Below are 70,924 nucleotides of genomic sequence, written 5' to 3' on the forward strand. Positions count from 1 at the left end.
CAGATAGTCAAGTCAAGGCTAAGTCCCTGGAGAGCCCGCTTTGCCACTGTGAGGTGAGGTGATGCGCCCTCGGCTTATTTTGCCTGGTTTTTCCCTCCCTCGGAAAGTTCCAGTGAGGTCTTATTTCCCGGATCCACGCCAGGTCATGCTGCCTCGGCAGCTGCGACCCCTCGCTTTGGATCTGAGTGTGCTCTGGCCACATGAGCACTGCAGCTGCCTTCCTCACTGGGCAGTGCGGTCAGGGTGGAAGTCAGGCCTCCACCGCATGAAGGCAGGAGGTCGCAGCCTGGCTCTCAGCCACAGGGACAGTCCCCACTACAAGTCCCCGTGTGTGTTTACAGACTTATTTTTATTTTTGATGTGTATGAATGTTTTGCCTTCAGGTATGTAAATGTACCACAGAAGCGCCTATGTTCCTGGAGGCCAGAAGAGGGTGTCTGGTCCCCTGGAGCTGGGCTTGTAAGAGGTTGGGAACCTTTGCGTGGGTGCTGGGAACTGAACCCCTGTCCTCTGCAAGAGCAGCTAGCGCTTAACCACCAAGCCGTCTCTCCAGGCTCATGATTTTCTATCCCCCTCCCTGCTGCCTCTTCTCTCTATGACAGGAGCTGGGCGGTAGCGAAAAGGCTCCCAGGAGGCAGACGCTTATCTCCTGAACAGAAGGAATTTTCTGGCCCCATTCTCTGCAGTTTGTATTTACGTGTCGGTGTTGTTTGTGTATGAGCTCCACTCCTGGCATGCCCACAGCCTCCTCTGCATCTCACACCTGGTTCTTGTGCTTTGACAACACACGGGCCTCTCTCTGTGATCTACACAGGCCAGAGGGAACAGCTGAGGCCGATGAATCTGCTAACAGAACTGTGTACTCGTCCTCTGATTTCAGTGAGCTCAGCAGCTGCCAAATTGCTCAGAAAGTTGCACTTTCTCCTCAGCAGACTGGGGCCAGGCATTTGCATTTCTAGAAGATTCCCAAACAATGCCAGCCGCGAGAAAGCGTGGACCACGTTCTGGGACCATGAATTAGCTTCTTTCTAACCAGTCTGTCTGTACCAATCCGCTCTGAGCAGAGGTGTGCTGTGTGACAGGCCAGACATTCCCACAGTGCTGTGCTGCGGATTTCTGTGGCTGAGCAGAAATAGCATCTCTAAGTCCTGTGTGGCACGGGTTTGTGATTCCAGTGCTTGTGAGACAAGGGGAGGGGATCTCAGGTTCTGGGCCAGCCTGCGTTACACATCAACACCACGTCTCAAAAACAACTGTAATTGTTTCCTTTCCATTGCTGTAATAAAACGCTCCAACCAAAAGCAACTTAGAGGAAAGCACTGATTTGGCTTATACTTTCAGGTCCCGGTCCATCGCTGAGGGAAGTTGAGGCAGGAACTCAGGCCAGAACTTGGAGGATCTTTGCTTGCCGGCTGTGCTCCCATGTTTAGTTAGCATTCTCACACAGCCCAGGATCGCCTGCCGAGGCGGGGTCCTTCCACATCAATCACAATCAAGACAGCGCCTCACAGTCAGGCCACTCTGATCTGGACAATCCCTCAGTCGAGGCTTTTCTCTCGGGTGACTCTAGATTGTGTCAAGTTGACTATTAAAGCTAACAGGGCAGGAACTAGACAATAAGTAAACCTAAACCCAAGCGCAGCTGCCTTGGAATACTTGATGTTAAAATTGACAGTGTCCTCGCTCCGCTATCTGGTCTCTCAAGTGCCTCTACCATCTGGGGTAAGGACACAGACCTTTGGCTCTGTTTCAAGGCATGCCTTTGCCTCCTCTCTCAGGATCATCTGTATAGTGAGCTGTCTCAGCCTCGGACAAGCCCAGCCATGAGGCTTCCTGGGACTCAAGCACAGATCTTCTCATTTGTAGTCCACACTATTGGCAGTGAACTCTAGGCTGCATCCACAGCTCTTTTTTCTTTTTTTTTGCCACCATGGACTCTGAGCTTCTGGAAGATACAAGCATATGTGACTAGCTTTTGTCTCTGACCTGTAGCTCAGAGCACGTTGCTCAACTGCTATTTCTGGAAAGAAAGAATGAGAATGTGCTCCTCTGAAGGAGAAGTACAGGAAGCATTTCTCATCCTTTGCAATTGTCCTGCTCTCAACTGTACAGTTCACACTTAGTGATGGAAGACTCACTCTGGCCGCTCAGTCCTCCTGCTTATTTTTTTGGGGGAGGGGTAATTAAGATATTCGAAGTCTCTCATACCGGAGCAGCCGGGGCCACTGAGGCATGGTGGGAAATCTCACAGCACCTGGGGTGGACTGGACCGAGGGCTAACTGCTACTTTTCTAGACACCGCTCAGGCCTGTTCTGCTGCTAAGCTCCAGCTTCTGAGCCCATTCACGGCACTGTGGATTGACATTTTGCTTCTCAGCACCAGGTTCCAAACTGGTTTCCTGTTCAGTGACCTGACACTTGAACACTGCATACACAGTCTGTGTGGTTACAACACAGCCCATCCCATGTGTGTTTGTTCACATGTGGCAAGCATAACAGTTGTTTAAAAAATCACAAGACTGAGAAATTGTACTAGTGTGAAAGAGATGCTTTTCAAAGGCCAAAGAGAAATTAACAATTATTTTAGTTTTGTGTGTGGTAGTGGTGGCAGAATTCATTGAATGTTCACCATCAGATGTGACATTCTACTTAGCGTCACTGATAAGGGATCACTTCTCTGATGGTGATATGAAGGAATCCATGTGGTGTAATCCAAACTCTAAAACTCTGAGAGGCTACAGTCTTGAATTCTTAAGGACAGAGCCCATTCTCATTCAAGGACCTGACTTAGGTAGAGCACTCACTCCCAACTCCCAAGAGCTTCCACGTTTACAGAGGGCTACTGAGCCAAAGCTATGGGTCACGGAGGGCACCAAGTCTCCCCAGGATGCCTTGAGACCAGCTGACATGATGCCCCTTCCCCTTGTCCCTGGAAATGTCCCATATTTTCTTGAGTCTTATGTTTATTCAGGATTTTTGTTGTTTTTGTTTTCCTATGGAGTCAAGAGTAACTGATTAAAAAAAGGACAGTATTTATAGTCTCCTCTGAGGTTTAGTTTAAATGTGTATATATGTGTGTGTGTGTATGTTAGTATGTACATATGTATTTAGTTATTTATATCTTTCATGTGATGTATGGATGAGTGTGTGGGCACGTGGATCTGTGTGGCCATATGTGGAAGTCCCAGGCTGATTAAGTTATCTTCCTAAATTTCTCTCACATTATTTACTTATTCAGTTGAGACAAGCTCTCGCTCAGCAGTCCTGGCTGGCTTGAACTCACTATGGAGCTCAGCCTCACCTAGAAGGCATACAGACCCAGCCTCTTCTGCTTCCGGGCGCTGGGATTAAAGGCCCTGCCTCCCTGGCCTTGGTGAGTCTCTGTGATAAGCAGCCTCAGAACAGAAAGCGTGCGGAAGTGATGCTGTGTCAGTAGAGCGCTGGAAACACGCCGGAGGAGGTGAACATGCAGGGAGGAGAGGAGCTTAACTTTACAGTGGAGCCTTCTTTTCTTGTCTTGCAGTAAGTACTCCCACCGCAGTCAGGGAACCATAAGTGAGTGGAGAACTCCATATGAAAGACATCTAGGAAAGAGGTGTCGACAGGCAGACAGGTCAACAGTCCTTCCCACAAAGCAGACTGGCTAAGCTCAGTACAACCCTCACGTCTGACTGGCTAAGATTAGGACAACCTCACGTCTGACTGGCTAAGATTAGGACAACCCTCATGTCTGACTGGCTAAACTCAGTACAACCCTCACGTCTGACTGGCTAAACTCAGTACAACCCTCACGTCTGACTGGCTAAGATTAGTACAACCTCACGTCTGACTGATTAAGCTTAGTACAACCCTCACGTCTGACTGGCTAAGCTTAGGACAACCCTCATGTCTGACTGGCTAAGATTAGGACAACCCTCACGTCTGACTGGTTAAGATTAGTACAACCCTCATGTCTGACTGGTTAAGATTAGTATAACCTCACATCTGACTGGCTAAGCTTAGGACAACCCTCACGTCTGACTGGCTAAGCTTAGGACAACCCTTATGTCTGACTGGCTAAGCTTAGGACAACCCTCACGTCTGACTGGCTAAGCTTAGGACAACCCTCACGTCTGACTGGCTAAGCTTAGGACAACCCTCACGTCTGACTGGCTAAGCTTAGGACAACCCTCATGTCTGATTGGCTAAGCTTAGGACAACCCTCATGTCTGACTGTGGAGTGATTGCTGCTGGGCTGCCAGTTCAATCTAGAACTTTCACCTTGCTCACGTTGAGTAAAGACTAGTGCTGAGGGTGTTTGGAAGGCAGTACAGGAATGAGGCCTTTTTAAGGAAATGAGGCCTATCATGTTTCTTTCTCTATTGTAAACTCAAACTTGAAATAGTTTTGTTCCCCTTACCTGCCCGAGGCTAGAGGTGTTTGTGGGTCACATTCATCCACTTCTACAATGTCAGCCACAGCAGGAATGGGTAGGGCCTGAGTGCCTGGCATGGTGGTTTAGCAGAATGTCTGGGCACAGTGACCACAGCATGTCAGGGTCACTGCAGAACTCTAGGAAGAAGCACAGTAAGATAAACCCATGAACTCAGAAGCCTGGGCTTGGAGGTGGAGCCTCTGCCTGGGTTAAGGGCCATTCCGGCTGCCAGCAGGGTCAGCAGAGTCTGAGCAAGGTCACAAGAGGTCACCCTGTCGAAGGTGTGGTATTTAGTGGGAGGTACTGACGCAGCCTCCAAGGAGGAAGGGCAGAGTCTGCCGGTACAGTCCCAGACTCTGCGTTGGAGTTGCTTCAGCCTTCGCTACGACTGTGTCTTTGTACATACGCTGTATCAAACATGCACTGTAGAACACGTACATACACCGGTAGAATACCAGTGTCCTTGGTGTGAGCATGCTAAAGGTATGAAGGGGAGGGCAACAAAGGGGCAGAAGGAGAGCTCCACAGCTGGCATTCGGCACACAGATCATTCTAATAAGGGCGTGGAGGGAGCCGGACACAATGACGGTTTAATGACATCTTTCAAGCTACTGCCTAAACCCCTCCTGTTTTGAGGTGTGCTGTTTTCACCAAGAGAGGCTTTACTGCCGGTGGATGCAGTTTGGAAGAGCTGTCCCTGATCACCTAATGTTCAGCTAGTCTCAATAATACAGCCAAATTTGAGAGCCACAAACCAAGGAGTCTCCAAAGGGACTCAAAGGCGGCAAGAACGTAAGGAGGACAGTGAGGGACAGCGCAGTTTCCGGTTCCTGGTTCTTCACATGGGGATCTGAAGTTAAAGGATTTCTCCATTCCTTTAGCTGACAGGGAATGAGGGGGCTTTGACAGTGCGTCCTCTCCCGTGACAGCCAACCTCTTTCCACGGTACCTGTAGGCCTAGGAGCAGGGTGGGTGGCTGGATTTCAAGGGAAGCAATGAGGTGAGCCCAGGTGGAGGGAAGCTGGCAGGAGAAGGTGGAGATGCCCAGGTGAGGGACACAGAGGAGAGGGGAGGGATGCAGAGGGGAGGGGAGGGTACAGAGGGGAAGGGAGGGATGCAAAGGGGAGGGGAGGGATACAGGGAGGAGGGGAGAGGAGGGGAAGGATGCAGAGGGGAGGGGAGGGTACAGAGGGGAAGGGAAGGGTACAGAGGGGAGGGGAGGGATGCAGAGGGGAGGGCAGACCGCTGCATAGTGGACACTAATTTCCTAAGTGGCAGACTGAGAAGATCCAGAGGGGAGATGAAGGCTGGCGTTCAATCAGGGGGCACACCTTCCCCACTCGGGATGTGGGTGAGTCACTCTGTTTGCACCACGTCTTAGCCACACAAACCACTAGCAAGTTTCTTGGCGATGCTTGTGCGTTGTGGAAGGTGTGGGCAGCACTATCTGAAGACCTCGTTTTTATGTCACTTTAAGGCTATCAGGTTCTACTTGGTCACTAGAGATGTCCAACCAGTTTCTTTGCTAGACTGTCCTTGAGATTCAAGACAAGGAATCAAATGTGACCTTTTACAAAACGACTTGAAAACTGCTCACAAGGTGACTGAAAACCAAGGAGACAGATTTTGCGTAGAGCACATGATGAATGAACCTGCCAACCCTGTCCCAACAAACCAATAGTCTTTGCTCTTACCTGGACTCAAACATAACCATTTGCTTTGACTAGAGGGCATGCTGGTGTGATTAGTGGGGCGCTAGAAGAGTTGCGATGGCACAGCAGGATTGCTTGTCTCTTTAATCATGGTAAGGACCATAAGACACAGAGTCTCTGTTGCACCATTTTTATGAGCACAGTTCAGTGATGTTATATCCACACCATTGTACAACTCATTTCAGATTCTTAAAAAATTACGTGTGTGTGCGTGTGTGTGTGTGTGCGTGTGTGTGCGTGTGCGCGTGCGTGTGTGCGTGTGTGTGCGTGTGTGCGTGTGCGTGTGTGTGCGTGTGTGTGTGTGTGTGTGTGCGCGTGTGTGTGTGCGTGTGTGTGCGTGTGTGTGTGTGCGTGTGTGTGCGCGTGTGTGTGTGCGTGTGCGTGTGCGTGTGCGTGTGCATGCATGGTGAGCACGTGCGCACAAGTGTGTATGTCAGAGGACAACTTGTGGGGGTCAGTACTCTCCTTCTACCACATGGGTTTTGGAGATGGAACCCCGGGAATCAGGCATGGTGGTAAGTTCCTTTACCAAATGAGCCATCTCACCCAGAGTGAGATATATATAGCTCAGAATATAGCAAGATCTCTTTACTTAGATTCCTGGCACACCATTGACCCACCGTGGTGCTTACTATTCACTGTCCATTTGAACAGATTAAGAGTCACCTAGGAGACACGCTTCTGGGTGTGTTTCCAAAGAAGTTTAACTGAGGAGGGAAGATCTACATGAAGGTGGGCAGGACCATCCCCTGGGCCGGGGCCTCAGACTGAATAAAGTGGGAAAAGGGAGGAGGTGAGCTGAGCACTAGCATCCCTCTCTCAGCCACCTCATGTCAGGCTGCCATGGTGGACTGAATCTCAAACTATGAGCCAAGCTAAACTGACAGACCTTTTTACCCATACACTGCTTCTTGTCAGGTGTTTTGTTACAGCACCAGGAAATTTGCTAACACGCTCCCCGTGAAATGAACGTCGGGTCTAGGGTTTAAAGAAACGGATGTATCTTTTGTATACATAAAAAGTGCCTGTAACATACAAATAAGTTATGAAGGATCACGATGCGAGCACTCAGGAAGCCACCCTCCACCACAGTTCCTTTGTGTGTGTGTGGGCTCCTTCTGTGTCTAATCTCCCCCCACAAGAGGAGTCAGCTTTTTATAGCGGAGTTTGGAAAATGTACAGCTTATGTGCTGGGCAGTGCTCTCCAGTTTGGAGTTACTCTCTGCGGCTGGTTTTCTCTTTGCCCTGGTTGGATTCTGTGGGAGAAAGAGACATGTGAGTAGACACGGGTGGGGCGGAGAGTGTGGCCCTGAGATGATGGAAGAATGGAGCAGATGGTGCTGCAGACAGTGAGGGGAGCAGGCAATGGGTGCTTGTGACGGAGCGGACATCAGTGACCTATGATGTCAAGACAGAGAAACCGATGACAGCAGAGAAAGCAAATCTAAAACAAAGAAGAGGAAATCCCAGCAAAGAGGAGACAGGGCGGTCGTGGTGGATGATGGCTCAGTTTCAACAATGCCTGCCTTGAGCGCACAAGGACTTGAGTTCAATCCCCGGAACCCATGTTACAAAAAAAAAAAAAAAAAAAAAAAAGTGAGGTGTGTACTTCCAGTGCTGGGAAGGCAGGAGGAGCTCACTGGCCAGCCAGGTAACCTAGCAAGAGTCTGAGTCTCAAAGGATCGAGGCGCGTTAGCGAGGATCACGCCACAGGCTGACTCTGGCCTCCACATACACATATGCACACATGCGCGTGTACCTGCACATGCGCGCACATGGGCACAAGTACAGACGCGGTGGGTAGACAGCACATTCAAACGTTCCCAGGCTGGAGAGGACCCTCATCCGGCCGGTGCTCCAGGAACCCTGATGTCTAACTGGGTAACATGTACCTACTTAGCAGGCAAAGACAAATAGAAAAGATTGAACTGCAAAAAACAAAAGAACAAAAACTCTGCATTATTCACTCCACGAGGAAGCTGCGCTAGGGAACTCCATACCCAGGAGGTGAAGGAGAAGAGTTGAGGTTGGAGCAGCGCGGGGCGAGGTAGGGTAGGCCCTGCGCATGCTGCCTCAGGGAAGAGACTGAGCAGCCGCGGGGACTGGGTGCTGTTCGGAGCTAGGCTGTATTAGTTACTAGTTTAGCATTGGTTTTTCTTATTACTGTGACCAATGCCTGCCAGGAAGCACCGTGGCTGTGTGTTTGCGCAGGCGCACGCTCTAAGGAGGACAGGCCGTTAGCGTGAGGAAGGTAGGGCAGCAGGCACGTGGGGCCGCTCCTCACACCCTGTTAGCAGCCAGTGAGCAGAGTGTGGTCAGGGGTACCAAACTTCAAAGCCCATTCCAGGGACCCACTTCCTCCATCGAGGCCCCGCCTCTTGATTCAAAGCCAGAGTCACCAGCTGGAGAGCAAATGTTCAGGCACACGAGCCTGTGGGGGACACGGGAGGCCACTTTGAGCTTCAGTTTGGGCAGCTGGAGATCAGTGGCACAGTCACTGGGGACAAGCAGGTCCAGGAATAATGTGATGAGTTTAGTTTGGACATTCTGAGGGAGGGGCCTGTAAATGTGATGCCCAGTGGTTCTCTGTAAAGGGGCCTGTCCTGGTCCTCTGTAGCCACGACAGGGATGGGTGATCACATGAAATAGTGAGAATCACTGAATTTAGCAACATTGTCTGGGGATAAGGTGTGGAGAGGAGGGCCTGAAATAACCTGGAGACTATGAGGTGCAGGACTCGAGAAAGTGAGCAGAGATGTTGGAGGGAGTCAGCAGAAATCAGGGGAACACAGCACCTACTCGGCAAGGTCCGGGGGGGGGGGGGGGCTGTGAGCAGGGAGCAGGAGTGGAAAGTTCCCAGACACTTCCCATCAGGGACACAGCAGGAATGGAGGTCAAGTATGGATGAGTGTGTTATTTGTGTCATCAGAAAGAGAATTTAAGGGCCTGATGTCTGGTCACACGTTAGGTCCATACCCTGGGTAGGCAGCTATTGAAGGGTTAATTTAAGGTCTCCTGTCTGGGGTGGGGACCTTGCAGGTTATTGGACAACGTGAATATGGCTCCAGAGAAAGTGCTGCAGTGGAGAGAGAGAGGCCTCATGTGCCCACACTTGTAAGTCCTTCATGGCTCTAGCTGTTTTCTTAACTTGGGCATGCAGCTCAGCTACTGGGTCAAGGGACAGTTCCCATACTTGGAGGAGGGTCAGAGAGAGTGACAGAGGGAGGTTTTGGAACCATGGTTCACAAAGACACATTTTGTTAGTTTCAGGTCTGTGGGGTGCAGTCTCTTGAGGTGGAGGAACTTTCCGGAATCCTCTGAATGGGTCTCTGTGGGAGGCTTCTCTTTCCTGTACAACTACACTCCCCTTCCGGGAACACATGACTTCACCCAGCCCCAGTCAGGATCCCTGCAGTGAGTGGTCAGCACAGAGTTTGCAGGACACTTGAAACACTGGGGTGCAGGCCAGCATTCAGCAACAAGGGGCGGGACAGCTAACAGCATCCCAAACAGGAGACATTGTTTCCAGGATCTGCTCTCACACATGAAGCCTCAGATTTTCAAAACGAGACCACATCAAGACACACTAGCTGCCCTCCCAGGCAATAGGGACTTAAACCAGACAAATTCATTTAAAATTATTTTGAAAATTGCAAAAGCAACCTGCCTTGGGCGATGCTGCCTCCTGTCATGAAAAGTTTATTTTGGGAAACAGTTCCCGCAGATATAAAACCAGCATCGTGCAATGTGCCCGTGGCTCCTGACGCCAGCAAGGTGCTCTGGATAACGGCAGCACCCAGTGCTGTCCTTTCCGAACACCAAATCCAGATACTTGAATCTCGGCCTTCTGCATCTACATGCCTGGGCCAAAGGCTTTGCCATTGGTAGTCTTGCCCGCTGTATCTCCTACTGTCACAGTTCCCGATGTCCCCCAGCCCCCCACTGATGTCACCTTTGCCTCCTGTGGCCTGGGGTTGGCCCACTTAACACTGTGCAGCGCAGGGGCCAGAACCACCAGGGCCAGCAGCAGGAAGAGGATCAGCAGGGCAATCGCCAGGATGGAGCCATGTGAATGTGGGGTGAAGGGAGGGTGGTCAGTGAGGTGGAACACTTGGGGTCATCCCTTTCACCCCCACCTGACGGCAGCAGATATGGGGCTGAGGTAAGAGCACAGCGTGTTGCGCACCTGAGTCAGACTGTGCCCATCCTTCATGGTCAAGGCCTCACAGCACACTCTCTTCAGCAGACTTCCAAGAGAAACGGATTTGATGTTTCAGGGAGTCCCCGATCTTTATTTTGGGATCATTCTGAATGATCCATCTTACAGGTGCGAGGTGGCCAAGGACTGCCCCCTTTGTCCCTGAGCACTGTCCCCACCATGGAAACAGATTCTGGGCCCCAAGACCTGGGGTTCTGGCCACCTCCTGGGCTGGTTTAGAGTAATCCAACTTAGAGGTTTCAGCCCTACCCCCTACACATAAGTGTTTGTAACAGCCTCGTAGGCTGCGGCTGGAAACTCTGGAGCCACTGGGTCACACAGGCATGGGGTCAGGGCCCCTTCTGCCAACCTGCAGGTGATGGTGGCCGAGAGGCTGGCAGTCAACTCCTGAGGCTGTGTGTGGGGAGGAAGCCAGGCAGCCGAGATCAGTCTTAACCAGGTGTACAGTTCTCAGGCAATCCTGGACGTGGGTGTGGTACGTGTCTGAGATGGCTGTTAGGCTGTAACACAGGTCCCACTTGTCACCGGCTGTCCCTGTTCTGACTTACGGAAGCTCCCGGGACAACTAGTCTTAAGTCCTTCCCCACCAGCCACACAAGTGCCACATCATGCTGGGGGTACGGGGCACTGCTGTGTACATCAAAAGCCACCTGAGCAAAACCGGCAGCCCCGCCTTTTGCCGAAGAAAACAGTCAGGACATTTTATTATATAATGATGCAATTAAAAGGGACAGCTGCACAAATGCTTAGTGTACAATCGCCAGCTATCTGCCACGATGCTGGAAGGTGCTGTCAGATAACGCGTAAACCGGAGAAACAATCCCCGGAATAGAGAGAGTTCCGTGCACTGGAGTCAAGAGTGAGGGGCAGAGAGAGTGAGTCTGCGGTTTACTAACTGTAACAATTTCACCAACAGCTTATTTTAGAGATCTCAGGTAGCTCAGGATGGGCTTGACCTCCCTCGCTATTTGGCTGGTCTTGAACTCCCAATCCTTTCGTCTCCACCTCCTAAGTTCTAGAGTGCCAACAGGTGTCTGCTCCACACTGGGCATTTTAACTAGCAGTTTATTGGTATGCATTGAAATATTAAAGTACCTTCATTGGTAGGCCAATTTACTTATTTTTAAAAATCTGTATTTTCTCTCTCCTTTAAACTTTTTTTCATAATGAGAAGTATTGCAAGGGGCTCTTTTAGAATACTCATGTGGGGGCCTCCTCTTGGACGTCGGAGCGTGAGCAGAGAAGCTTATGTACTTGGTAATCTGTGGGCCCAGCTGCACTGCCACCATGATCTTTAAGGAAGGCCATTCCCAGTGCACCAGCCTTTCAGAGCTGTCCCTCTCGCACAGCTACACCGGAGGGAGGCTGGGTGGCCGGTCCAGGGCGACCCCACAAGCTAATGGCAGAGCCAGGATATGAGTTGCTCCCACTCTGAGAGCTCAGAAGGGCTCTGGAAGAGTTTTAAAGGCAACTTTCATTCCCTGGAACTCTCTGGAATGTCTTTGACCAAAAAGCCAGGGAACTAAACACCCTTGGTTCCAGCCAAGAAGCCAAGGCTTAGGAATGTGAGATTGTCATCAAGGGAGCCAGGCCTCAGGCTCAGGTGCAGGGCTGGCAGCCAGAGTGTGGGCTGGGGACAGTGAGGGTCCAACAGCAGACAGGGCCCTGGCAGGAGGGGACCAAGGCATGCATACAGAAGTCTGGAACGGAGCATGCATTTAGTAGTGTCAGCAAGAAACCATGCGTTAAGGGCCAGTCTCGTGGCCCGACTGTGTGTTCTAAGTGACAGAGAGACACCAAAGAAAGTTGCTGCTTCTGTATCAACTGATGACAGAAATAGCATGGGACGGGACTGGCGCGGAGAGGGCCAACCTCCCCCCTCCCCATACAGGCGATCACTCCAAACTCCAAGCTGGAACTTTCCTCTATTTCCCCCTAGCAACCAGCACAGTGAACGTTTCAGATTGTAGCCCTCTCTGCACTTGGAATGGCACGTGTTTGGGTCACCAAGAAGCTTATAAACTGCAGCCTTCCGTAAAGATGCAGAGTCCAGCTATTCACATTACTCCCTCCTCCCTCACTGTTTACGCCACAGGGACTGAAGGACAGGCTGAGACACTGTGCAGCTTGCTGCTGCATTCCTGGGGCAGACGGGGCAGTTTCTGCGGGCAGCAAGTGTGAAGGACGGGCTCATGGCAGGGGGAAGAAACTTCTAAGGAAGACATCCGGAGGAGACCGTGATAGCTGCCTGGGGTCATAATTAGGGGCCATAATTCCACCTAGGAGTAGTGGAGAGGAGGTTTAGCGAGGAGGCCTCCCCACGTGCCAAGGTGCAGGGTACAGTGTTTAAACATTTTCTTGTGCCTTGGAAAAAACTGCTGCCTGGGTCCCAAGCATTTCCTAATACCACTGACGCCATATTCATAAGCATCTCTACTGAATATGAAAGTACGGGAACTTCGTTTTCTAGAAGCATAGGGAACTAATAGTTCGCCGAGAACGAACACACTCAGCAAATGTTTATTGTGTCTCTTAACACTGTGCTTAGCAGGTGGCGCTCAGGGACACAGCCGACCAGACAGGCCCCAAGTGCTCACAGTCTGTGGAGGGGATCTAAGCAGCTAACCCAGTGCAGGAGGACATGGGTTACTCAATGGCTGCATCATCATCAGTGAACAAAACAGTTCTCTTCTAACGCGCTCGCATTCTGACAGAATGGTGATAACAACGGTGACAAGAATTATTACTAATATAGCTGATGGTTATCGGACACGTACATGCAGGGATGATCTTTATTCTTTCTGTGTCCTAGGCTGCCACATTTCAATCTTATCAATAATGTGATGAACTCTAAACTTTATTTTTTTAATTTCCCCACCTTATAGTTAAATATAGCAAAGCAAGAATAACCAGAGAAACTTCCAAGGCTTACAGGGAAGGCCAGGAGTTTGGTTTGCATTGTTTTGGTTTTTTTGTGTGGAGTCTTGGAGTCTCTCGGTAGCCAGGCTGACCTAAACTTCCACTTTTCACGCCTCAGCCTCGCGAGAGCTAGAGAAGCCAGAAGGGCAACCTGGCTCTCAGGTGTAACGGGCAGGCTCTTGCCCTCGTAGCAAGCTACTTTGAGTTGGAGAACAGTGTCTGGGAACCAGCACTTCACACGGGAGGTGACTCCTGGGTGGGTAGGGTGCTGTCAACTTGCCAAAAACTAGAGTCATCAGAGAGGAAGGTGAGGAAACTCCTCCATGAGAGCCAGCTGTAAGGCCTTTTCCCAATTAGTGATCAGTGGGGGAGGAGGTGCGATGCCTGGGCAGGTGTCCCTGTGTCCTGTAAGAAAGCAGCTGAGCAAGCCATGGGGAGCAAGTCGACAAGCAGCACTCCTCCATGGCCTCTGCATCAGCTCCTGCCTCCAGGTTTGAGTTCCTGTCCTTCAGTGTCCTGGCTTCCTTCAGTGATGAACAGTGCTGCGGAAGTATACGCTGAATAAACCCTTTCCTCCCCGACTTGCCATCTGGTCATGTTTCATCGCAGCACTTGAAACCCTAATCTGCAGGGGCAAGGAGAGACTGGTATTCCTGCTCAGAGGCAAGCACAAAGCTCGTGAAGGTGGATCCACATAAGGGGAACTCAAGGTGAACGGAGGACCACGGCTTCTATCCACATGGAAGGAGAACTCTGGGTAGCTTTAACTTGGGGGTCCTGTGACCCTTATAGTCAAGTTAGTTTTCTGGAATACCATCATTGTATATGTGTAGGAGAAACTTTAGGGATCAGAGACAGAGGGCAGGCTATGGCTCCCAATCTGTCAGGTTCTTTATAGGCGGCACTGGACAAGGCTGCTCCCAAGGCGCTTGTCTTTTCATGAAAGCACTTAGTTCTCATCTCACTGACCATGGCCTGCCAGTTCCTGTGCTTCCTAGATTCTCAGCAGGCATGGGGCTGGGGACTTCAGGCACAGGACAAGCTCAGTTGCTCTAAACCAGTCATCCTCCATCTTAGAGGGCGATCCTCACATCTCCACTCTTCCCCACAAGCCAAGGGGCAGCTCTGTCTATTGCTAAGAACTATCTGGAACGTTTCAGAGTACACAGCCCACTGCGGCCCAGCACTCTAAAAGGTGCGGTGTCTTGTGCCCTGGCCTTGCTCTGGGGCAGACTGCCTTGCCTCCTTCATATCTGACCTCCGATAGCCCTCAGTGTTTCTGGCTCATTCTGTTTTAAATGACACCTGCTCCAGAAGGCTCAGGGGCTGCCACTGGACACAACCTGACTCTGGACTAGTGTGTGCCGGGCCTTTGCCCTGCCTGTCCACTATGTGGGCACAGTCTGGGTGCCCAGTGGGGCCATCTGGGCCAGTAACTGCCCTCAGGTAACTGTCTGCCAGGCCCTGTCTTGGCTGGTTGTGTTAAGTTGGGCTATGTCACACTGTCAGTTATTACATATTGCAGAGAACTGTGCTTTTTAAAAAGGCTGCTCATTGCCCTAAAAAATCTCCATTTTACAAGTATCTTCTGACTCCATCTTGAGGGAGAAGGATGAATGCAGCTCCTGTGTGTGGACCAGAAATGACACCATCTTTCAGGCACACCCATGCAGCACTGAATGATGCATGACATCTCCCGGGGCAGAGATGGAGACACTCACTGGGAATGAATTATGCTGTAGGGGCACAAGGATGTATTAAAATCATAACGCGGAAACCAGGCCCAAGAAGTTATTAGACGCATCGGACCAAGGGCGGTGCGACTCCTTCATCTGGACCCGTAAAGCGATGGTGGCACAGTACTTAGATGGTGCGGCGCCACTCGACATAGGACCCAATACCTGCTGTGTGTGCGTCGCAGGCCGACACGCGAGGAACTCCCTGACTGTCTGCGCTTGGGTCTTCAGCTGGTCTGGGTCCCCTCCCACCGACACTGTCTACACACCCCGCTCATCCGCTTGTTCACCCCTCAGGCCCTGGATCTAAACCTCCATCTCCAGCTCTGGAAGCTGGTTCGCTTTCCCTGGCAGCTGCAGCACTGTTGCTCCACGCGCTGACCCCAGCAGCAGCTCCCTCCTGCCACTGGTCCGTTCTTAGACTCTCAGCCTGCTTCTGAGACCTCCCGACTCTGCTGCAGGCTTTTGACTTGTAATTTTGCTGTAAAGCATATCTGCACACGCAGGTCTATGGATTGTGCAAGCTGTGATATGAGAGCTAATATTTGCCACGAAGATTGTCTTAAAGAGCCTGCATTTCTCTCAGCCAGGCTACCAGGTGGGCAGGTTAGAGGACAAACTGCTGTCACTGGAACAGCTAAGCAGTGTGAATCAACGTTATTCAACACATGCTGGCATTGTGGGAAGTCACAAAGCTGTTTGTCTATGTTTTTGGCACAGTGTGCTCAGGACACTAGTGCCAAAGGGAAACAGGCTATCAAGGGAACAGCCCATGGGGTGTACCTTCCCGCTGGGGAGCACTGAGTTTTCCAGTGGGCAGTTTGAAGCCTTCCCCCAGCCCACACTCATACGGAGCTGCTACTGAACGTGCAGGCGGGTGCATTCGATCTGAAGGCAACAGGTGCTCAGCTCTTGGAGGAGCACAGTGGCAAGGGCGGCGTTTGAGGTCAGATTTGACAGGCTTCTCCAGGGTCACAGAATGAGGGCATCCTCTCTCTTTAAGACAAGGAGGGCATTGCAGTCAAAGGTAAAGATCTGCAAACATAGCAAATGAAGCCTTCTCTTACTTGGTGGGTGCAACCTAGGGAATTTGGGTTTCTTACACACAGCATGGCATGGGGTGAGGGGTGTGGGTTCATGTCTGGGCTTGTCTTCTGTAGGAGACGGAGGCCTCTGGGTGATACAAAACCCAACACCTCTTCCCTTTTCTATTTTGTTTTGGGGGTCGCCATAGTAAAGAAAGGAGGAATTAGCAGGAGGCTGCGGTTGTTCAATGTATAGAAAACGTGAAACCCAAGTCTTCAAGCTGGGCCTTGTGCTGTGACACAGCCCGATGCCCTTGGTCTGGGGTGCAGCCAAGAAAGCGTCTTCCTGCAGGGCCTGGAAAACTGTGCCAGTTAAGGTGGGACCATTCCTTCCCTACTCTTGACGTTTCCTCCGTGTTGGGGTAGTGTGCGTGTGTGCGTACGCACACCACTCCAGGTCTGGGCTTCCCCTCTGCTAGCACAGCAAATAGGGTCAGAGCATGGGGCACAATCTGCTCTGCCTGTCTCTTGGGTGTGTGCTGTCCTAGGGTGGATTGCTCTAGAGACCCTCCCGTGGCTGCCCTACTCCAGCAGGGTTTGCAGGGCCCCTTGCTTCCATGATTTGAGGAGTGACTTTCCAGAATAAGAGGAAAAAATCTTCCTAGGGCCTTAGAAAGCAAGGGGCCCCAAATTCTAACTATGCAGCTGTGGGCAACTCACCCCTTGATTAGTGTCTTTTCTGGCCAGGCCCGTGCCCAGTGTGGGCTCAACACAGTCCAGCCATGTTTGGCCACACTCAGCCAGACTTTCCCCATAGTCCTACAGATAATACTGAGATTCTCCCATATGGCTTCACTCACAGTTTAGGCAAGAGGAAGACACACTTTACTGCCCCTACTGTGTGGCCCCCAATGTCTTTAACCATCAGTCCTGGTGATCACAGCCGTAGTGTTCTGAGAAGTGTATGCTTTAGGAGATGGGACAACAAGAACCTGTGCGTGTGGGTGATGGTTTGCAGGGGTTCTGTGCTTGGGCAGTTCTCTGCTGAGTTGGGCAGTACCAGTGCTCAGAATTATGGCAGCCGCTCATGTTTTCAGACGGCTGTGCTGTCTGGCAGACAGTCAACATTTAAACACGTAAGATTCTTACCTATCTCTGCTGGCGACCCTGAAGTGTTTGACGCGTTGGAAGATACTGAGCTGAGCTCCAGTTCTCCACAGGGTACCCAGAGACAGGCTGAGCTCACGGGGGCTCCCATGCTCTCCTGTTCTCTTCCCCATCATCTCCCCCTTCTCTACTGCTAAGTCAATTGTTTCTAAAACATTCACTGACTGGAAAGAGACCCTCAGCCAAGGACAGCTCTGGTCACCAGCCGTGGCATCCCAGCACTCTGCTGGTTCTGACTGGGGCTGGGCTGGCTGGAGGAGCATGACCCACATCACTGTGTCAGAGTCAGCAGAGGGCCTCAGGGTAGAGGGGTGTAGAGGGCTGCGCCCTGCTCCTTCTCCCACTCACCAGGGGTGTGCTCTGGAAGAGTCACATTCCAGGGCTCTGAACGGGAATGTAGAGCCTTTCTACCTGGCCGCTCAGAGCCTGGATTCCTGCCCAGGCAGAACCAGGGGAGCAGGGGCAAGATTTATTTCGAAAGATAAAAATTTAGCCATTTTATTGCCGCTGAGAAGGTCTGATGGGCAAGGCTGGAGACCCAAATCCTTTCTGCTGGAGCTCGAGTCTTCTCTTGTTATTTCTGGCTCATCTTCCCTGCTTGTCCCCTCACTTCACTGAAATCCCATCCCCCTGCACCTGTGCCTGCCCCTTCGCCCATCTCTGATCATTCCTTCCCAGGCTTCTGCTGGCATGTGGCTTTGGAAACGTCAGCAAGCCCCGTAGAACCACTCTTCCCCACTCTCCCTGCCATTAAGAAGTCGTTGATTTCCTTAACCATCCACTTACCCATCCCAAGTCTTCATTTTGGTGGCATTAGGTTAGCATGAAGTCTGGCTATAGTGTTATGTGGCTCAGGGGCCCATCTCTGGTCTGTTGCTTTCTTTCTAGCCCTCTGCAGAAGTGACATTTTCTTTCCTGGTTCAGACTCTCATCGAGAAACAGAAGAATGCAAGTCTTTGTCTCGAGCCTAGACTGGCCCCCTGTTCCTCTTCCCGCTCACAGCTCAAGCACAGTGGTCCAGGGTGACCTTGCATTTCCCCCTCAGACCTGCTTGCTCTCTTCCTCCATCCTGGCTGGAAACTGAATTTTCCTTTTCTATCTTTTTCTCTCTCCCACTGTCATACCCTTTGTCTGTGTCTCCTGTCTCTCTGACCCACATCCTTTTAAACCTTCATTGCTTGGGCCATGATTTTCGGGGCTAGCTAAGACTTCATACTCAACACTTACAAAGCACCTACTATGTGCTTGGTACAGAGCATGTATGCAGTCACTACTGGACTCTGGGTGTTTGTGCTGACCTTAATTCCGTCTTCGTATTTGCTGTAGCAGCAGCAGAGGTTCTCGGCCTTCCTAGTGCTGCGACCCTTTAATACAATTCTTCTTGTTGTGGGGACCCCCGACCATAAAACCATTTGGTTGCTACTTCATAACTCCAATTTTGCTATTGTTGTGAATCATAATGTAAATGTCTGATATGGGACCCCCAAAGGGGTCACAGCCACAGGCTGAGAAATGCTGTCTCCCAGGGATTCTCTCACACAGTCTTCCTCGATTTAGGTTTCTTCTCTACCTTTTAGGTCAAATGGAACGGCCTGTCAAAAGGAATGGCTCAAAATGGTCACTCAACTATTGGCCACGTAGGAAGAAATGAGAATTTAGCAGGTTGTGCCTCTCAGCATCTCCTGAAGCCGCCTGCATCCCTGCCACAGACCCTTGCTGGAAGCAGCTATGCCGGCCTCACTGCAAAGAGCTTGGCTTTGGACTCAGAATGGTGATGACATTATACCACTCCCCTGGAATGAACTGGAACAGCTGGCCTGCCATCCAGCCCCTTCTACCTTCCTTTCTCTGCAAATGTAAACCTCGGCTTCCCAGGCCTGCTTGGTTACTCGAGATAAGTCGAGCAGGACACCAGCCCACATTCCTTTGCCTCCAAGCTGCTAAAGCAGATGCTCATTTACTCAGTGCCCAGGGCACGGAGCTTGATGGTTTGTTCAGCTTCTTCCAACACTAAAAAGCACTTGAGTAAGTGACAACCAAAATAATCAAAGGATTCTTTTTAAACACAGCCCATCAGGAAAGCAGCTCCTCTCTCAAGCTCAGGAAGCACAAGAGCGTTCTCATTTTACCTCCATTGCCCAAATTCGTGGTCTTAGAAAAGGAACCCGTAACACTTGATGTTCTTAAGAGCATCATTCAAAGTCCAAACCCAACCTGGCGATGTGTCAAATGTGTCTTCAAGTAGAAGACCTGGTGGCCCTTAAACCTTTAGAGTGAGTCTGATTTCCCACAGACTGTGTGTGGGGAGCAACCTGCCTTCCAGGCTCCCCCATCCTACCCTCGCCTTTGATCTTCCTTCTGGAATACTCTCCCCTCTTTCCACCCACTCAGTTTCACTGTGCCACCACGGTTGTCCTTTAGTCCCACGACTTGCTTTCCTGTTCTCCCCTTGCTTCTGTACCCTAGTGGGTTTCCAGTGCCGTGCCTGGGCATGGCTCAGGAGGATGAATATAATTCATGTGAACAAGCTCTTGCTAACTATGACTGGAACTATAATTTGTATGTGTGCGCTCGCACATGTGTGTATATGTGCATGTGTGTGTTTGTGTGTAAATGTGTGTCAAGAAACCAAATCCCTCGCTTGCCATGCTAGTGTCCATGAAAACACAACCCTATGGATTTTCTGTTGGTAAACCCAAGAGCTCTCACTGAGGCTGGCCGAACACTAATGAGGGTAACATAACTAAACATGAAGAGTCATTCTTGCCACCTGACAGGTGACTGAAAACATTACATTCCGCAACCTGGAAAGTGGGTCACACAGAAAACGCCTGGATGTGAATTATCTCAGCCTTTGTGGCATTCCTTCACAAACAGGTCTGGGAGCAGGAGGCTGCTCGTGTGGGGAGCATATGGCTCCCACATCTGGGCGAGTCAGTCTGATGCCCTGCAAGCTGGTTGCTTTGGAAGCTGAGACTCCCTCTAGGAAGGGGCTACTGCAGTCTCTGAAACCCACTGTCTCTCCTCACACACTCTCCACCAGGGTGTTCCCAGGCTGAAAGCCCCTGCCCTCTAACCTGCTTCCCCAACTCACTGAGTTTTTAAATAAAATGATGAGGTCGTCTTGGTTGTCCTTACTGAGGATACTTAACTCTAACCTTCTAACCCTAAACCTAATCCCTAACCCTAACCCTGACCCTAAAACCCTATCCCTGACCCTGACCCTCTTAACCTTAACCCTGATCCTAACCTAACCCTCTAACCCTGGCCCTCCAACCCTGACCCCCTAACCCTAACCACCCTCACCCTCTCACCCTAACCCTAACCCTGACCCTAACCTAACCCTGACCCTTACCCCCTAACCCTCTCACCTACCCTACCCTACCCCTCCCTCGATTAAATCAAATTGTTTGTACTGCCTATAGGAAACAGACTTGTTTATTTAAAGACTATCCCAGCTGTAGCCCCCTCTCTCATCCCTTTCCAATCCTGCCCTCTCTCCCTCCTCTCCTCTCCTGTCCCTCTCCTATTTCACTGATAGAGAAGGTTCTCCTACCCTTTCATCTGACCCTAGCCTGTCAGGTCTCATCAGGACTGGCCTGCATTGCCTTCCTCTGTGGCCTGTTACAGCTGGGCCCCCTCAGGGGGAGGTGATCAAAGAGCCAGACAGAGTTCATGTCAGAGACGGCCTCTGTTTCCCTTATTGGGTACCCACTTGGAACTGCCATGGGCTACATCTGTGTAGGGGTTCTAGGTTATTTTCATGCATGGTCCTTGACTGGAGTATCAGTCTCAGAAGACTCCTGGGCCCAGATTTTTTGGTTCTGTTGCTCTCCTTGAGGAGCTCCTGTCCCCTCCTGGTCTTTCTATCTCCCCATTCTTTCATAAGATTCCCTACACTCTGCCCAAAGTTTGGCTAGGAGTTTCAGCAAAGGTGGAAACTAGAAAAGATCATCCTTAGTGAGGTGTCCCAGAAGCAGAAAGACACACATGGTATATACTCACTTGTAAGTGAATATTAGACATATAATGTAGGATAAACATACTAAAATCTGTACACCTAAAGAAACTAAGCAAGAAGGAGGACCCTGGTAAGATGCTCAATCCTCATTCAGATAAGGCAAACAGGATAGACATTGGAAGAAGCAGAAAACAGGGAATAGGACAGAAGCCTACCACAGAGGGCCTCTGAAAGACTCTACCCAGCAGGGTAATAAATAAATCTTAAAAAAAAAAAAAAAGTTACCAGGAGTCCCAGCAAAGCTATGATGATATACTGCTTGGGAAACTTAGGTCCCTTCTTGAGGTTCTTAGTCTCATTAATAAAGGTGTGGTGGCACATACCTTTAATACCAGGACTCCAGAGTCAGAGTCAGACAAATCTTAGTGAGTTCCAGGCCAGCCTGGTAGACATGGGGAGTCCTAGAGAAGAGTTACAGGCTTTGGAGTCTGACCTCAGAAAGGTAGGCAGGCCAAGAGAAGCCTTCAATCCACTGACAGAGACTGCACTGGCAACAGAGGGGATTCTGGTAAGCAAAGCACATAATCTCAAAATGATGTCGCCATCACAGGGACAGTCCCCTAGCAAGGTCCTTGACCTGCCACACTGCATTCATCTTTAAGATCAGGGCCCATTTCCAACTAGACATCAATTCCGTTGTTTACAACTGTCTCAAAAATAAGCATAGGAAAAAATTGCGGGGGAAAAAAAAAAGCCTTGGTAGAAAATTTCTCTTCTCAATTTTTGCTTAATGGCACAAAATTTGGGAAGGGATTCAAATCGGGAAGCTAAAGACTTTTGGTGGAGGCCATGTTGGTTGTTTGGTTTTTCAAGACATAGTTTCGGTGTAGCCCTGGCTGTCCTGGAACTTGCTCAAGGCTGGCCTTGAGCTCAAAGATCTGACTTCCTCTGCCTCCCAAGTGCTGGGGTTAAAGATGTGCACCATTACAGCTCAGCATAAAATACAATGTTATATGATATGTCATGTTGGAGATGGCTCAGAGGGTAAAGTACCTGCCCCGAAGCATGAATGCCTGAGTTCAATTCCTGGCACCCAAATGATAGGAGCAGACTCCTCACAAGTTGTCTTCTGACTAGCACCCTCATGGTATGGTAAACATGGGCACATAAAAGAAATATATATATTTTTAAATGTGCTCTTCAACTGTCTGAATCACCCACAGCTGAAAGCCTTGGGGGAGGCTGGCAGGCTGGGGCTGATGAGAGCTGGGCTGTGTGATTCGGCTTCCACACCATGTTTGGCTCAGCTGCTGTCTACTCTTCATCCTGTCTTTCTCCACACACTGGTGTCTACCTCAGGTTGGTACCAAGATAGTTTCTGCATTCCAGTCACTGTTTCAAGATGGAGACCCAGGGAAGAAGTCAACCCCTTCTTCCATGAGCATCTGAAAACAATAAACTTCTCCAGGCAGCATACACTCTCTGATCTCACTGGCTTGTCTTTTACTCTATTGTACACTTTAAATTGCTGGCTTCAAGGATTGTTGTTGATTTCTCCCAAGCAGATGCTACAAGCTCTTTGCCAATCTTCATTAAATACCTATAATGACAATTTCAGCATTACTATGAGGCACTAAGATTTCTGTTGGCTTTGTTCCTGACAATTAACAATTGACATTTTTCTTTTATAATTAAATCAGAAACCACTGTGTATAACTCTTTAATTTTGTTTTTACTTTGTATGCTAAGATCTATTCTAAAATGCTATCTTCCCTTTGCATAATGAACCCAGTAGGAGAATGAGGTGAAGGCAAAATAACCAAGATACAGTCCCCTATGAAGTCTCCTGAAGCTTATGGGTTTGGGGGGAGTGTTTAACAATCAGCAGCATGGAGCCCATCTCACAGTAGAACAAACCTAGAGATTCCCTGCAGTGTGGACCCTCTGCTGGTAGATGAGATGTGATCTCTGACTGAAGCAATTACAGCAGATACAGTAGATTTAGGGCCTCTCTCTCGTGTGGACCCTCTGGTGTGAGTGGAAGGATGAGGCATGACTAAAGCCCTTCCCACACTGCTGACATTTATAGGGTTTCTCTCCTGTGTGGACCCTCTGGTGTGAGTGGAAGGATGAGGCATGACTAAAGCCCTTCCCACACTGCTGACATTTATAGGGTTTCTCTCCTGTGTGGACCCTCTGGTGCCTCAGGAAGGATGAGGCATGACTGAAGCCCTTCCCACACTGCTGACATGTGTAGGGCTTCTCTCCTGTGTGGACCCTCCAGTGAGCACTAAGCCCACCACTCCACCTGAATTGCTTCCCACAGTGCCCACATTTGAATGGCTTCTCTCCAGTGTGAGTTTTCTGATGGCTTTGGAGATTGCCCCTCTGGCTGAAGGCTTTCCCACACGTGTTACATTCGTATGGCTTCTCCCCTGTGTGTACCTTCTGGTGGGCCTGGAGGTATGAGGCATGACAGAATCCTTTCCCACACTCCTTGCATACATAGGGTTTCTCTCCAGTGTGCACTCTCTGGCGGGCATTAAGCCTGCCTGTAAAGCATTTCCCACGCACATGACATCTGTATGGCTTTTCCTCAGTGTGAGCTGTCTGGTGGGCCTTAAAATCTGAGTTCCGAGTGAAGCCCTTCCCACACACATTGCAGCAGAAGGGCTTCTCTCCTGGATGGACCCCATGGTGTCTTTGTAAGGATGAGAAGGAACTGAAACTCTTCCCACACTCTTCACATTTATATGGCTTCTCTCCTGTGTGGACCCGCTGATGGCTGTCAAGATTGGAACTAAAGCTGAAGCACTTCCCACACTTGTCACACTTGTATGGTTTTTCCCCAGTGTGGACTCTCTGGTGGTTGTAAAGGCTGGAACTAAATGTAAAGCATTTGCCACAGTCTCCACACTTATACGGCTTCTCTCCTGTGTGAATTCGGTCATGGTTCTGAAGGATATTCCGTTTTGTGAAGCCCTTCCCACAGACCTCACACTTGTAAGGTTTCTCCCCAGTGTGAAATAGGCTGTGGATGCTGAGATCTGAGCTACGGATGAAGCCTTTCCCACAGGTGTCACACAGGTAGGGTTTCTCCCCTGTGTGCACCCTCTGGTGAGTCTTCAGACTTGACCTCTGACTGAAGCCCTTGCCACACTCATGACACCAGTAGTACGTTTTTGCTGGAAGAGCATTTTGTTGAATGGGGACACTGGAGCTATGCCTGGTGTCCTCAAGTGCACCATGTACAGAAAACTTCTTTCCCAACAGTACCTGCTGATGGAGTTCTAAACCGGGGCTGTCAATGATGGCTTCTTGGCCCTCGCTGCACTGGTAGGTCTTCCCTTCTGTGTAAACACTGTGCTGGGTGAGAGGTGACTTGGGACAGATGACTTTACTATAGTCACCGCTCCTGTGGGCTTTGTCTCTTTGATGCAGTATATTGTTATCATGGTGGGGAATGCAACTCAGAAGGTCAACACCCGAAGCCAACCGCTGTGGCTTGTTTTTCACCAGAGTCTGTGGACGTTGTTTCTGATGGTTCTGTCTCTCTCTAAAATGTGTTTCCCTCCAAGAACTCTGAGCTCTGACAGACAGAAATTCCAAATTTGTAGCAATGCTGGAATGGTCATTTGTGAGTCTCTCAAGACAGCAGCCATCCTCAGAGGCCTGGGGAGGCTCTTCTGCTCCCCCATAGCAAGAGGAGTGGCATTGCTCCAAAAAGTGAGAACCCTTTCCTTGAGTGTATATCACAGCTTCTGGAATTCTGGCAAGTTTGTTGACATCATGGCTTGTCATTTGCCAGCATGGAAGCCACCCTGGTAAAAGGCAACTTAATCCTATTGCATGAAGAGTCTCCACCTTGTTTGGAGTCTGGCCTCCTGAAAGAATAGAGAAGAGATGGTGATATCAGCAAGGATGGGGACACTGAAGGTCCAAGTCTTCATTTCTCTCTGGAAACATTAACTAGAGAACAGTGTCAAAACTTAACATCTAAGAGCTCGGAGGAAGAAAGATCTACAACACAGAGAGAATGCTCAAAAGCAAGCCACATTTGACCATGGTGGGAAATCTAGAGTGAGCGCAGCAGTGAAGGCTAAATGTAGACTTTCAGCCTCTGCTGAGTACATTCCTTGCAGCCTCTGTGTAGCTGTGCAGACGGATATTGGGAAGAAGCACGTTTCAGCATCTGGGTATTTTTACTTGAGTGATATACACTCAACTGTGGGCTGAAGTACACATGGGTCTGACTCCTCCCTGAGGCTGGAGGAGCAGAGAAAACCAGACCTGCCTGGTCCTAACCTGTCTGCAGGTGACATGAAGAGGCTCTGATTCAACTGACTTGAATCTAACAAGCCAGAGTGTAATGGGAAGGCGCAGGAAGCTTCAGAGGCTGAGAGAAAGAAATGAGGCATACAGGGATTGTAAGAAACAGCAAAGGCCCAAAAGCCAATGTCCATCTCAAGGAGGCCACTGTGCACACATGTGTAGGAGGAGACTGGAATAATTTCAGCACACAAGCTCCCTTGGAAAACTACAAGAGAAATAAAGCATTTACATGGCAAGATTCAAAACACACCTGCTGATTAGGGAAGGGCTCCTCTGGGAAAACGGCAGATTTCAAGTGCAGGAGGGATTGGATTTCCTTCACAGGCATGCTCTCCAAACTAAGTTTGCCAGGCTCTCAAAGAAGCAGGGGAAGGGACCTCCCAAAAAAGGTAGATCTCACCTGCCAACCTAAAGCAGTAGAGATGTCCTGAAGAACAAAGGCTGCAACACTGTCTGACAGGAAGTCCCCCAAGGAAACAAGAAAACGACCCAAGAACAAACTATCAGGACAGCAAACAACAAAGGTGAACCAAACAACTTCTGAAGCTGAAAATGGAAACAACTGATGTGGAAGATGCAGTGATCCTGAGATGTGGCTCAGTGGCTTGCATGACACAGTGGGAATGCTTAATGTCAGTAAGAGAAAGATGTTGAGGAAATGGGTTGTGGGTAGGGACAGAAATGCTGGTTGAGGTTGTGGTTTTGTCTGGACCAGATACACTAAAAGCAGAACTCCCTCCCCTCAGCGGGGTCCCCTGCTCTCTACCTGACTTCATCTGGAGAGTGCCTTTAGATACCCCTAGCCACACCAGATATATGGCCTTCGACACAGCTCCCTGCTAGCTCCCCCTCCCTCATCTATACGTTAATTAAGCACTGACAGTCTACCCTTATGATAGGATCATGCTGCATAATGCAAATCAAGCATCCTTGAAGTGCCTCCTTTCAACCAATTTATGTGTTCCTATTATTGGAGACCCCAACCACTCCACTGGGGATTATATATAAGAATTATACATAATGTGTTGTCTGATATTAAACTTGGACTGGGCATCAACTGTTCCCAGGGTGTGCAATCCCTTCACGGTTCTCCCCAGCCATTCAAGGCTCACTTGTTACTTGTCTCTCCTGACTTCATGGCCTGTTAGGAAGCAGCCCCAAGGCAGGGAGAGGACCACAATGGTTGTTCCTACAGGGAGGCCAGAGAGGCCATTGTGTAAAGTTGTAAAGGTGAAGCATGGATTGCTCAGGAGACCCCAAGGGGTAAGATATGCCACAGGCATGGGACACTTGGCCAGAAAAGCTGTTAATAGAGAGTGGACCCAGCCCAGGAGAAAGAAGTGTGTTACAGCCCACTAAGCTGAAAGGAAGTAGAGAGCACTTTGAAATCAGACAGGGAGATGCAGAGTTTGGAGTTTGCTCTCCTGGTTTCGGTTCTTGTTTTGGCTCAGTATTTCCTCACTGTGCTCCTTTCCTCCCTTTTAGAACCACATAGTCTGTGCCATTGCATGTTGGATTATGTGATCTGCTTTTTGATTTGGATATTTCAGGGGGTTACAGTTAAGAGATTGCATAAGTCTCAGAAGAGGATTTGAGTGAGCTTTGGACTTTTAAACAGGGTTGAGCCTGTGATTAAGACCATGGGGACTTTTGTCATGTTGCATTCTGATCTAGCTACAAGCCTGTGCTGGTTTGAATGAGAATGGCTGCCACAGGCTCATGTGTTTGAATGCTTGGTAAAGAGGGAGTGATGACCCCTGAAAGGGATCAGAAGGTGAGGCCTTGTTGGAGGAAGTGTGTCACTGGAGATGGCTTTAGAGTTTCAAATACTCAAGCCAGACCTAGTGTCTCTCTCTTCCTGCTGCCTTCAGATGGATATAGAACTCGCTGCTACCATGTCTGCCTGCACACTGCTATGTGACTGACCATGATGAGAATGGACTAAACCTCAGAAACAGTAAACCAAGCCACAATTAAATGCTTTCCTTCATAAGAGATGCTATGGTCATGTCATTGACTCTCTCTCTCTCTCTCTCACACACACACAAATATTTAAAAAGTTTATTAAAAGGAAAGTGTCTCTGTAAAACGCAGTTTTAAAAAATGAGGTGGAAGATGGAGAGATGGCTGAACAATTCAGAGCAGTGGCTGCACTTCCTGAGGACCCAGGCTGGGAGTACGGCACCTGCATGGTGACTCACACACATCTCTTAATCCAGTTCCAGGGGATCTGATGTCCTCTTTTGGCCTCTGTGGGCACCGCCAATGTATGTGATACACAGATGTACATGCAGACAAAAGACTCAAATACACATAAAATACAAAATAAGTAAACCTAAAAGGAAAGCAGTGGAGTGTAACTAACACCTCAGGTCTAAATTTCTGATATTGCCAAGGGACACAGCGCAACATTCTCACCCACTGACAGAAGGTTCCTGAAGTTCTCCAGCATCACGTCATGGTACAGCTTCCTCTGGGCAGCATCCAGCAGCTCCAGCTCCTCCTCACTGAAGACCACGGCCAAGTCCCTGAACGTCACTGTCTCCTGTGACAGCAAACACAGGCCACCTCAGTTTCTTATCCAATGCCACTAGGACCTGATCATATGTTTACACAGGACTTACTGTTTTAATTAGAGATTGATGGGGAAGGACCCAGCCCATTATGGGTAGGGTCATTCCAGGGCCAATGGTCCAGGGTTCAATAAGAAAGCAGAATGAGAAAGCCATGGAAGCTAACCAGTAAGCAGCATCCCTCCTTGCCCTCTGTATCAGCTCCTGCCTCCAGGCTCCTGTTCTGTTTTAACTCCTGTCCTGACTTCCTTCAGCGATGAACATGGAAGTGTAAGCCAAAACTTCTTTCCTCCCCAACCTGCTTTTTGGCATGGTGTTTTGTTTCATCAGTAGAAAACCAAACAAAGCCAGGCCATGGTGGCACAGGGCCTTAATCCCAAAACTCAGGAGGCAGAGGAAGGAAGATCTTGGAGTTCGAGGCCAGCCTGCTCCACAGAGTAGGTTCTAGGACTGCTGGGCTGACACAGAGAAATTGTGTTTCTCGGGGCAAGAAGTGGGGGAGAAGAAAAAACAAGAAACCCTATCTAAGATGCAGGCCTTTGGGAACCTTTTGGAACAGACATGTAGCTAATTCTGTGAACTCAGGAACACACCTCGGCCAACAGCAGTGGCCTTCAGGGTCATGGGTGTGGGCACAGGCTCTGCAAACCTTAAGGACCTCAGTTCACACTTCAAGGCTCTGGCCTGATGAGCTTGGGGGGAACTTCTCAGTGCCCCAGTTTCTGCATCCGTATTATATTAACCATATCATAATGTTCCTTAAGGGAGTAAATGAGACCACAGAAAGGACCTAGGGCACTGTATGAAATGCATTAAGCAGCCAATGTATGTCCAACAAAACTATCATCATTATCAACATTATACTATCCATGGGCACAGCATTCTATAAACACTATATAATATATATATATATATATATACATATAGACATGTATATACGCAGTCAATATACACACAATAAAAGTAAAGCAAAAACTTAATTAAGCAAAAGTTTCAGAAGAACTGCTATTTTTGATCACCAAATTGCTCAAGATTTTCAAGTGTCCAGTTTGGGCCAGAATACAGGGAATCAGGGATACTCACTGCCTACAAATTAGCTGGAAAAATTGCCACTGTTATGAGTCAAAGAAATATTTCCTCCTTGGAACAGATTGTGATGGGCAGCGGGAGAACTTGGCTGAGCACCATGTCAAATATACCCTTTTGCATTAGTGTTTATGCTTCATGAATACTGAGCACTCCTGGGGGCCCAGTTGGATATAATAAAAGTGCTGAGTCTCCAGGCTGCTGGAGTTTCAACATCAGAGCACACAGCTCATTCGATCTCAGCTTGACTGTACATGTGTCTCTATGTCTGTCCTTTCTTCATTCCTTCAGCACCAGAGTTGAGACAATCCCAGAAGCCAAGCAGATGGTGGCAGCCAGACCCTCCCTGGTTACTCAGGATGTGAATGCTCAGGATGCCAAATGCAGGAAAGGAAAATGACCCGTGTTCCTTGCATGCTTGCACACATGTATGCATGCATGTGAGTGTACTTATGTACGTGAGGGTGCACATGCATGTAGAGGCTGGAGGACAACTTCTGGTGTCTTTCCTCAGGTGCTAGCCTGCTTCAGCAAGGTGGAAGGTGGAAGGAACAAAAAAAAAACTACTCCAAAACCTGTCCTCTGATGTTTATGTGGATGTCTTGGCATGCTAAAAACCAATGCCCTCACACATTAATAATAACACAAAATTTTAACATAAAAAGTTTCTGTCGGGCATGGTTATGCACACCTGTAATCCCCACAAGCAGAGGCAGGCAGATCTCTGTGAGTTCTAGGCCAGCCTGGTCTACAAAGAGAGTCCAGAACAGTTGGGGCTACACAGAGAAATCCTTGAAAAACTAAAAACAAGAAAAAATGAAAGAAAGAGAAAAATATTCATAAACCACCCAAGTAGGGAAGACTCATACTTACTTGCAAAATAAAATTAGGCAAACAGGGGGAAATGATATCACTGTTAACATGTCAGTGAACTTAAAGATTTTTGTCATGAATGTGTATGCATTAGTGTTTATGCTTCATGAATACTGAGCACTCTTGTGTTTGTGTGTCCATGTGTGTGAAGACGCCCTAGGAGGTCAGAAGAGGGCAAGCGATTCTTTGGATTTGGAGTTATAGCCCACTGTAACCTATCAGGTGTGAGTTCTAGGAACCAAAATGAGCCAGTACTCTTAACTTTGAATTGCCTCTCCAGCCCAATTTCTCTATTTCAAAATGTATTTAAACTTTCACACATTCACATGTGCTATGTACACTGAGCACAAATCTCCCACCATCCTCCTTTATCTGTCCTCCAATCAAACCTTTCTTCTCGGCAATATCCCTTCATTCTTTCATGCAGTTCATTGTGACTCTGCTGCTTGCCCACCGTGCAGAGATCCTGTTTGCTATTCCTAACCCTGTGGAAAGAGAGGAAGAAACTCTACTTACCTGCATCCTTACCATTATTCTCTTCTATTTGAAACAAGGCAGGGCTCTGGCAAGCAAGCTGGGGGAGGAAAGGCCTTCGTGAGAGCATTGCTAGGACAGACCTCAGTTTTTCTATCAGTCCCAAGCACTGGCATTCCAAGTCTGTGCCCATAGACCTGGATTTGCTATCTGGTAGTGTAAGCCTCCAGGTAACCAAGCCATCCTTGCCTCACCTCGCTCACTGCCAGGGAGGTAAAGCCCACATTCTCTCCAGCTTCAGGGGTGCTGGGGGCTCTTACCTACACAAAGCAGCCTGAGGTGATTGGCTTCCCAGAAATTCAAATCTTTGAGAAGCTCCAAACTCTCTGATGAGCGATGAGAGGCGACTGACCAACACCTTCAGCAGGGTCTGTTAATTGTCGCCATCTTACATATAATTGTTTCCATCCATAAGCATTAAATCCTCACCTGCCGATTTCTCTCTCTAAAAGGTTTAAATACTAGTAAACTAGTTCCTCATCTGCAAAAGCCTCCACAAAGCCTCTCCGCGTGCATGAAGATAATGACTAATAAAAGCCTAAACTGTCTCTAAGGAAAGGGGAGTTTGGCCCTGCGAGATGGCATAACGGGGAAAGGTGACTGCTTCTGTGCATGACCACAGAGTTCCAGGGGGAAGCTGGCGCCGAAACAATTCCCAGACTTCCTCAGTGGAAGAGCCTAGCTCCGGTTTCCCTCCAGATCTACATTCCCCACTGCCGTTAACAGTCGATAAGTCCCACGGTGTTTTATTGCTGTGGAAATCGCTTTTTTGGGAGTTCGCTCTCTTGGGTCGCTGTGTATCCGAAGTATACTAAAAATTAAAGATCAACCTGCCTCCACCTCCTCAATGCTGGGATCAAAGGCATGCTGGCTGGTCCTCTGGTTTTATTGTTCTTTCATGGACAAAGCTCACAGGTTAGGAACTCATCCTTGAGCAGGGATCAGGGATCAATGGTAGAGTTCTTTCTTACAACCCACCAGTGACGGACACAGGGCGTGGCTCAGCAGTAGAGTTTATCTGTAATATTCAAAAGACCCTCGGTTCAATGCCAACATCACCCCGAAAAGAAAATTCTTGGGACTGAAGAGAAGGCTCAGTAGCTAAGAGCTCTTGCTGCTCTGGCAGAGGACCCAGGTCGGATTCCCAGTGCCCACAATGACTAGCTCACAACCACCTGTTAAGTCCAGTTACAGGATCTTACACCCTTTTATGGAAAACTAAATCTAAAAAGAAAAAAATTCTTCCTTGATTTTCACTGGCTTTAGCCAGATTGCAATTTAAAGTGTGAGTTTTAGGGAGAGAACCCTCGGTGGCTGTGGATGACAGAGCTAAACATTACCAAACAATACCAAACAAAACAAAACAATTAAAACAATAATTAAGTAGTCTAACAATATATTGGGTATCCATAGCTGTCTTTCATGGGATTCCAGAAATGAACAAACGGAAAAGCAATCCAGAAACGGAGCCCCCAAAACGCGATTTCCACAGACCTCACTCTAGTTAAAGCAGCACAGAACTTTTTCAGGGAGTCTTCAGTGTTCTGGACAATGTCCTCCCGGAAGGGCACCAGAGCTGTTCGGTTCCGCTGAGGGCTTCTGGGAATTGTAGTCCAGCGGCGACTGAGGTCGCTTTTGCTCAAAGGTTGGCAGGCTCCTGGCAGTGCTTTTGGGGAGGTAAGAGCTCGGAACTTTCAGCGACTCTTCAGTTTTCTGGGCTATGTCGTCCCGGAGGGTTACCAGGGCTGTTCGGTTCCGCTGAGGCTTCTGGCAGTTGTAGTTCCGGCGCTGCGGTGACCGAGGCCGATTCCGCTCAAGCCTTGCGAGGTTCCTGCAGTGATCTTGGGGTGGTAAGAGCTGGAACTTTGAGCGATAACTCTTCAGTGTTCTCGGAAATACAGTCCCGGAGTTGTTCGGTTCCCTGAGGGCTTCTGGGAATTGTACTTTCAGCGAGATCGGCTGCGGAGGTCTTTTCCGCTGAGTCATTCTGAGAATTGTTGTTTCGGCGCCAGCTTCGCCTGGAGCCTGGCGTAATTGCTGGGAGGACAGAGGGCCAGTGTCCCGAAGCCCTAAGTAATATGCAACTCTGGTTTTTAAATGTGATTTTTTTTTTCTTTTTGCATTCATTTACTTACTTAGAGGGGTTCTTGCCACAGCTTGTGTATGGGGGAAGTCAGAAAAGAACCTTCCACCATGTGGTGTGCCGAGACCGAAACTCAGGCGGTCAGGCTCAGCGAAAGTCGTTTTCACCCGCAGAGCCATCTCGCAGGGCCAAACTCCCGTTTCCTTACAGATTAGGGTTTTGTTTGTTTATTTTCAGATTTATTTATTATTTATACAGCATTCTGCCGGCATGTGTGCCTGCACACCAGAAGAGAGCACTAGATCTCAGGAGAGATGGTTATGAGCCACTATGTGGTTGTTGGGAACTGAATTAGGACCTTTGGGAGAATAGTCAGTGGCCAGTGTTCTTAACATCTGAGCCATCTCTCCTGCACCGGGTTTAGGTTTTTATTAGTCATTATCTTCATGCACATGAGAAAGAGACTTTATGTAAGCTTTTTCAGAGGAGCAAAGTTTACTAGTATTTAAACCTTTTAGAGCGAGAAACGGGGTTTTACTTCTTTGTATGGAAACTATTATATGGAAGATATCCGTTAAAGTTACCAGACCCTTCTGAGGGAGTGGTCAGTCATGACACAGCATTCTTCAGAGAGTTCAGAGATTCTTAAAATTTGTTTTCCTGGGGCACCCCACAACCTGCAAGTTGCTGGAAATAGAGAATACGGGTTTTCCTAACCATCTGCCATGAGTGAGCTGAGGCATGGATAACTTGGTAACCTGGAGGCTTACTCTGCCAGTACATAGGAAGTAGGTAGAAAATCCAGGTCTGTGTGCACAGATTTGGAATGCCAGTACTTGGGGCTGATGGGAAAGCTGAGGAAGCCATGTGGTTGACTGTCCCAGCACAGCTCTCATGAAAGCCTTTCCTCCCCCAGCTTGCTTGCCAGAGCCCTGCCTTGTCTCAAAGAGAAGAGAAAGAACCATGACTAAGTTACAGGTAAGTAACCTTGCTTCCCCTCTCCCCCCAGCACGAGGGAATGAAAACAGGACCCCTGCATGCTGGACAAGCACTGTGCAGCAGAGCCAAACTGAACTGTATGAAAGCATGAGGGGTGTGGCTGAGAAGAAAGGTTTGGTTGGAGGAGGGAAAAGAGGATAGTGGGGGACGTGTGCTCAGAGGACATTGCACATGTGAACGTGTAAAAGGGTGAACATACTTTGAGATAGAGGAAGGGGACTGGAGGGAGGGGTCTGCTGTTCTGGGACTCTGGAGAGAGGCAGAGCCCTGGTGCTCATTGGCAGCCATCCTAGCCTGCTGGGCAAGTTGCAGGCCATTGGAGGACCCTGACTCAAGAACAAAAACACGAAAAGGTGGCAGCACCCTAGGAAGGACACCAGCGGTTGTCCTCTAGCCTCTACATGCATGTGCACCCTCATGTACATATGTACATTACATGTATGCATAAATGTGTACACACATGTACAGAACACTGCTCACCCTCCTTTCCTGCATTAGGGATACTGAGCATTCATATCCTGAGTAACCAGGGAGGGTCTGGCTGCCTCCAGGGAGTGACCCAAAACAGATGATGAAGGAATGAAGGAAAGACAGACACACAGACACATGTACAGTCAAGCTGGAATGGGATGAGCCCTGTGCTCTGATGGAGACACCACAGCAGCCTGGAAACTCAGTGCATCTATTATACTGCACTGAGCACCCAGGAGGCATGATTCAGTAAAGTGAAACATGAATGCTAGTACAAAAGGGTATGTTTGTCATGGTGCTCAGCCAATTGTCCAGTTGCCCAGTATAATCAGTTCTAGGAAGTAAATCCTCGTTTTACTAATAGTGGCGATTTTCCCAGCTAATTTGTAGGCAGTAGGTATCTCTGATTCTCTGTATTCTGACACTTTGAAAAACCTTTGGTAAGTGATTAAAAATACAGTTTTTCTGAAACTTTCACTAGTAGCCTTTATTGAACACTGTATTCCCTGGAGTGGCATAATACAAAAAATTATGAAAATGTTGGACATACATTGGCTGCTTACTGCATATCAAACAGTGTCCTAGGTCCTTTCTGTGGTCTCATTTAATCTCTTCAGGAACATTGTAATAGAGTTATTGTTAAAAAATATGGAAACTGAGGCACTGAGAACATGTTGCCCAACCTCATCAGGCCAGAGCCCTGAAGCATCAACCAAGGTCTTTAAGGTTTCCAGAGCCTGTGCTCATTCCCATGACCCTGAATGCCACTGCTGTCGGCCGAGGTGTATTCTTGAGAACACAGAATGAGAGCTGTATGTTTGTTCCAGAAGGTTCCAGGAGGCCTGTGTCTTAGATAGGTTTCTTTTTTCTTTCCTTCCTCACACCCCAAGACAGAGTTTCCCTGTATAGCCCTAGCTGTCCTGGAACTTAGCCTGTGGATCAGGCTGGTCATGAATTCAGAGATCCTCCGTCCTCTGCCTCCTGAGTCCTTGGATTAAAGATGTGTGCGCCACGACAGCCTGCTTTAGTCTGGGTTTCTGTTGATGCCACAAAACACCATGGGGAGGAAAGAGTTTATTTGGCTTATCCTTCCACATTGCTATTCATCGTGGAAGAATGTCAGAACCTTTTGGTCATGGTGTTTCTTCCCAGCAATAGACTCCCTAACTAAACAATAGGCACTATGTAAACAGTTGCTCAGGTCCTCCTGGCATTGGGTAAGAAACTGAGGTGGCCTGTGTTTGCTGTCACAGGAGGCTGTGACATTCGGGGACGTGGCCGTGGTCTTCAGTGAGGAGGAGCTGGAGCTGCTGAATCCTGCGCAGAGGAAGCTGTACCATGACGTGATGCTGGAGAACTTCAGGAACCTTCTGTCAGTGGGTGAGGATGGCACTCTGTGTCCCTTGGCAGTGTCAGAAGCTCACATTGGGTTTCTTGGTTACACTCCACTGCTTTCCTTTTAGGTTCATTTAGTTTGTATTTTATGTATATTTGAGTGTTTTGTCTGCATGTTTGTCTGTGGTGGCCACAGAGGTGAGAAAGGGGCATTAGATCCTATAGACCTGAAGTAACAGGTGGTTGTGAGCCAGCATGCATGTGGGTATGACACACCCAACCTGGGTCCTCAGGAAGAGCAGCCAGTGCTCTGAATCGCTGAACCATCTCTACAGCCTCCCTTTTTAAAAACTGCATTTTAAACATGCATGCTGTGCTTTAAAATAATTTTTAAACATTTGTTTATGATTGTGAGTATATGCATGCACTCATACTTGCATGCATGTATGCTTGTGTGTGTGTTTTAGTCAACCCATGACCATGGCAAATCTTATAACAGAAGGCATTTAATTGTGGCCTGTTTACTGTTTCTGTGGTTTAGTCCACTATCATCTTAGTGGGGAGCATGGCAGCATTCAGCAGGACATGGTAGCAGAGAGTTCTATATCGCTGTCTAAAGGCAGCAGGAAGAGAGAGAGCCACCCTGCCTGGCTTGAGTATTTGAAACTGCAAAGCCCAAGCCCAGTGACATACTTCCTCCAACAAGGCCTCACCTCCTGATCCCTGTCAAGCTTTGACACTCTGTGGAACAAGCATTCAAACACATGAACCTGTGGTCCCATTTTCATTCAAACCACCACATTCTACTCCCTGGTCCTCAAAGGCTTGTAGCCAGATCAGAATGCAACATGCATTCAGTCCAACCACAAAAGTCTTGTTTAAGTGTCAATCTTGTTTAAAAGTCCAAAGCTCAAAGCCTCATCTTAGAATCATGCAATCTCTTAACTGTAACCCCCTGAAATACCCAAATAAAAAAGCAGATCACATAATCCAACATGCAGTGGCACAGACTATGTGGTTCTAAAAGGGAGGAAAGGAGCACAATGAGGAAATACTGAGCCCAAATAAGAACCGAAACCAGGAGAGCAAACTCCAAACTCTGCATCTCCCTGTCTGATGCCAAAGCGTTCTTCAGATCTCCCCCTCCTTTCAGCTTAGTGGGCCGTAACACACTTCTTTCTCCTGGGCTGGTTCCACTCTATTAGCAGCTTTTCTGGCCAGGTGTCCCATGCCTATGGCATCTCTAACCTCTTGGGGTCTGCAGGGGAATCCAGGTTTCACCTTCACAGCTTCACATAATGGCGTCTCTGGTCTTCCATTCAGGCATGCCCCTGCCACAGCCTGCCCTCAGTGGCTTTCCTTAGCTGTGGGGAGTTTCCAGAGCCTCTTTCTTGTGTCCTTGGCCCAGACAGGTACATGCAGATGCCCCAGCACTGCTTCTGCTCTCGTGTGGGGTGCTTCCTCCCCCCACAACCTTAGATTCCCATTGTGCTACTCTCTGTCTCAGACCCTTGGCCTCCCATTTCACTCAGTAAGATCAAGTTGTTTTCAAGTTTTTGTTGTTGTTATAAAGCCTTGCAGTGTAACCCAGGCTTGTCTAGAAATTTGTGGCTCTCGTGCCTCACCAAGCAGTGTTGGTCCACTGTGCCTCACATGTACCCCAGCTTCTTGGGTCTCATCCTCCATTTCTGCTGACATCCATTTTTTCCCCTGCTTCTGTCTTTATGACTCAACTGCTGTCACTTGCTTGTGTCTGGCCAGATTGCTTTTCCCTGGTGGAGTGCCATGCCCCCTCCCACCCCCTGCATTCCATTACTCAGGAGTCCTCACAGGCCATCCTCTGAGGGACAGCTTTACATGTGTCTCACTCTCCACATCTTGCCATTGCCTCTGCTGGTGTCTGAGCACCACCAGGCACGTTACTCCAGATTTCATTTTGGTTAGAGTTACATATACTAAAATCCCGCGTGTTTACACACTTTGTGCAAAGGCTCCATAAAGTCCATGGCCCTTGTGCAGCTGCAAAGACTTCTATCCCCTGAATGCCTTCCATGTTCTTGACAAGAGCATCCCTCTCCTGACACAAACCCCATTTCCCTACCTCCTTCTCAAACTGACATTAACCATTCCCACTGTGCAAGCCACCAAGCTGCATCTTAGGATCAGTGGATCTTCTACTTCAGTAGTTTCCATTTTCAGCTTCCGTGTTCAGTTCACCTTTGATGCTTCCAGAATTGTTTATTCTCGGGTCATTTTTCATTTCCTTGGGGACCTGTTAGTATCACAAGCTTTGTTCTTCAGAACATCTGCTGCTTTAGGTTGGCAGCTGGGGTCTCTCTTGTTTTTTAAGCCCCTTCCCCTCTTTCTTTTTTTTTTTTTTTTTGTGTGTGTGTGTGTGTGTGTGTTGTGTGTGTGTGTGTGAGGCTGGTGATCTTAGTTTGGAGAGCAAGAGTTTTAAGGAAACTCACTCACTTGAGCCATTCCATTCTTTCTTTTTCCCAGTTAACACTTTCCTAATCAGCACGCATGTTTTCAGTCTTGCTATCTAAATGCTTTAGCTCTCTTTTCGTAGTTTCCAAGCAAGCTTGTGTGCTGAAGTCATTCCAGTTCTTCTGCACATGTGTGCTCACAAACACAGTGGCTTCCTTGAGTTGGATATCGGCTTCTGGTCCTTTGCTGTTTGAGCAATCCCCTTTACTCCTTGTTCTCTTTTTCTCCAATGCTTCTTGCACTGTCTCATCACACTCTCTCACCTTAGCTTTGAGTCAAGTGAACCAGATGTTCTTCCTGTCACCTGCAGACAGGTAGGACCAGGCAGGTCTGGTTTTCTCTGCTCCTCCAGTCCCAAGGAGGAGTCAGACCCACGTGTACTTCATCCATACCATCCCTTAAGTGAAAATGCCCAGATGCTAAAAAGTGCTTTCTTCCTTGATATCCATCTGCACAGCTACACACGGGCACAGCAAGACTCAGCAGCAGGTTTAGTTGACCGTGAGCCTTGGCTCCTGCACTCACTCACGATTTCCCAGCGTGGTCAAACATGGGTTGCTCTTGAGTGTGTGCTCTCCTTGTTGTAGATCTTTGTTCCTCAGAGCACTTGGAAGTTCATCTTTGATGCTGGCCTCTAGTTAACGTTTCCAGAGAGAAAAACCAGGACTTGGACCCTCAATGTTCCCATCGTTCCTAATACCACCTTCTACTCTCTATTCTTTCAGGAGGCCAGACTCCAAACAAGATGGAGACTTTTCATGTAACAGGATTGAGGTGCCCTTCACTGGGGTGGCCTCCATGCTGGCCAATGACAAGCCACAGTGTCAACACACTGGTCAGTGCTTCAGAAGCTGCCATAAATACCCAAAGAATGGTGTCTCACTTCCTAGAGTGCTGCCGCTCCTTCCATGGGGGAGGAGAGCCTTCTCAGACCTCCGAGAATGATGGCTGTCTTGAAAGTCTCACAAGCGACCATTCCAGCAGGACAGAAAATCAGGAATTTCTGTCTGGGAGAGCTCAGAATTCTTGGAGTAAAACACATTTTAGGGAGAGACAGAACAGTTGGAAACACTGTCCACAGACTCTGGTGAAAAAAAAGCCACGGTTGTTTGGTCAGGGTATTGACATTCTGAGTTGCATTTCCCAATACGACAATAATGTACTGCATCAAAGAGACAAAGCTCACAGGAGCGGTGACTATGGTAAAGTCATCTTTCCCATGTCACCCGTCACCCAACGTAGTGTGTGCACACAACAGAAGGCCTGCCAGAGCAGCAAGGGCCCAGAAACCATAATTGACAGCCTCAGTTTAGAGCTCCATCAGCAGGTCCTCTTAGGAAAGGAGTTCCCTGAACCTAGGACACAGGAGGACATCAGGCAAAGCTCCAGTGTCTCCATTCAACAAAGTGCTCATCCAGGTAAAAAGCGCTACTGGTGTCACGAGTGTGGCAAGGGATTCAGTCAGAGCTCAAGTCTTCAGACTCACCAGAGAGTGCACACAGGGGAGAAACCCTTCACATGGAACGTGTGCCAGGCACAGTTCAGCCAGGCCTCACACCTCCAGGCCCATCAGAGTGAACATACCCACGAGAAGTCCTACAAATGCAACACCTGTGGGAAAGACTTCACCCGGAGGTACAGTCTCCAAGTCCATCAGAGAATCCACACTGGGGAGAAGCCATTCAAGTGTGAGGAGTGTGGGAAGGAATTCAGATGGAGCAAGCTGCTTAGTGCTCACCAGAGAGTCCACACAGGAGAGAAGCCCTACACATGCCAGCAGTGTGGGAAGATCTTCCGTCATGCCTCAAACTTCCACAGGCACCAGAGGGACCACACTGGGGAGAGACCCTATACATGTCCACAGTGTGGGAAGGGCTTCAGTCAGGCCTCATCCTTCCAGAGGCACCAGAGGGACCACACAGGAGAGAAGCCCTACACATGTCAGCAGTGTGGGAAGGGCTTCGGTTATGCCTCACACTTCCACATGCACCAGAGGGTCCACACAGGAGAGAAGCCCTATGTGTGTCAGCAGTGTGGGAAGGGCTTCAGTCGGGCCTCACACTTCCACTCTCACCAGAGGGTCCACACAGGAGAGAAACCCTACACATGTCAGCAGTGTGAGAAAGGCTTTCGTCATGCCTCATCCTTACACACACACCAGAGGATCCACACAGGAGAGAAACCCTACACATGTCAGCAGTGTGGAAAGGGCTTCAGACAGGTTTCACACTTCCACAAGCACCAGAGGGTCCACACAGGAGAAAAGCCCTATGTGTGTCAGCATTGTGGGAAGGGCTTCATTCAGTCCTCAAACTTCTACACCCACCAGAGGGTCCACACAGGAGAGAAACCTTACACATGTCAGCAGTGTGGGAAGGGCTTCTGTCATGCCTCACGCTTCCACACACACCAGAGGGTCCACACTGCAGGGAATCTCTAGGTTCTGCTGTCAGGTGGGCTTCATGCTGCTGATTGTTAAAAGCTCCCCAGACCCAGAGGCTTCGGGAGACTTCACAGGGGACTGTACTTTAGTTATTTTGTCCTCAACTCATTCTCCTAGTGGGTTCATTATGGGAAGGAGTGATGGTTTTTTAGAGTGGATCTTCTTATCAGACAAATGAAATAAAAAAAGACTTATGTAGACATGGTTTCTGATTTTATTATAAAAGGAAAAATTAATTGTTAGGAACAGAGCCAACAGAAATAGTGCTTCACACTAATGCTGAGATTATGTCATGGGTAACCAGTGAAAACTGGCAAAGAGCTTGTAGGAACTGTTTAGGGACAGTTAACAAGTATTACAAGAATAAGTGAGTTCAGTTTATAAAGAGTTAATTGAATTCTCCATCTAGTGAGAACACCCAATTTCTGAAGCACATTGTATAATGATGCAAATAAGTCAGGAATGGCTGGGTATAAATCAGAAAAAGTAAATCAAAGTCCACATGCATCAGTTCAAAAATCAAGAGTTATCTTCCATTCTTACATTATCATTTCCTGAATCTCATAGTTAGTTACCATCAATATGCTTAAAGTTACTTTGCATATAGAAACTGCTGAAGTTATTCAGGATGATTCAAAATTCTACTCAACTACAAGTGATCAGAAATGCAAGTCACCCGTTGTATATAACATGTCAGATCCCATACAGGTAACCCTTTAGGGATTACCAAACCCTTTAGCACATGGTAAGCCAGAAACTTCAGAATTTCATAAGAAATACCATGTTAACTGCAAAAGTTTAAAAGGAACGGATTTCTCTCTCTCTCTCTTTTTTTTTTTTTTTTTACAACAAGCCAAAGAAATGATAAGAAAATATCCTGCTTGTTCTTTATATAGCTGCCACGGACCAGCCCAGTTGGGCTCCCGTCGTCCGCGGGAGAACAAGGCTTTGGACAGGAAGACACATGGTTTCGGCAAAGAATTGACAGACAGAGACACCTTGATGGTTTTGACTCTGCTGCAACTTTACTGAAATCAAGTTAGTATTTTTATAATGATTTCACAAAAGGCACCTTAAAATTGGCATACTTCCCAGAACATTCAGACTTTTACCAAGAATACAAAGTTTACATTTTAACTCAAAATGCAGTCAAACATAAAGCAGTACCCACAAGTAATCTTGGCCTAAAAACTTTTTGATCAGAGCAAACAAAGGAAAAGAAACCTCAAATATAGTTTTATTATTGCTAACCAATGAAGAGGAAACTCAGGAGCTAAGTCAAATGCCTGCCAAAGTCCCTCTCTATATCAAAATCTAACTACACCTTTGTTAACCCTCCTCCCATATGTCCAGCCCAAGATTTATGATCTTTTTTAGGAACAAGGTACTGAAGGGAGGGAGAAACTCCCGCCAGCTGCACCTCTCATGCTATTATTTCTTAAGAAGGAGCCTATTATTATTTTACTATTCTTAATGCCTATTAATACTAACTCTAATTCATTACTTTCTTAAACTTATTATTTTTATTAAAGCCTTTAACAATGTACTAATAATAAATTTCTTTATAAAGTTAGTTGTGCTGTTTTAGGTGTCACAGAGAAAGATCGAAAAATTAATTATTCCAGCCCCAGAGCCACAACTAAAGCATAGAAATCTCAGAACACGTCTCTTTTCCAAGTGGGATGAATTTGCCAGGGACCTTCCAGGGGGCTTATTTCTGGAGAAATCATATCCCCCGCCCTGTAGCTTATGCTACTATGGCGACACTGACGTGGGTGTAGCATATAGCCAAACCCCATTATTTGCAGGGAGTAACCCGGAAGTTTACACAAAGAAATGAAATTTGGTAAATGGGATATGTTTCCTTTCAAAGTTTGAAAGATTCAAATATGGGCACCATAACATAAACACATACTCAGTATTTCAGTGGGCAACTGCTTTGAGTTCTAAAACCCTGATTCTGTAATTAGACATTTCTTGGAAGTTACGGCAAATATGGGAGTTCTTGTACAAATTAAAAATGACAGTGCTCCAGTATATGTCTCTAGGAATATGAAGCATTTTTTGCATATAATACAAATCATTTTATGGGTGTACCACACAATCCTTCACGGCAAGCAGTTATAGACAGATCTAATTATACTTTAAAACAGATGCTTAAACAGAAAGGGGTAACAGACTCATAGGTTATGTAATCCTTTATTAACTTTAATTTTTTAAATGCTAGTGAGCAAAGACAACAGCTGTTGAGAGATATTGGGTTATAAAAAAACACTGAACTAATTAGGTCAGCCTGTGCGTATTAATGTCCTAATATCAGAATGGAAGACAGGAATTATGTTTTCCCTGCAGAAGGGTTTTGTTTCTGTTTCAACAACAAGAAAAAAAACAAACTGGATTCTATCAAAATATATAAAAATAAAATTTGACCAGGGAACACCCCCTGAAGATCTTGGCTGCAGATAAGAAAGAAATCAAGAAGACCAACAACAGTGACACATATTGTTGATCCCTCTGCAAGGGAACAGCTCTGAGACTGGCTGGGACATGAAAATGTCTCCAGCCAGACATTCAGCTCTGCATAGCCAATACTAAATCCTCAGGACTGGTCATGCCATCCTTTCTTAAGGCACGGATGAAAAGCTTGGTTATTGTGGTTTAAATAGGTTTGGCTGCCATAGACTCGTGTTTGAATGCTTTACCCTTGTTCATTCAAATGCTGATTTCCCTACCCCCATTTCTTTTCAATCCAGACACTGCATTTGCATCCAATGTCTCAAGTTTGTGTGAAGGACCGAGGGACGCTGTGGCATCTCACCACATCATAACCATTGCCAGGATCCCGCTCTTCCCAGGAGCGGAAGTCGGGACCACTTAGGCAGCCGGTGGCACCCGAACTACAACTCCCAGAATGCTTCGGGGACGCGCCCCGTTCTTGTTCCCTTCCGGATCTACATTCCCCAGAACAATTTCAGTCCCAGGCTGTTTTAAATAACTGGAGGTCAGTGAAAATTGCTTTTGGAAGCTCGCTCTGTTGGGTTGCTATTTAAACGAAGTTGACTGAAAATCACAGATATACCTGCCTCCGCCTCCTGAATGTTGGGATCAAAGGCATGCGCCATCATGGCTGGTCCACTGGATTTATGAAATAAAACAGAGCTCACAGGTTAGGAACAAACACATCCTTGAGCGGGGATCAGGACTCAATGGTAGAGTCCTTTCTTACAATCCACCAGGGACGGACTCAGGGCATGGCTCAGAGTAGAGTTTGTCTGTAACATTTAAAAGGCCCTGGGTCCAATGCCAACATCACCCCGAAAAGAACATTCTTAGGACTGGAGAGATGACTCTAAGAGCTCTTGCTGCCCTAGCAGAGGAACCAGGTTGGGTTCCCAGTGCCCACTCACAACCCCCTTTTTAGTCCAGTTCCAGGACCTTACACCCTTTTCTGGACTCTGAAGGCACTCCATGAAAATTAAATCTAAGAAGAAAAAAATTCTTCCTTGATTTCCACTGGCTTCAGGCAGGTTGTAATTTAAAGTGTGAGTTTTAGGAAGAGAATAACTCTCTGTGACTGTAGATGGGAGGTCAGAATCTTGATGAAAATGACAGAGCTAAACATTACAACACCCAAAACAACAACAACTAAACCTAAAATGATAACTAAGTGGCCTAACAATATACTGGCAATGGAAAACGAATGAACTGGAAGACATCATGATAGAAAATACTCAAGCCAAACCACAGACAAGGCACACACCGGAAAGAATTACCAAAGCACAGGTAGGGTTCACACCTTTAATTACAGCATTCCTGAGGCAGTGGCAGGGGGATCTCTGTGAGTTCCAGGCCAGCCCGACCAACAGAGTGAGTTCTAAGATCTCCCTGGCTAGACAGAGAGACTTTGTCTCTCAAAAGAACAAAGCAACAAAATATCCTTAGTTGTCTTTCATGGCATTCCACAAAAGAACAAACCGAAAAGCAACCGAGAAGTGAGAGCTCCCAAAACGGATTTCCACTGACCTCGGTGAAGTTAAAGCAGCTCGGAAGTATTAGCGACTCTTCCGGGTTCTGTGCAATGTCGTCACGGAGGGGCGCCAGCAGGGTTCGGGTCCGCTGCGTGCTTCTGGGAATTGTAGTTCAGGTGCCAGAGGTAACCGAGGTCGCGTTTACTCAAGCGCTGCGAGGTCACCTGCGGTGCTTCTGTAGCGACTCTTTAGCGTTCTGGGGATTGTAGTATCGGAGGGACGCGAGAGTGGTTCCCGTCCGCTGAGGGATTCTGGGAATTGTACTTTCGGCGAGCTCCCTTCTGCCGACGCATGCTGGGAATTGTAGTTTCGGCGCTAGCTTCCTTGGCGGAGTTGCTGTGGGGAGGAGTCGAGTGTCCTGAAGCCTTAAGTGGTATGTAACTCCGGTTTTTAAATGTTTTTGTTTTGTTTTGTTTTATTTTTCTTTTTTCTTTTGCTTACTTAGAGAGGGGAGCGTGCCTCACCTTGTGTATGGGGGAAGTCAGAAGACAAGCTGTGGGATTAGGGTCTCTCCTTCCAACCCTCTGGTGTGCAGAGACTGGAACTTAGGGCGTCCGGCTCAGCGAGAATAATTTTAACCCGAAGAGTCTTCTCACAGGGGCTTTAGGATTTTGTTTGTTTATTTTAAGATTTATTTATTTGTTATTTATACAGCATTCTGCCAACATGTGTGCCTGCACACCAGAAGAGAGCACTAGATCCCACTATAGATGGTTGTGAGCCACCATGTGGTTGTTAGGAATTGAACTTAGGACCTTTGGAAAAACAGCCAAGTGTTTAAAAACAGCCAAGTGTTCTTAACCTCTGAGCCATATCTCCAGCGCCGGATTTAGGTTTCTATTGGTCATTATTCTCATGCACGTTGGATACAGAGACTTTGTGGAGACTCTTGCAGAGGAGCAAGGTTTGCTAGTATTTAAACCTTTTAGAGTGAGAGACGGGAGTTGCACTCCTGTACTGAAACAATTATAGTTAGATAGACATTACAGTTACCAGACCCTTCTGAGAGTGGTGGTCAGTTATGACAGAGTGTTCTTCAGAGAGTTCAAAGACTCTTAAAATTGGCTTCCTGGAAAGCCCATCAACACAGGCAGCTTTGTGAAGGTGACAGGACCCCACAACCTAGAAGCTGCTGGAAATAGAGAATACGGGCTTTCCTAACCATCTGCCATGAGTGAGCTGAGGCATGGATGACTTGGTAACCTGGAGGCTTACTCTGCCAGTTAATAGGAAGTAGGTAGAAAGTCCAGGTCTGTGTGCACAGATTTGGAATGCCAGTACTTGGGGCTGATGGGAAAGCTGAGGAAGCCATGTGACTTCCCATTGACTGTCCCAGCACAGCTCTCATGAAAGCCTTTCCTCCCCCAGCTTGCTTGCCAGAGCCCTGCCTTGTCTCAAAGAGAAGAAGAGAAAGAACCATGACCAAGTTACAGGTAAGTCGCCTTGCTTCCCCTCTCCCCCAGCACCAGGGAATGAAAACAGGACCCCTGCGTGCTGGACAAGCACTGTGCAGCGCAGCCACACTGAACTGCATGAAAGCATGAGGGGGTGTGGCTGAGAAGAAAGGTTTGGTTGGAGGAGGGAAAAGAGGATAGTAGGGGACATGTGCTCAGAGGACATTGCACATGTGAACGTGTAAAAGGGTGAACATACTTTGAGATAGAGGAAGGGGACTGGAGGGAGGGGTCTGCTGTTCTGGGACTCTGGAGAGAGGCAGAGCCCTGGTGCTCATTGGCAGCCATCCTAGCCTGCTGGGCAAGTTGCAGGCCACTGGAAGACCCTGACTCAAGAACAAAAACATGAAAAGGTGGCAGCACCCTAGGAAGGACACCAGCGGTTGTCCTCTAGCCTCTACATGCATGTGCCCCCTCATATACATATATACATTAAATGCATTCATACATGTGTACACACATGTACAGAACACTGCTCACCCTCCTCCTGCATTTAAAATGCAGATACATAAAATGCAGCCTTTATGGATCACTGTGTGGCCATGAATAGCATAATACAATGATGACAGTGTTGCTGGACATATATTGGCTCCTTGGTGCATATCTAACAGTGTCCTGGGTCCTTTCTATGGTCTCATTTAACCCCTACAGGGACATTGCAATATAGCTACTGTTAAGCAGATGGGGAAAGCGAGGCACTGACAAGTTATTTGTCCCAACTCATCAGGCTGGAGCCCTGAAGTGTGAAGTGATGTCCCTAAGGTTTGCAGTGCTTGTGCTATCACCCATGACCCACTGCCACTCTTGCTGGCCGAGGTGTGTTCCTGAGAACACTAAATGAGCTACATGTCTGTTCCAGAAGGTCCTTGAAGGCCCGAGTCTTCATTAGGGTTTCTTTTCTCTTTCTCTATACCCACCCTGAGGACAATTTCTATATGTATCCCTAGCTTTCTTTGAACTTACTCTGTAGAGCAGGCTGGCCTTGAACTTGGAGGTCTTCATGCCTGTACCTCCTGACCCAGTTTAGGAGAGATTTTCTTAACTGAGGTTCCTTCCTTTTAGATAATTCTAGCTTGTGTCAAGTTGACATAAAACCAGCCAGTACAGCCTGTGACATTTTGACAGGACTAAGGACAAAATTAGTGATTCAGACTTGAGTGCCATCCACCGGATACTTCTGGACACACAAACATTTCACAAATTGGGGGATTTTTGGGTTTGGGAATATTTGCATAGACTTTACTAAGAAAGTATTATGAATCTGAAATCCATAATGTTCCACAACAGAAAACATTTTAAATGATGTCACCACTCATGAACTGTGTTTCAAAGCATTTTGAATCTCGGACTGAAGGTACACCCAAGCTGTACTGCCCAGTAAGAGTAGGGAATCATGAGTGTAGGAGGAGCCAAGCATTGCCAGCTGTTTCCAGTACAAAATCAGCACATTACCCTTGACTTGAGTTGGCGCTTTCTAGCTCTGAAATCCATGGCTTGCCGTTTGACTCTGATGGTCCTAGTGACCCAGCTACCAAAAAGACAGCCAGTTCCTTGCACCAGTGTTTTGGGTTTTTCCCCCTCCCCTTTCTGTAGCCATGGAAAGGAGTGAAAATGTGTGCTGCCTGGTGTGTGTAAATATGACATAGCTAAAGTCATCAGAGAGGAAGGAGCCTCCATAAGATCCAGCTGTAAGGAACTTTCTGAATTAGTGATTAAAGCAGAAGGGCCCAGCCACTATGGGTGGCGCCATCCTGGGCTGGTGGTCCTGGGTTCCATTATACAGCAGGCAGAGCAAAACAGGGAGTATCCCTCCATGGCCTCTGTGACAGCTCCTGCCTCCAGCTTCCAGCCCTGCCTGAGGTCCTGTCCTGACTTCCTTCCATAATGAACAGGAATATGTCACTGTAAGCCAAATCAACCCTTTCCTCCCTAACTGTCCTTTTGGTCATGGTATTTCTTCCCAGCAATAAACTCCCTAACTAAGACAATAGGCACCGTGTAAACAGTTGCTCAGGTCCTCCTGGCATTGGGTAAGAAACTGAGGTGGCCTGTGTTTGCTGTCACAGGAGACAGTGACATTCGGGGACGTGGCCGTGGTCTTCAGTGAGGAGGAGCTGGAGCTGCTGGATGCTGCCCAGAGGAAGCTGTACCATGACGTGATGCTGGAGAACTTCAGGAACCTTCTGTCAGTGGGTGAGGATGGCACTTGTGTCACTTGGCAAAGTCAGATGGTCACATCCGATGTCTTGGTCACACTTTACTGCTTTCCTTCTTGGTTGTTTTGTTTTGTATTTATATTTGAGTGCTTTGTCTGCATGTTTGTCTGTGCACCACATTCATTAGTGTGCTTACAGAGGGAAGAAGAGGACATCAGATCCCATAGACTAGGGTAATAGATAGTTGTGAACCATTGGGCAGGTCGAACAGACTCAACCTAGGTTCTCAGGAAGATCAGCCACTACTCTGAATCACTGAGCTGTCTCTCCAGCCACCACTTCTTTCTTTGTTTGTTTTGTTTTTGTATTGGTTTGGTTTTTTGAGACAGGTTTTCTCTGTGTAATAAAGCCCTGGCTGGCCTGGACTGCATTAGTACACCAGACTGGCCTTGAACTTATCGAGATCTGCCTGTTTTTCCTTCCCACGTACTGGGGTTGAAGGCATGAACCATCATGCCCAGGCACTTTGTTTTTTTTAAATCTGCATTCTAATCATAGATGCTGTGCTTTAAATATAAAATTTTAAATATTTTTCTCAGAATGTGTGTGTGAGTATGTGCATGCATGTATGTGTGTGTGTGTGTGTGTGTGTTAATGCCATGACCATAGCAACTTGTATAAACAAAAGCATTTAATTTGAGGCTTGTTTACTGTTTCTGAGGGTTAGTCCATTATCATCATGGTGGAGTGCATAGCGTCCTGCAGGCAGAAATGGTAACAGAGAGTTTCACATTAGAATCTAAAGGCAGCAGGAAGAGGGAGACATTGCTTTGCTTGATTATTTGAAAGTATAAAGCCCACCCCCAGTGATGCCCCTCTTCAAAAGAGGGCCACACCTCCTGGTCCTTGTCATGCCTCACCACTCCCTATTGACCAAACATTCAAACACATGAACCTAGGGCCATTGTCATTCAAACCACCACACTCTCCTGCCCCCGCAGGCTTGTAGCCAGATCAGAAAGCAAAATGTATTCAGTCCAACCATGAGAATCCATGTAGTCTGTAATAGTCTGAACCCTGTTTAAAAGTCCAAAGGCCAACATCTCATCTGAGACTTATGCAATCTCTCTTTCTTCCCCCAGCCGGTCCACACAGCATTTCACTTGGCTGTCCTAGACTCTATAAACCAGGATGGCCTGAAACTCACAGTGATCTGCCTGCCTCTGCATTCCAGGGTGCTGAGATTAATCATGCAATCTCCTAACTATAAGCCCCTGTAAAATCAAAATAAAGAAGCAGATCACATAATCCAACATACAGTGGCATTTGAGAAGGGAGGAAAGCAAGCGCAATGAGGAAATACTGAACCAAAACAAGAACAAAAACTCTGCATCTCCATTTCTGATATCAAAGTGCTCTTCAGATCTCCACGTCCTTTCAGCTTTGTTGGCTGCAACACACTTCTTTCTCCTGGGCTGGTTCCTGTTAGCAGATTTCCTTGGCCAGTATCCAATACTTATAAATCTCTAACCCCTTGGGGTCTCCAAGGCAATCTAGGCTTCAACTTCACAGCTTCACACAGTGGCCTCTCTGGGACTCAATATAGGAACACTATTGCCACACAGCTGGCCTTGTTAGGCCTGATTCGAAAGACCCCAAAAGACCACCACCAGGAGTTGAGTCCGTTGCAAAACACATGAGGATCTTTTTATTGCAAGCTACAGCTTGGGCTCACACACCCTCACCACTGAAGCAGTGAGAGCCCAGAGCCTTGTGCTCAGTTTAGGTGGGTGACTTAAAGAGTCTGGAAAACAGGAGGATTTCCTGCTTGGCAAGCATCTATTAGTTGAAACACAAAAAGGGATTTTGCATTTTGAATTGATTAGCTTTAGGAAGGCTCCCAAACCATTAATGGTCTGGCTTCCCTTGTTTGGCTGCCCTAGAGGAGAGGGGCTGTTTTCCTAGTAACTGTATAATTAGTGGGCAGGAAAGAATGCAGTAAGGCTAGTTCTTCCCCTTGGGGCATTGAGGTTAGTTGTTCCCTGAAGGTGGCTGGACATGTCTCCACCTAACTAGCCTTCATTCAGGCTTCTGCTTTAAACTTTAATACAATACCCACTGATTTTTAATTCTTTGGTCTATCATTTCCCCCTTTCCATGATCATTTGAAGACCTAATCTTGGGTCTTCCAGATATAATCTCTGGAATCCTTCAGATATATCTTTCCACAGTGGGATCTGAGTACCATTAACTGTATCACTCCCAAACATTCTTTCATGAAAGCCATCAAACAATTTAAAATACAAGGCCAAAGGTAAAAATCAAAATGGGTAGGGTCCCCATCAGGGTGGATATAAGGGTAGTAAGCCAAGGAGAACTATTATACCAGGATTTAAACCATCCTCTGGAATCCTTTCTCTCTAGAGTATCTGCAGGCTTTCAACCAAGTTGGTGCAATCCCCAAGATAATAGCTAATGTCAGGGAGCCCATTTTGACTTAGCATTTCAGCCTGCTGGGTGGGATTTTGGGTGGAGGTCTCTTATTCTGAATCTGCTTCAGTGCTGACAATAGGACCATTAGCATCAGGGGCTAGGAAGGCTGAAATGCCAGTCAAAGGCTGGGCAGTACAGCAGTCCTCAGAAGCATTTGGTTAGTTGATCCACCTGAAGAGAATGAGCAATCATGTCAGCTTCCAGCAAGTCCAGATTTCAACTTGCAATCCATAGCTGATCCCGGAATAGAGTGAAAATCTGCTGACACAAATTCAGACTAGAGACAGAATTTAAAATTAATCTAGTAAATGGGAAAAGTGAGGAATCCCAAGGCCAAGGAAAAAATTCATCTGAGATCCGTCTGAGCCATGCTACATCCAGGCCTCATGACTTTCTGATTTCCTGAAACTTACATGAATTTTCAGTTTATAAAAGGAAATATATATATATATTTTTTTTAAAAAAAACTCAGAAAAGTAGCGTATGAGCAAATCTAATATAAACAACATTCTGAGATTAACAGGTAAAATTGCATCCAGCAGAATGAGCATCAGTTCTTCTTAGCTGATTGTTTTCTAAGCTTTATAAACAATTTAAGTGTGTCCAAGGTCTGAAACTCTTAATACCTTTCTGTTGATAATCAGCCAGCAATGGAGATTGGCCACTTGTTGTACACTCAGCATCTGCATTAGCCCCACCTCCAGGTCACACTGAAAGTTAGGCAGAACTGCATTAATGGCTTTACTGCTAAACCCTGGATGTTTGGACTTTCCTTAAGAAAGCAACTAGAAGGAATAGGTGTAAGATATTCCTAAATCCTGTGTCACAGTCTATCTCAGATGGCAAACATTAAAAATACCATAGTAAAAGTTATGGCTTTTGGGTCAGATATACACATTAGACAGATGTTTTTAGCATGATGAGATGCACCTCTAAGTGTGTCTCCAGAAGACAACCAAGAGGCAAGCTTGCGACTGAATAATAAGCAGTCAGTGCTCCATCAGCTTATCAGAATTCTACTGAACAATGTCAAAACTCTGAACTTTGGAAATCTTATAGCAACATAAGCACAACAGTAGCAGAGAGGAGGAAGAAATCTGAAATATCACCCATTTTTAATATGCCTTAAATCATTTTTCTATATCATTACAACTCTATCAATTCACATACCTTAAAACACCTACTTAGACCCTCCAATCTTTCTTGCATTTATCAACACTGAAACATTTTCCCATACCATCAAACAGCATTCTCTAGATTCTCACAACCTAAACTCCTATATCCTCAGACCCTACATAAAATTTACATCGTTCTATCCAGCTATTCACCATAAGACACAGGCAACTAACATGAAGCCTGTGAGCAAGGCAAACCTGTTTGCCTTTCTAAATAAAGGATCTAGTATCTAGCAGTTCTGACTAGCTAATGAACTGACCAATGAACTAACAGTGAATCTAATTGTCTGCTCTTTAGCTGCAAAATTACCATTAGCTTAGCCTAGCCATCAATGTGATCAGAGAAGGATAAATTATAAGCTGAATAAATGTACCAATCAAAATGACAGAGATGACTAGTTAGTCCATCACCTAGGCAGTTGTCCCTGGGTCCTGTGGTCTCGTGGCATCCTGAGCAGAGGCAGTCGAGCCATCAGGCACAGAAAATGAGAGACTATTTCTGTGGAAAAAAGAACTTGAGAGAATGGCCTCGCCTCGCCCTCAGCAGTGTGAAACAGTGATTCTCCAGGTGTCCACAGTTTTGTCCACAGTTTAGGCTGGGCCCTAGGTGGGCCAGTTGGGGCACTTTTGCCCAGGGGTTAGTTTACCTCAATCCAGAGTTGCTATGAGAGACCAAAGAATTCAAAACCAGTGGGTATTGTTTTAAAGTTTAAAGCACAAGCCTGAATAGAGGCCAGGAAATTGAGATATCTCCAGTTGCCTGTGGGGGGTGGGGGTGGGGGTGGGGGTGGGGAACCAGCCTTAATGCATTCTTTCCCTGCCCACTAGTTATACAGTTGCTAGGAAACTGGCCCATATGGACAGGCAGGTACTATTTGTGGTCTTGGCACCTAAAAATGGACCAATCATTTCAAAAGTCAGTACCCTTACCCAATCACGTAACGCCAAAGCATGTAAGTCCCTGCTTGTGGTTTTTCCCTTTAAAAACCTTGTTCCCCTAAACCACAGGGCCGCATTCCTTGTGACCCATGTTCAAGCACATATACAATAAAAAAACCCTCATGTATTTACAGCGGAGTCCATTCCTGGTCTTTGGGGGTCTCATGAACTGGGCATAACAGCCTCAGCAGCTTTCCTTAGCTGTAGGGAGTTTCCACAGCCTCTTTCTTGTGTCCTTGACCCAGACAGGTAAGCACAGCCACCAGATGCCCCAGCACTGCTTCTGCTCTCGTGTGGGGTGCTTCCTCCCCCCACAACCTTAGATTCCCATTGTGCCGCTCTCTGTCTCAGACCCTTGGCCTCCCATTTCACTCAGTAAGATCAAGTTGTTTTCAGTGTTTGTTTTGTGGTAAAGTCTTTCAGTCTAGGCTAGGCTTGTCCAGAAATTTGTGGTCCTCCAGCCTCAGCTTCCCAAGCCCTAGGGTGACAGTGTTGGTCCACTGTGCCTCACATGTACCCTAGCTTCCTAGGGTCTCACCCTCTATTTCTGCTGACATCCATTCCCCCCCTGCTTCTGGCTTTGTGTCTCTACCGCTGTGGCTTGTTTGCCTCTGGTCAGAATGCTCTTCCCTGGTGGAGTACCATGTCCCCTCCCACAGCCCCCTCTCTCTGTTTCTCTCTCTCTGCATTCGTCTGCTCAGGAGTACTCACAGGCCTGGCTCTGAGGGGCAGCAAATGTGTCTTCCTCTCCCTCTCCGCATGCTACACTTTCCTCTGCCAGTGTCTGAGGACCATCACACTTATTACCATGGATTTAGTTTTGGTTGTGTTGATATACACCAAAATCAGAAGTGTTTGCACACTGTGAACCATGACTCCATGAAGCCTGTGTGTGTCTCTTGTGGAGCTCTAGTAACTTCCATTTCCAGAAAGCCTTCCCTGTTCCTCACAAGATCATCTCTCTCCAGACCCAGAACCTGGCTCTTCCACATCTCCTACTGAGATTAACTTTCCCCACTGTGTCATGTAAGCCACCAAACTGAGTCTCAAGATCACTGGATCTTCTACTTCATTTGTTTCCATTTTCAGCCTCAGAGGTTGTTTGGTTCATCTTCGTTGTTTCCCCAACTTGATAGTTTGTTCTTGGGTCATTTCCTCCTTTCCTTGGGGGTCCTGTCAGATAGTGTTACAGCTTTTGTTATTTCTTTAGGACATCTGCTGTCTTGGGTTGGCAGCTGAGATCTACCTTGGTTTTTGAGCCCCCTTCCCTTGTTCCTTTGAGCCTGGTGATATCAGGTTGGAGACCAGACTTTTGAAGGAAACCAGCTTGCACCTGCTCTTGCACTCTGCCTTTTTCCTGGGAGTAGCCCTTCCATAATCAGAATGGTAAGTTTTGAGTGAGTCTTGCCTTCTAAAGGCTTTAACTGTTTTCATGTGCTTTCCAAGGGAACTTGTGTGCTGAAGTTATTCCAGTCTCCTCTTGTGTCAGGAGCCATGACTCAGCGGCCTGCTTTGATATTTAAATCTCAGCGGAGAGATGGCTTTTAGGAGGCCTTTACTAATGGCAGAGGAGAACTTGCAAGTCCATCTCCTTTTGTTTGTGACAACAGGTGGGATAGCTTGTGAGGGTTACACCTCTTCCTCAGGCTCCTTGTGCAAATTAACCTATTGTTCTGAGATGTTTTACTGGCTAAAAGTAACTCCTTAAAAAATAAAGTGGTCAGAAGGCTGGAGGCAGAGGAGGAGGCAGAGACTTGAGACTTGCTGCTGGCACTGCTTGCTGTAACAGTCTGCCTTTTGCTGTGGCTGTCGAGTCTGGACCTTTAAAAAGTTTCCTGTGTGCTGTGTGTTTATTTTATTAATTTTAATCCTCACTCCCAACTCAAGAACCGTTCGACTCTGCCCAGCTGGCTCCAGCACTCTTGCACATGTGTGCTTACAAACATAGTGACTTCCTCGAGGTCATCAGCTTCTGGGCCTGTGCTGATCCCTGCAATCCTTGTATGCCTTGTGTGTTTCCCTCAGCCTCCGACACTCCCTGTGCCTTCCCATTACACTCTCTCACCTTGACTCCCAGTCAGGGGAACCAGATCAGTCTTCATGTCACCTGCAGTCAGGTTAGGACCAGGCAGGTTTGTTTTTTTCTGCTCCTCAGTTTTCTCTTCTCCCTCGGAAAGTTGTCCCCATGTATACTTCATCCCACATCTTCCCTCAAGTAAATATGCCCAGATACTGAAACGTGCTTCCTTTCCATTATCTGTCTTCACAGTTATACACAGGCGAAGTGAGACAGGTACTCAGCAGAGACTGAAGTTGATTCTGAGCCTTCACTGCTGTGCTCACCCAAGATTTCCCACTATGGTCAATGTGTCTTGCTCTTGAGTGTACACTCTCTTTGTTGTAGATCTTTGTTCCTCAGAGCTCTGGAGTGTTCATCTTTGACTGTGGTCTCTAGTTAATGTTTCCAGAGAGAAAAATGAGGACTCAGACCTTTGATGACACCATCCTTGCTGACATCACCTTATATTCTATATTCTTTCAGGAGGCCAAAGTCCAAACAAAATGGAGGCTCTTCATGCAACAGGATTATGGTGTCTTTCACCTGAGTGGCTTCCAGGCTGGCCAGTGACAAGCCATGATGTCAACAAACTGGCCAGAACTCCAGAAGCTGTGATAAACATTCAAGGAAAGGGTTCTCACTTCCCGGAGCAATGCCACTCCTCCTTCCATGGGGGAGCTGAAAAGCCTGCTTGGGCCACCAAGAGTGATGGCTGTCTTGAGAGTCTCACAAACAACCATTACAGCAATACTGAAAATCAGGAATTTCTTTCTGGGAGAGTTCAGAGTTCTTGGAGTAAAACTCATCTTAGCAAGAGATGGAACCATCAGAAACAGTATCCACAGTCTCAAGTAAAAAACAATCCACTGCTGTTGTCTCCCGGTGTTGACGTTCTGAGTTTCATTTCCCACCATGATAAAAATGTACTGCATCAAAGAGACAAAGCCCACAGCAGCGATGACTGTGGTAAAGTCATCTTTCCCATGTCACCCCTCATGCAGCACGGTGTTTACACAGAACAGAAGGCCTACCAGTGCAGCAAGGACCACGAAGCCATAATTGACAGCTCTAGTTTAGAACTCCATCAGCAGGTCGTCTTAGGAAAGGAGTGTCCTGGACCTAGGACACAGGAGGACATCAGGCCTAGCTCCAGTGTCCCCATTCAACAAAGTGCTCATCCAGGGAAAAAGCGCTACTGGTGTCACGAGTGTGGCAAGGGCTTCAGTCAGAGGTCAAGTCTTCAGACTCACCAGAGAGTGCACACGGGGGAGAAGCCCTACCGATGTGACACCTGTGGGAAAGGCTTCAGCTGCAGGTCAAATCTCAAAATCCACCGCCGAGTGCACACAGGAGAGAAACCTTACAAGTGTGAGGAGTGTGGGAAGGGCTTCACAACGGGGGCACACCTCCAGATTCACAAGAGAACTCACACAGGAGAGAAGCCATATAAGTGTGGAGACTGTGGCAAAGGCTTCAGTTCTAGCACGAGCCTTCGCACCCACCAGAGAGTCCACACTGGGGAGAAACCATACAAGTGTGATGAGTGTGGGAAGTGCTTCAGCTTGAGTTCCAGACTTGACATCCATCAGCGTGTCCACACAGGAGAGAAGCCATATAAATGTGAAGAGTGCGGGAAGTGTTTCAGTTCAGTTTCAAGCTTCAGAAGACACCGAGTGGTCCATACAGGAGAGAAACCATTTTGCTGCAATGTGTGTGGGAAATGTTTCAGTTTGAGCTCGAATTTTCAAGCCCATCAGAGAGTTCACACTGGAGAGAAACCATACAGATGTGATGTGTGTGGGAAGGGCTTCACCTGGATCTTGAGCCTTCACAGTCACCAGAGTGTCCACACAGGAGAGAAACCCTACAAATGTGAGGAGTGTGGGAAGGGCTTTTGTCATGCCCAAACTCTGAAGAGTCATCAGAGCACCCACACTGGTGAGAAACCGTTCACATGCAATGAGTGCCAGATACAGTTCAACCAGGCCTCACACCTCCAGTCCCACCAGAGGGTGCACACAGGGGAGAAGCCCTACAAATGCAACATGTGGGAAAGGCTTCATCCAGAGGTCAACTCTTCAAGTCCATCAGAAAGTTCACACCAGGAAGAAGCCATTCAAATGCAGTGCTTGCCAGAAGCAGTTCAGTAAGGCCACAAACCTCCAGTCCCACCAGAGGGTGCACACGGGGGAGAAGCCGTTCAGATGTGAGGAGTGTGGGAAGGAATTCAGATGGAGCCAGGCTCTTAGTGCTCATCGGAGGGTCCACACAGGAGAGAAGCCCTACACATGTCAGCAGTGTGAGAAGATCTTCTGTCATGCCTCACACACCAGAGGGTCCACACTGGGGAGAGACCCTACATCTGCAGCATCTGCTCTAAGGGCTTCATTCAGAGATCACACCTCGTCTACCACCAGAGGGTCCACACTGCAGGGAATCTCTAGGTTCTGCTGTCAGGTGGACCCCATGCTGCTGATTGTTAAAAGCTCCCCAAACCCATAGGCTTCAGGAGACTTTACAGGGGCCTGTACTTTGGTTATTTTTCCCAGAACTCATTTTCCTACTGTGTTAATTATGCAAAGGGAAGATAGTATTTTAGGATGAATCTTCAAAGCATACAAACAAAATTAAAAAAATGAAAGACACACAGAAATGGTTTCTGATTTCATTATAAAAGGAAGAATTAGGAACAGAGCCAACAGAAATCACTATGCCTCACACTATGCTGAGCTTATGTCGTTATGGGTAATCAATGAAGACTGGCAAAGAGCTTGTAGGAACTGTTTTGGAGAAATTAACAAAAAGTATACTCAGAGCAGGTGACTTCAGTTCATAAAAATAACTAATTAGTTTCTCCTCCGTATAGTAGAAAGAAGCACTTACATTTTATACTGGTGCAAATAGTTGAGAATGGCTGTCATAAGTCAGAAAAAAATAAAAAAAATTCAAAGCCTGTATGCTTTTGTTTAAAGATCGTTGTATGTCATTCTTTTTTGTTTTGTTTTTTAAAAAGATAGATTTATCATGTATACAGTGTTCTGTCTGCACGCCAAAAGAGGACGCCAGGTCTCACCGTAGATAGTTGGAAGCCGCTATGTGGTTGTGGGGATTGAACAGCAATTCCCGGAAGAGCGGCCAGTGCTCTTAACCTCTGAGCCATCTCTCCAGCCCGTATGTCATTCTTATGGGATGCTTACATTAGATTTTCCTGAAATTCTTATTATAGTTACCAACTCTCAATATTCAGGAAGTTGTTTTACATATAAAACTGCTGAACTTACTCAGCATGATTCAAAATTAGCTTCACTGTTTCTTCAACTGCAGCAAGTGATCAGAAGTAGAAGTCATCCATTGTATATAATACATCTGATTCCATATGGGTCTCTCTGGCCCACTGCAACATGGTAATGATGACATTGATCAGCTCTTGATAGGAAATGTGCTAGAAGCTTCAGAATTTCATAAGAAACACCATGTTAACAGCAAATGTTTAAAAAGTATTTTTGTTGTTCTTGACAACAAGCCAAGGAAATTATAAGAAAATGTCCTACTTGTTCTTTATGTAGCCAAATCCCATTATCTGCAGGGAGTAACCCAGAAGGTACCCAAATAAGTGAAATTTGGCAAATGGATGTGTTGTATCTTTCAGAGTTTGAAATTTCAAATATGTGCACCATACCACAGACACATATTCAGTATTTGTTCTGAACAGCTGATTCCGTAATTACACATTTTGTGGAAATAGGACAATGATGGGAGTACATGAACCTATTAAAACTGACAGTGCTCCAACATGTCTCTAGGAAAATGAAGCATTTTTGCTTATCATAATATAAAGTATATTACACAATCCTGCATGATAATCAGATGTAGAGTGATCTAATCGCACTTTAAAAGAGATGCTTATCAGAAAGGGATAATAAAGACTTCCAGATTACATAGTGCTTTACTAAATTTAAAACATTTTAAATGCTAATGAGCAAAAGCTATGGCTGCTGAAAGATAATGGATTAGAGAAAAAACTGCTGAAATCAGCAGTTTTATATTTATAAATCAGCTTCTTTATATTAATGTTGTACCAGCATCAGAATGGAACACAGGAAATGTGTTATGATGGGGGAGATGTTTTGTTTTTGTTTCAACATAAAAAAAATAATAACAAAAAACTGGATTCCATCCAAATGTATAAAAATGAAATTTGAGGGATACCCCTGAAGATCTTGCCGCAGATATGAAGAAAGAAATCAAGAGGATCAACAACAGGCAACACATACTGCAAGGGTACAGGTTTGAGACTGGCTGAGATGTGAAAATGTCTCCAGCCAGACCTTCATCTCTGCATTCTATTTCTTGTTGGCTACTAATTCCTCAGGATTCGTCATGCTATCCTTTCTTATGGCATGTATTAAAATTCATTACAGTTTGATTATTGTGGTCGTTTGTGTTTGAATGCTTGGCCCATGGAGAGTGACACTATTAGGAGGTGTGGCCTTGTTGGAGGAAGTGTGCCACTATGGTGGTGCCCTTCTGCTGCGTGGATATCAAGATGCAGAACTCTCAGCATGCAGAACCACTCTGTCTGCCATGCTTCTTACCATGATCATAATGGACTGAACCTTTAGAAGTGTAAGCCAGCCCCAATTCAATATTTTCTTTGTAAGAGTTGTCTTGTGGAGCTGGAGAGATGGCTTAGTGGTTAAGAGCACCGACTGCTCTTCCAAAGAATCTTAGTTTGATTCCTGGCACCCACATGGCATTTTACAACTGTAACTCCAGTTCCAGGGCATCTGACACCCTCACACACACATACAAGCAGGCAGAACACCAACGTACATAAATAAATAAGTAAGTAAGTAAGTAAGTAAATAAATAGTTAAAAAAAAAAGCTGTCTTGGTCATGGTGTCTCTTCACAGGAATAAAGCCAAACTAAGACAGAAATTGGTACCAGGGACTGTGGTACCTATCACTGTGGTACCTATCACTGCTGTGATAGGCTTGACCATGCTTTTGTGTTGAGGAATATGGATTTTGGGACTTTGGAAAGCAGTGGAATGCTTTAGGCATCGCTTAATGGGCCATACTCATAGAAGCATGGAAGACAGTGGTACTGAGGGTTATTTGAACTGTAGGGACTGGCTCAAGAGGTTTCAGAGGAGAATTTTAGCATGTGGCATCGAGACTTGTTCTGGCCAACATTCAAGGGTGTGGGCAGACAGTCACCATCTTAGCAGGTCTCCGGGCTGGTGCTATAGGATGACAATGAAGGCAATTCAAAGGCATTTACTCTCCTAACATTGCTAGACCTCCCCAATAACTTATGGGGAAGGGATCTTTTGGAGGATATGGATGTAGTGGTCACCACTAGCAATAAAGCCTTTTAGGATTATTGCATATGAAAAGTTTGTAATGAAAGGCTACCCCCAGTTCTAATGTCCGCTGATAATAAGGAGCTCCACTTCCTCCTAGCGCTATACTGGAACTCTGATGCCCCAATTTGGGTAGATAAGTGGCCAGTCTCTGGTGTAGGGAAAAGTATCAGACATTACAAAGTTGAACTAAAGAACACTAAGGGATGAGACATGTTGAATCATCTACTAGTACCTTGAATTCCCTAGTTTTTGTTATAAAGAAAAAAAAATTAGGAAAAATAATATTTCTCCATTATTTAAGAGCAATTAACACATCTATGCAAGCCTTGGGAGCCTCCATGATATCTCAGCCATTTCCAGAAACTATTATTAAAATAACTTGACATAAAGGACTGCCCTTTTTTACATCCTCCTGCACCACGATGACAAGCAGAGATTGGCCTTTTCAATTCTGGCTGAGAATAATAGGCACTCTGCACAGATATCACTGGAGAGTGCCCTCACAGGGCACGAAAACAGTCTGACAATTTGTCAGGTTTAGGTATGGTAGGCATTAAAACCAATAGCTAAAGACTGTTACCCTGTCCATTACATGGACAACATTCTAACTGGACATTTTAATGCAGTCCACTAAAAAAACTGCTGACAAAAATTAGAAAAGTCCTACTTGACAAATAGCTGCTGAAATAGTACAAAGCCAGGTATATGTTGCTATTAATTTAGTGGTATGGTCTAATAATGTTTATTATTAGCCCTATAATTATTACTGTGGTTTATTTAACCTGGTATCACAATCAATAAAAGACACAGACACTGGATAGATTCTAAAATGGCCTTATATCACCTGGAACAGAGCAGATTTTAACCCTCTAAACAACCTTAATCCCCATCCCCATCCTAAACTACCTCCCATCCATAGTTCCAAAAATACTTGTTTGTTCTTCATCTGGGCCCCTTCCTCCATTAGTGCCTGCCATGTGCTTCTTTCCACGCTTACCCCTGGTGCCTCTCTTTCTCCTCCACCTCTCTTCTTCCTGTGATCCTCGCCTGTCCCCCAAAGCCTGACCACCTTGGCCACACCTCCCCATCCACCTTGCCCAACTGTGCTGGTATTTAATTGGTTAAACAGAGGCAAAGTTTACAACGTCATTTGTGGTACAGAAGTGTCTGTGTGTAGCAAGCAGGTCACAGGGGGGAAAGCAATTAACATTAGAATAGTATAGCACCAGACCAAACCCTAACACTTATATGTTGCTGGAGCACACTGTAAATAATAATGTGATAAGACCACAAAGGTTGCAATTTGAATTTCAACTATGCCAACTTTTTGGGAAATGTGGCCTGGATACAACCTTACCTTCCTGTTTCCAATGACCAATTGACCCCTCTCTTCCCCCTTTTTTGAGGTGCAAAAAGACCTGAGGAACTCCTGACTGTCACAGAGAAGGCTCAAAAAAGGGTAAAATAGTCAATGCAGGCTTAAACCAGACTATGCTACAAAGATACAATTCAAATAAAGAGCTCTGGGGACTGGTTATCCCAATGTTTATGTTACTTTCTGAAGCTATGTACCAACTTCTGGATCAGATAGTCTACTGAATACATTTAGCACATTTCTCTGCCCCTACCCCCTGTTCATTGGTGGGATTTTTACATTGGCTCTCAAAATTCTCAGTTATTAGGAAAAGACCCAGATCAAATTGGACTTCCCATATCCCAGGACCTATTAGCTTGGAATTTCTCCTTTAATCCTGCAGAGTAAACTTTTCCATCAATGTTCCATGGTCAGATTGATAGTCCTTACCCAAAGAACATTTGTGTCTATTTTGCCACAAATGTCAAACCTACATTTTAGGTTTCTCATTCCGGATGCAGCTTTGGGATTCACAGATGCACACAAAACAAAATTTGTCTATGCTTTATATTTAATAGGAAACAAGCCACAATTGTAGACCCAATTCTTTGAGGGATTAGTTCAAATCGGTGAACTGATGGCCATCATGACGCTCCTCTGGGACCATCAGGACCCTCTCAATATTTAGTGATAGTTGGTATGCTATTAATGTGGTAAAATCCTTGCCCCATGCCACACTCAAACCAACAGAGGACCCTGTTTGTGGCTGTGATTCAGCTCCAGATGCTGACTGAGCAACAACCTGTTCCTTTTTATATTCAACAAGTCTGCACCCATCAAAACCTCCCCAGGGTAATTTCTGAGAGAAACACATTGGCAAATCAAGCTGTGTCTGCCCTTATGCTATCACCACTAGGCCAAGCTGGAGTGCTACATGCTTGCTTTTATAACTCTGCACCCTTCCTCCACAAATTGTTTCCAGAATTAACAAAAATTACCTGCAAACATTTAGTTCTCAGCTATGCCTCCTATGGACCACTCCTCCCACTAGGTCCTTTGCAGTCCAGAGGCACAAACCTCGGGGACTGTACCCTAACTCTCTTTAGAAGATGGATGTTACTTATGTGGACTTATACATGCCACAAGAAAAACTAGTATCAGCCCTATTTACATTATTTTTTTTAAGTTTTGACAAATCTGTATTAACCTTCATGTATAAGCACTAGGAAGACATGCTTCCTTGACCTTCACCACTGCCAGTAGTTCTCTGGAGAGACCCTATAGTCAGTGGAGGGTGACCTGCTAACAAGTTAGTCCTCTGGAGAGACCCTGTAGATAATCAACAGAGGGTGACCTGCTAACAACAGGTTGTTACAGTTGTTTTTATAAAACTGTGTTTGTTTCTCAGTTTCGCTCTTAACCCAGGCATCATACAAATAACTGAGACTCTTTTATGGTTTTTTAATAATTAGCTTCACTTCATAATAACTGAGCACATACTACTCTATTCTTAACCCTCTGAACTAATCTGGTTTCCTCCCAGCATATATCCCATGGCTGAATCCTCTACTCCCTCCTCTAACTCCTCATCCCCTGGCTGGCAGGAAGTCCAGCCCTATTCTCTCCCCCTGCTCAGAGACTGGCTGTAAGCTGCTTTATTGGCTTATCAGGGGGAAACTGGGGAGTAGTGTTTACACAACACTGAGACAGGAGACTCTCAGAACAAGGATTGCAACCATTTATGGGGGTACAGAAATCAGCATTTGATTACACAATAACCTTATGCCTACATCTCCTCCTTTAGTGTAATAAAAGGCTCTTCCTCTTACAATAACAAAATATATGTAATAATATCAACTATGAAAATTATTAAGTAAGATTTACATTTGTATGTTTGGTGTCCTTGGATAAAGTATTTTACTATCAATTTCTATCATCCTAAACTAAGTTTAACTGTGAAACTATAATTTTCTAGTCTTCAACTACATCAGAGACTTAAGAAGGAATAAACATTACCTAAGTAGCTAGGAAGTACAGCTTCCAAAAGTATAGAAATGACAGAGATATTTGGCTGTGTGGGCAGTTCCCCCAAATTTCTCCATAATGTTGGAACATCATCCTCAGCCTTCTGGCTTTTAATATTTGACAGACTTTTCTGTGAAGCTGGAATTATGAAGGACTTAACTATTTTGTCCTTGTAAAGGTTGGCAGTTGACTTTGCTGTATCCCGTTTATCCAGTTTTGGACAGTATTTGTCTGAAATTGATGCAAGGGCATTTTCTTACCCAGTGGCTCGCCTGCCACATGTGAAGCTTTTGATGCTCTTTGAGGTGCAGTGGGGATGTTGCCAGAAGCAGACCTTCTCATTGTCAAAAAAAAAAAAAAAAGCCTTAAGTCAATAAAATCTTTAAATGCCATATTCTGTAGATTGCTAAGAAAGTTCAGAGCTTAACTGAAGTCCTAACTGGAACAGTCTGTGATGTTGGATGATCTGGATAACTGTTTTGAAATTGCCCTGCATGCAGATTTTTAAAGAAACATTGAGATCGTCTGTGAGGTTGTATCACCTGGGCTCCTTTTTTTGTCTTTTTTGGTGTCTGCTTCACTTGGCAAAATATCCAAAGATTCACTCAAGGTTACACAAAGCTTGTTATATAGTTCTCAGGAATAGAGTACCCGCTGGAGAAAAACTGCCAAGGCCAGTTTCTGAGAAACTGAACTTTAGATTAAACCACATCTGCCAAGGCCAAGAGGCAAAATTCCATCACCAGACCCCTTCAGTTCCCCCTTTTTTGTTTTATGGAGAGCCTAGCTTAGGTTGGTGAAATGTGCATTTTCATATCCGTCATCAAGGTCTCAGATGCGATCTTCACAAGCCCCTGTCTCAGGTTGGTAAAACCACATGTTCACTCTTACCTGTCTTTGACTTACCTCCATATCAAACAGGGTTGTTAGAGATCTTTAATTTAAATTCATGCAACTGCACTTGTATGCATTGAAGTTGCTGAAGAAGGAACTGTAACACACAAGGAAGGCAGGCACAGGCTAATAAACCCATACCCACCATGCGTGCAAGTCAAAGTCAAGAGTCAAAGAATGGAAAGCACCTCCTGAGGCTAGTAAATATAGCCAAAGCTGTATTGGCCAATTCCAATCTAGGTTCCTTGGCAGATTCCATATCATGGATCTTATTTCTCATCATAAACATGTCCAATGAGAAGTTTTTGCAAGACCAAACACCAGCAAGATGATTCTGAACCCGAGTCCAATTAAATTCTGTCTCATCATATTCAAAGGGTGTAATACAAATCCATTTAAATGCTGCATGGCATCTGTGCCAAGCAAATAGGCCATCTAGTTCCTGAACCAGTATAATTAATCTCTTGTGAATATTGTTGTCCATTAAAAAAAGAAAAGTCCAGCATATGTGTGTTGCTGACAAATACAAGGACTTCTGGATCATCTCAGAAAACCAGATGTAGTAGAGATTGATTAGGAACGTACGCCCAGTAAACATTCACCGTGACTGGAGGGGTCTTCAGTAGCACATCACTATTATTGTCAGGAGAAAGCCTCTCATTCACTTGTCATACCAGGCATTCCGGTAGCCATCAAGCCGCATCATTTTCCTGCGAAAAAACGCAGAGAGATCCTCATCCCCATATGAGTACAGGGTCGGGTCCATGCCATTGATTTGTTAAAGGATCCCTCCATTTAACTTTAGCAAAAGTTTTCTTGGTTTCTGTATGCCAAAATCTATCCACTGCAGATTTACCATGCTTATCCAAATTTTAAAAATTCAGAATGAGGAGCTGAAGAGATGGCTCAGAGGTTAAGTGCACTGTCTGCTCTTCCAGAGGTCATGAGTTCAATTCCCAGCAACCATATAGTGGCTCATAACCATCTAAAATGAAATCTGGTGCTCTCTTCTGGTGTGCTTTAAAAAAAAAAATAGGAAGAGGACTTGACAGTGGTGGGCCATGCCTTAATCCCAGAAGGCGGAGGCAGGCAGAGCCCTGAGTCCGAGGCCAGTTCCGGGCCAGCCGAGGCTACACAAAGAAACCATGTCTCAAAAAAAAACAAAAAACAAAAAAACCAAAAAAAAAAACCCCACCAAATCCAAATAAAAGAAAAAAAATCAGAATGAAAAGAACATAATTAAGATGATTCTTAGGTGTCCAGGGGAGAGCCCCCCTTTTTTTTTTGCAAATAAATTTTAATTGTTCAGTGGGCACGCTCTACCATGTCTTGTCCTTACGGTATTCCAGTTATATGAGAAACTTGAAATTGTTGACAAAATCTTTTAAAAGATTTGCTAGTATATCCTGTTCCACTGTCAGTTTTAATTTGCTTCGGAACTCCCAGAACATTGAAAGCTTGCAGACAATGAGCAATAACATTCTTTGCAGCCTTTCTTGGTTGAGGAGTGGCAAAAATAAATCCAGAATAGGTATCTATGCAAACATGTACATATTTTAATTTTCCATATTTAAGGAATATGAGTAATATCCATTTGACAAATTTGATTTGGAATCCTTTAGGATTGACTCCCAAATGAGAACAGGCTGAAATTGAGGACAAGTACTGCAAGCCTTGACTATACTACGGGCCTGTTCCTTAGTCAACCCATATTTAAGTCTCAAGGTTTGACTATTAAGATGATGCATATTATGGGCATCCTGGGCTTTTTCCAACTGTGAATAATAAATTTTGGTAGCTTTATCTGCCAATGCATTTTCTTCAGACAGGGTTCCTAGCAAATCAGAATGAACCCTCAAATGTCCTATAAAAAAGGGAAAAGTTCTTTCTTGTATCAAATTTTGAATTTGTAAAAATAAAACTCCAGCAGGAGAACATGTCTGATTTTGACCTGCAGTTTCTAACCTAGGCGAAGATTGAGCTACATATGCATTGCCTGTAAAAATATTTAAAGACTTATTAAAACTTTGAAACACAGCCAATACTGCAGATAACTCTGCTATTTGCACAGATGTGCTAGGCACTTGAAAAGATATTGTTTTTCCTTCATAACTATAGGCAGCAAGGCCAGATGATGAACCATCAGTAAACACCTTTAAGAACTGAATTAATTTGTTTCCTGGGTAATGATTTCTTAATTTTCCCAAATTGGCACAAATAAGGGGCCAATCATCTGTATGAGCATACAGCCACTCCTGTTGTTCCTTAGAATAAGGTTGATAAATAATATCAGGCTCTTTTCCAAAATATTTTTTACCTTCCAATCTTCCTAAACATATCAATTTAGCCACAGCAGAATAATATGGATAAATAACCTTACAAGAAGAAGGCAAATGTACCCACATAATAGGTGCCTCTTGCCAAAACAATCTTGTAGGAATGAATTTGGTACAACAAATTAAATATTCAAGGGGTTTTTAATAATCTAAATAAGTAACAAATTTATTATCTATGGCGTGTTAAATGATTTCTTTTTTCTTTTATTTATTTATTTATTTATTTATTTATTTTTAATGATTTCTAAAGCCTGGCGTGCATCAGGAGTTAAAGCTCTGGAAGATGTTGGAAAAGTGTCTCCTTTCAGAACATCAAATAAAGGTCTAAGCTCTCCAGTGGTAAGTTTTAAATAAGGCCTAAGCCAATTGATATCACTTAATAGTTTTTGAAAATCATTTAATGTGTTTAAATTGTCTATCCTAATCTGAATTTTTTGATGTGTAATTTGATTTGGATATTATTTAAATCCCAAATAAGAATATGGATCAATTCTTTGCGCTTTCTCAGGAGCTATTTGCATACCATAATTTTGTAAACTTTCTTGCATATGGGCATATCAGAATAATACTTGAGATTCATCTGTACGAGCAATCAAAATATCATCCATATAATGGATAATATACATTTGTGGCCACTTTTCTCTAACCTTTTTGTAAAGCTTGAACAACAAACTTTTGGCACAAGGTGGGGCTATTGGCCACTCCCTGAGGCAAGACACACCAATGATATCTTTTCATGGGTTCTTTAAAATTTACCGAAGGCACACTAAAAGCAAATCTATGACAATCTTTAGGATAAAGAGGAATAGTAAAGAAACAGTCTTTAAGATCTATTATTATCTTAAATGTTCCTTTGGGAATAGCTACAGGTGAAGGCAACCCTGGTTGCAAAGCTCCCATGAGCTCCATAGTTTCATTAACTTTTTAAAAATCTTGTAACAATCTCCATTTTCCTGATTTCTTTTTGATGACAAAAATAGGAGTATTCCAAGGAGAAATTGACTCAACTCTATGTCCAGCAGTCAATTGCTCCTGTACAAGCAGGTAAGCAGTTCATATTTTTTCAGAGGTTAAAGGCCACTGATCCACCCATAAATGATCATCAGATTTCCAGTTAATTCCATCTGCACGGGGTACAGGCTGTTCAGTGACTCGAATTAAAAATACCCTAGCCCTGCAGTTCCATCATTTCCTTGCACCTCAACAGGTTGGACTCTGCCCTGACTCTCTTTTCTTAATCCCTGTCCTGGGAGATAGCCTGATTTTATCATCTGAGAAGTCACAATTTCATTAGGACTGCACATCATAATTCCCATTTGTCCAAGAATATCCCTTCCCCACAAATTAATGGGCAGATTATCAACAATGTATGGCTGGCAAGTACCTTTATTTTCCTCCTTATCCTGACAAACTATCAATTCTGTACTTTCCTCAGGATTCTGCAATTGTCCTATTCCCTTCAAATGAGTCAGAGTAGGTTGTTTAGGCCAACTAGGCAGCCAATGACGTCTGCTCCAGTGTCCATCAAACCACCAAATTGTTTTCCATCAAGCCAGAGTGTTAACTGAGGTCTATCTCTAGTGATAGTTATACCCAATAAACATGTGAAGAGACAAAACCTCCTGTGCCTCTGGCAGGACCAACAGCTTTATTTTGCAAATTAGGCTGTTCTTTGATCATTCTGGATCATAGTGATTCTTCTAGATGAATTTACCATAACTTTAATTTCTCCAGTATAATCATTATCCATAATGCCAGGAAAAACTTGCAATCCTTTCACCGTACTACTACTCCTTCCTATAATTAATCCCACCAAACACTCCAGTAGGGAGGGCTTAAACTTCCATCTCGTGGGTTTTGTGGGAGTTTGAGGGACAAACTTCATGGCCCCAACATAGGGCTTGAACCCACAACCCTGGGATTAAGGGTCTCATGCTCTACCTACTGAGCTAGCTGGGCTCTTTTTGCTGCCACAGCAATCTGTGCATATACAGTTGGAGGATAGTCAAGCTGATTACCATTTCCCTCAGAGGGTCCTTCTCCAGCTAACATATTAAAATCCCATTGATGGTTTCCTGATTGCACATTTAGCAAGGCTGTGTGTTCATTTTACCACATCAGTAAAATCTGACTTCCATAATAATCACCTCCACTGAGGCATGCCCTACAGAGCATTTTCCAGTCTGCTGGAGTAAGATTTGTCTCCACAAGGGAGTCCACCATGGCTGCAGTAAATGGAGCATTAGGACCATATTGAACACATGCAACTTTTTTTTTTTTTTTTTTTTTTTGTGGTTTGAAATGTTCTACATTTTATTATGGAACAAACTCCATTCCCAGTTTAGACAAGACCAAAATTCCTTCTGGTAGGATTGACTGATGATCATAGTTGATCATAGATGATCATAGTTATGATGATGATCATAACTCTGTATAAACCTTCAGTCTTGCCATTGTGCGAATCCTTACAGACCCAGCTTTGTTCTCCTCCGGTGTCTTCTCTTGGAGTTGTACCTGATTTTGTTACCAGTTTTCATCGAAATCCATTGAAGAATAGGACGATCTTGCTTTTGTTTCTTGGCCAGGAATCGCTTGATTTGGAAAGTCTTGTTGAGAAGACATAGCAAGAAGCCGAGTTAGGCGTAAGGCTCACGATGGAGGAGGAAAGGCGAAGAGGAAGCACACATGCAAGTTTTAATTCCTTTATTTGTTTAAATTTAATTGGAGAATATTGACAAACCCTGTTTCCCTGAGCATCTATCACCTCTACCACAGGAAAAGCCAACTCAAAATCTTCTCCAGAATCTCTAGCTTTAGAAACGGCCTTCTCCAAGGGTGAATATCCTTCTTGGGCTACATTAGAATCAGCATTATTTCTTTTTTGTAATTTTAACTTCTCCAATTCCCTTAATAACTGAACTTGTTCCCTTTCTAATTGGACTCTCTCTCGGGAACAGTAATATCTTCCTGCAGTGGCCCCGTACCACCTGCACACGGAGCAGGGAAAGCCATGGGAGCGGAGGGCGCAGGAGGCCAGTCTGAATTGAGACTTCCTCTAGCTCTGTCTCATCCTCAGTATCTAGCTCGTCTCCTAAATCATTTTCTGCTCTCAAAATGCCTAAGTCTGCTTGAGCTCCTGCATGAACATTTGAAATAACCTTAAGAGTACTTTTCTCTGTTTGGTTGCTCTAATTTCCCTGAGTAACTCTTTAGCTTGTGAAACTAAATTCTTTTATTTATTTATTTATTTTTACTCTCATGCTGGGGATCCAGAACATCTCTAATTCAAGTCCACAAAGAAAAAGTTATAACAGGTACCTTCTCAGGACCATTATTAGTACAATGATCCTGCAACCTTTTCCCTACCTACTCCCAAGTTTCCAGATTAACAGTACCTTCATCTGGAAACCAGGGACAAACTTCATTTACAAACTCTAGAAATTTTTCAAGGGATTTGGGCGTTATCCCAATTCCTCGAGTTTTTAGCATTGACTTTAAAGTCCTCATAAACAACTCCCTGCTATTGCTCTGTCCCATGACCATGCTGCCTGCCTACCTTTGTCTCCATTCGACGGGCAGTCGTCATGACGCACTTTCACTTTGGCAACCGGAGCTCCAAAAACCAGCATTCCTCATGGTGCCCCTTGTTTTCAGGGTCCCTGTTCGGGTGCCGCCTGACCCATCTCACAGGCAAGTAGAGCAGGGTATACCTGAAGGATGGAGTGGGAATGATAGCAGCAGAGACATGAAGAATGGAGTCAAGACAGGTTTCTGATCAAGACTTGTTTATTTAGCACTCAAGCAGCTCTTTCAAAGCAAAAAACCACAAGCAACTTTTTCACTGTAACAGCCCATCTGCTTCACTTGGCAAAACGTCCAAGGATTCACTCATGGCTACACAAAGCTTGTTTTCTAGTTCTCAGGAACAGAGCACCCTGCTGGAGAAACTGCCAAAGTCAGTTTCTGAGAAACTGAACTTTAGATTAAACCACATCTGCCAAGGCCAAGAGGCAAAATCCCATTCCCAGACTCCTTCACACTTGTCACCATGGCCAGGTAATATTTTCTGGGTTTTCATAAAGATGCTGAAAGATAAACATTGGAGAAAAGACAATTCCTTCGACAAATGGTGCTGGGGAAAGTGGGTGTTACATATACAAGAACAAAATTTAATCCCTTTATCTCACCCTGAGCAGAAATCAAATCCAAATGCATCATAGACCTTTATTTAAGTGTGAATTCTAGGACTGTGGGAGGAGACTGTAGGGA

At 46.1% G+C, this 70,924-nt stretch overlaps 4 protein-coding genes across 13 annotated transcripts in view; 1 reads left to right on the forward strand and 3 right to left on the reverse strand.

Annotated features, from left to right (window-relative positions):
• Positions 1–22,860: 22,860 nt before the first annotated feature.
• LOC110542946 (zinc finger protein 235-like) lies at positions 22,861–44,645 on the reverse strand. 9 transcript variants are annotated; one of them, XM_060366355.1, is made up of 5 exons: positions 32,046–32,180; positions 30,534–30,591; positions 27,904–28,030; positions 25,736–25,893; positions 22,861–25,037 (listed from the first exon to the last, which is right to left on the reverse strand). In XM_060366355.1, the coding sequence occupies exon 5, from the start codon at positions 24,952–24,954 to the stop codon at positions 23,155–23,157; it is 1,800 nt and encodes a 599-aa protein (XP_060222338.1). In that variant the 5' UTR covers positions 24,955–25,037; positions 25,736–25,893; positions 27,904–28,030; positions 30,534–30,591; positions 32,046–32,180; the 3' UTR covers positions 22,861–23,154. The 9 variants fall into 9 exon arrangements, with proteins under 9 accessions (XP_060222338.1, XP_060222336.1, XP_060222333.1 ...); XM_060366353.1 differs by lacking the exons at positions 25,736–25,893; positions 32,046–32,180 and adding an exon at positions 44,396–44,645 and having other exon boundaries at positions 30,546–30,591; XM_060366350.1 differs by lacking the exons at positions 25,736–25,893; positions 32,046–32,180 and adding an exon at positions 44,396–44,645.
• On the forward strand, positions 32,265–59,102 carry LOC110542948 (uncharacterized). The gene is given in 9 exon segments (XM_060366316.1): positions 32,265–32,401; positions 33,551–33,612; positions 35,358–35,484; positions 38,655–40,365; positions 44,610–44,773; positions 45,769–45,833; positions 47,921–48,047; positions 55,160–56,720; positions 56,722–59,102. Coding segments are annotated over 8 exon segments (4,227 nt in total). The 5' UTR covers positions 32,265–32,401; positions 33,551–33,597; the 3' UTR covers positions 57,179–59,102.
• Positions 59,103–68,955: 9,853 nt separating this feature from the next.
• Positions 68,956–70,336, reverse strand: LOC110563714 (large ribosomal subunit protein eL39-like). The gene is made up of 2 exons (XM_021660888.2): positions 70,212–70,336; positions 68,956–69,261 (listed from the first exon to the last, which is right to left on the reverse strand). Exons 1-2 carry the CDS (start codon positions 70,239–70,241, stop codon positions 69,121–69,123), a joined length of 171 nt encoding a protein of 56 aa, XP_021516563.1. The 5' UTR covers positions 70,242–70,336; the 3' UTR covers positions 68,956–69,120.
• An 87-nt stretch (positions 70,337–70,423) lies between these two features.
• Positions 70,424–70,924, reverse strand: part of LOC110563713 (poliovirus receptor-like) — a 16,707-nt gene continuing 16,206 nt past the window's right edge. For both annotated transcript variants that reach the window (XM_060366368.1, XM_021660887.2), the window contains one exon: positions 70,424–70,924. This exon is cut by the window's right edge and continues 2,325 nt beyond it. The gene's annotated coding sequence lies outside the window, so the exon portion shown is untranslated.

The sequence above is a fragment of the Meriones unguiculatus genome, chromosome 14 (genome assembly GCF_030254825.1).
Source record: "Meriones unguiculatus strain TT.TT164.6M chromosome 14, Bangor_MerUng_6.1, whole genome shotgun sequence".
Taxonomy (NCBI): Eukaryota; Metazoa; Chordata; class Mammalia; order Rodentia; family Muridae; genus Meriones; species Meriones unguiculatus.

Bases quoted from the DNA above. Each gene is read 5' to 3' on its own strand.
- LOC110542946 (XM_060366350.1), bottom strand. The intron at 25,038-27,903 runs GTGAGAATGTTG...CTATTCTTTCAG, and splicing joins CAGGAACCTTCTGTCAGTGG to GAGGCCAGACTCCAAACAAG.
- LOC110563714 (XM_021660888.2), bottom strand. From the start codon at position 70,241: ATGACGACTGCCCGTCGAATGGAGACAAAG. The intron at 69,262-70,211 runs GTAGGCAGGCAG...CTTCTCAACAAG, and splicing joins CCCGTCGAATGGAGACAAAG to ACTTTCCAAATCAAGCGATT.